Genomic DNA, 72,089 nt, shown 5'->3' on the forward strand with positions numbered 1-72,089 from the left:
GATTTTTTTTTAATAGTGGTAAATAACATTTATTTTTAGTATCCTTTGAAAAAATACTTTAAGTTCTGGAATACCATGTGCAGAACGTGCAGGTTTGTTACATAGGTATACACGTGTCATGGTGGTTTGCTGCACCTATCAACCTGTCATCTGCATTAGATATTTCTCCTAATGCTATCCCTCCCCTAGCGCCCCACCCCCCAACAGGCCCCAGTGTGTGATGTTCCCCTCCCTGTGTCCATGTGTTCTCACTGTTCAACTCCCACTTATGAGTGAGAACATGTGGTGTTTGGTTTTCTGTTCCTGTGTTAGTTTGCTGAGAATGATGGTTTCCAGCTTCATCCATGTCCCTGCAGAGGACATGTACTCATCCTTTTTTCTAGCTGCATAGTATTCCATGGTGTATATGTGCCACATTTTCTTTTTCCAGTCTATCATCAATGGGCATTTGGGTTGGTACCAAGTCTTTGCTACTGTGTATAGTGCTGCAATAAACATACATGTTCATGTATCTTTATAGTAGAATGATTTATAATCCTTTGGGTATATACCCAATAATGGGATTGCTGGGTCAAATGGTATTTCTGGTTCTAGATCCTTGAGGAATCACCACACTGTCTTCGACAATGGTTGAACTAATTTACACTCCCACCAATAGTGTAAAAGCGTTCCTGTTTCTCTACATCCTTGCCAGCATCTGTTGTTTCCTGACTTTTTAATGATCGCCATTCTAACTGGAGTGAGATGGTATCTCTTTGTGGTTTTGATTTGCATTTCTCTAATGACCATTAATGATAACAGGTAACATGGTTGCCTATGTAAAAAATTAAAAGAAGGGCAAAAAACCTCCTGTCATATGCCATGATGGCTCCCCTTTTCCTTTGGCAGTTATCATAAGTTTTCTGAGGTCCTCACCTAAAGCAGATGTCAGCACCATGCTTCCTGTAAAGCTTGTAGAAATGTGAGCTAAATTAAACCCCCTTTCTTTATAAATTACCCAATCTTAGGTATTTCCCTTAAGCAATTTTAGAACAGACTATTATAATGTGCATGAACAGGAAGGCTTGATATTGTCAAGATGTCACTTCTTCTTAATCTGTTCTATAGATTTAATGTAATCACAAACAAAATCCCTGCAACTTATTTTATACATATTGACAAACTGATTTTACAGTTTATATGGAGAAGCAAAAGACCCAGAATAGCCAACACATTTTTTCAACCTTTATTTTAAGTTCAGAGGTACATGTGCAGGTTTGTTACATAGGTAAACTTATGAGGGTTTGTTGTACAGGTGATTTCATCACCCAGGTATTAAGTGGGTACCCACTGGTCATTTTTCTTGATCCTTTCACTCCTTCTCCCACCATCCAACCTACAATAGGCCGCAGTGTGTGTTGTTTCTTCCCATGTGCCCTTGTGTTCTCTTTGTTCAGCTCCCACTTATGAATGAGAACATACAGTATTTGGTTCTCCGTTCCTGCATTAGTTTGCTAAGGCTAATGGCCACCAGCTCCATCCATGTTCCTGCGAAGAACATGATTTTTTAAAATTTATATTTATTTATTATTATTTTTTAATTTTACTTTAAGTTCTGGGATACATGTGCAGAATGTGCAGGTTTGTTACATGGGTATACATGTGCCTTGTCGGTTTGTTGCACCTATCAACCTGTCATCTAGGTTTTAAGCCCCGCATGTATTAGATACTCATCCTAATGCTCTCCCTCCCCTTGCCCCCCAACCTCCAACAGGCCCCAGTGTGTGATGTTCCCCTCCCTGTGTCCATGTGTTCTCATTGTTCAACTCCCACTTATAAGTGAGAACATGTAGTGTTTGGTTTACTGTTCTTGTGTTAGTTTGCTGAGGATGATGGTTTCCAGCTTCATCCATGTCCCTGCAAAGGACATGCACTCATTGTTTTAATGGCTGCATAGTATTCCATGGTGTGTATGTGCCACATTTTCTTTATCCAATCTATCATTGATGGGCATTTGGGTTGGTTCTAAGTCTTTGCTGTTGTAAATAGTGCTGCAATAAATATACATGTACATGTGTCTTTATAGTAGAATGATTTATAATCCTTTGGGTATATACCCAGTAATGGGATTGCTGGGTCAAATGGTATTTCTGGTTCTAGATCCTTGAGGAATCACCACACTGTCTTCAACAATGGTTGAACTAATTTACACTCCTATTAACAGTGCAAAAGCATTCCTATTTCTCCACAGCCTAGCCAGCATCTGTTGTTTCCTGACTTTTTAATGATCGCCATTCTAACTGGAGTGAGATGGTATCTCATTGTGGTTTTGCTTTGCATTGCTCTAATGACCAGTGATGATGAGCTTTTTTCCGTATGTTTGTCGGCCTCATAAATATCTTCTTTTGAGAAGTGTTTGTTCATATCCTTCACCCACTTTTTGATGTTGTTTGTTTGTTTGTTTGTAAATTCTGGATATTAGACCTTTATCCAATGGATAGATTGCAGAAATTTTCTCCCATTCTGTAGGTTGCCTAAGAACATGATTTTATTCTGTTTTTTGGTTCCATAGTATTCCATGGTACATGTGTACCACATTTCCTTTATCCCTCTGTCATTGATGGACATTTAGGTTGATTCCATACCTTTGCTATAGTGAATAGTGCTGCAATGGACAAAGTGTGCATGCGTCTTTATAATATAATTATTTACATTCCTCTGGACATATGCCTAGTAATGGGATTGCTGGGTCAAATGGTAGATCTGGCTTTTAACTCTTTCAGAAATCACCAAACTGCTTACCACAATGGTTGAACTAATTTACACACTCACCAACAGTGTATAAGTGTTCTCTTTTCTCCACAACCTGCCAGCATCTGTTATTGTATGATGTTTTAATAATAGTCATTCTGACTGGTGTGAGATGGTATCTTGTTGTAGTTTTGATTTGCATTTCTCTAACAATTAGTGATGTTGAGCTTTTTTCTTATGATTGTTGGCCACATGTATGTCTTCTTTTGAAAAGTTTCTGTTCATTTCCTTTCCCCACTTTTTAATGGGCTTTTTTTTCTTGTAAATTTGTTTTAAGATTCTTATGGAGGCTGGATATTACACCTTTGTCAGATACATAGTTTGCAAAAGTTTTCTCCCATTCTGTGCACTGTCTGTTTACTCTGTTGACAGTTTCTTTTGCTGTTCAGAGATCTTTAGTTTAATTAGATTCCATTTGTTGATTTTTGATTTTGTTGCAATTGCTTTTGGCATCCTCATCATGAAATCTTTGCCCAGGCCTATGACCTGAATGGCGCTGCTTAGGTTGTCTTCTAGGGTTTTTATAGTTTTGGGTTTTACGTTTAATTCTTTAAACCATCTTGAATGAATTTTTGTATATGGTTTAAGGAAGGGGTCTAGTTTCAATCTTCTTCATACGGCTTGCCAGTTCTCCCAGCACCATTTATTGAATAGGGATTCCTTTCCCCATTGCTTGTTTTTGTTAGGTTTGTTGAAGATCAGATAGTTCTAGGTGTGTGGGATGTTATTTACTCTCCAACACAATATTGAAGAAGAATAAAGTCAGAAGACTGACACTACCTGAATTCTTGCTTACTATAAAGATACATGATGCAGTACGTGTGGTATTGGTGAAAGAATAGATAAATAGGCCGAGTGCGGTGGCTCATGCCTGTAATCCCAGCACTTTGGGAGGCCGAGGCGGGTGGATCATGAGGTCAGGAGTTCAAGATCAGCCTGGCCAAGATGGTGAAACCTTGTCTCTACTAAAAATACAAAAAATTAGCCAGGCGTGGTGGCGGGCGCCTGTAATCCCATCCCAGCTACTCAGGAGGCTGAGGCAGAGAATTGCTTGAACCCGGGAGGTGGAGGTTGCAGTGAGCCGAGATTGCACCATTGCACTCCAGCCTGGGTGACAAAGCGACTCCGTCTCAAAAAAAAAAAAAAAAAAAAATAGATAAAAAGATCAAGTGGACAAAATACAAAGCCCAGCAAATAGACCACAAAAATATAGTCAGCTGATTTTTGACAAGGGAGCATAGGCAATACAATGAAGCAATGATAGTCTTCTCAACAAATGATGCTGGAATTACTAGACATCCACATGCAAAAGGAAAAATCTAGACAGAGACTTTATACCTCTCATAAAAATTAACTTAAAATGGATTATAGAGTTAAATGTAAAGTACACAACTGTGGATTATAACATAGGAGAGAACCTAAATGACCTTGGATATGGCAATGACATTTTTGATTTAGCACCAAAGGCATAATCCATGAAAAAAAGAATTGATAAGCTGAAACCCATTGAAATTTAAAACTTCTGCCCTGCTTCGGACATTGTTGAGAGAATGAAAAACACGCCAAAAACTGGGAGGAAATATTTGTAAAAGATGTATCTGATAAAGGATTACTATCCAAAATATACAAAGAACACTCAACCTCAACAATAAGAAAAAAAAAAAAACCCTGATTTTAAAATGAGCAAAAGACTCAAACAGACATCTCATCAAAGAATACATACAGACAGAAAATAAACAAATGAAAAGATGCTCAACATCATATGTCATTACGTAATTGCACATTAAAGAATAATGAGTGGAACAATATGGTGGAAAGAAGGCTCCACTGATAGTCCACCTTCACCCCACCCGAAAGGACATCAATTTAATAACCATCTACACCAAAAAAGCACCTTCATAAGAACCGAAATTCAGGTAAGCATTCACAGTACCTGCCTTTAACTTCAAATTGCTGAAATTGACACTGAAGAGGTGGGAAAAACAGTCTTGAATTGCTGACACCACCCCTCACTGACCTCCCAGTTGGGCAGCAGCTGTGTGGTGCAGAGAGCATTTCTCAGCACTGTGGGAGGGAGAGCACAGCAATTGTGATACATTGAACTCAGTGCTGCCCTGTTACAGCAGAAAACAAAACTGGATCAATATTAGCTGACACCCGCCCACAGAGGGAGGATTTAAACCAGCCCTAGCCAGAGGGGAATTGCCAATTCCAGTGGTCTAAACTTGAGTTTGCTCAAGCCTCACCACCACTGCAGTCTAAAGTACTCTGGGGCTCTAAATAAACTTCAAAGGGAGTCTAGGCCACAAAGACTGCAACTCTTAGGTGAGTCTCAGTGTTGAACTGATCCAGAGCCAGCGAACTGGGCAGCATGGGACCTACTGAGACACCAGCTGGGGTGGCTAAAGGAGCGCTAGCCTCATCCCTCCCCATTCCCAGGCTGCACAGTTCATTGCTCCAAAAGAGACCCCTTCCCTCCACCTGAGGAGAGGAGAGGGAAGAGTGGGAAGGACTTTGTCTTGCATCTTTGATACCAACTCAGCCACAGCAAGATAGGGCACTGGTCAGAGTCATAAGGCCCCCTTTCCAGGCCCTAGCTCCTAGATGGCATTTCTAGATACACCCTGGACTAGAAGGGAACCTGCAGCCTTGAAGGGAAGGACCCAGGCCTGTCAAGATTTATCACTTGCTAACTGAAGAACCCTTAGGCCCTGAATAACCAGCAGCAATCCCCAGGTACCATGTTTAAGGCCTTGGGTGAGACTCTGAGACTTGCTGGCTTCAGGTAAGACTCAGGACATTCACAACTGTGGTGGTATGGGGCAAGACTCCTTCTGCTTAAGAAAAGAGGAAAAAGTAAGCTGGGCATGGTGGCTCAAACCTATAATCCCAGCACTTTGGGAGCCCGAGGTGGGCGGATCACGAGGTCAGGAGATCGAGACCATCCTGGCTAACACAGTGAAACCCCATCTCTACTAAAAATACAAAAAAATTAGCCCGGCATGGTGGCAGGTGCCTGTAGTCCCAGCTACTTGGGAGGCTGAGGCAGGAGAATGGTGTGAACTTGGGAGGCAGAGCTTGCAGTGAGCCGTGATCGCGCTACTGCACTCGAGCCTGGGTGACAGAGCAAGACTCTGTCAAAGAAGAAGAAGAAGAGGAAGAGGAAGAAGAAGAAGAAGAAGAAGAAGAAGAAGAAGAAGAAGAAGAAGGAGGAGGAGGAGGAGGAGGAGGAGGAGGAGGAGGAGGAGGAAGAGAGAGAGAGAGAGAGAGGGAGAGGGAGAGGAGAGGAGAGGAGAAAGTAAAGGGGAGTCTCTCTTGTACCTTAGACATCAGTTTGGCTACAGGGGGGTAGAACACCAAGTGGACTCTTGGGATCCTAGATTCCAGGTCTTGGCTTTTGGATAGCATTTTTTGGACTTGTCCTAGGCCAGAAGGGAATGCTGTGGCCAGGAAGCATTCACAAGTGGACTGAAAAGCCCTGTGGGCCTTAAGGTAACATGGTGGTAGTCTGGCAGTACTCCTTGTGGGCTTGTAGTGGTGGTGGCCACAAAGTGAGGTTCGTCTGCCTTTGGAAAGGAGAGAGAAGAGTAGGAAGAACTGCAACTTGTTGTTTGAGTGCGAGCTCAGCCTCAGTACAATCGATCACGAGGTACAATTCTAAGGTTTTTCACTCCTGTCCCTGGCTCTCAAATGAGAACTCTTGACCTGCCTGGGACCTGGGGGAACTCACCATCCTGAAGGGAAGACCACATGCTTGGCTGGCTTTGCCACAAGTTTATTGTAGAGAACCATGGCAATAAATGAACATAGGTGGTAGCCAGGGAGTGGTTACAGCAGGTCTTGAGTGAGACCCAGTGCTGTGCTGGCTTTAGGTCTGACCCAGCATAATCACAGTGGTGGTAGCCACAGGGGTGCTTGTGTCACACCACCCTTAGCTCCAGGTGAATCAGAACAGAGAGAGACTCGCTTCATTTGGGTGAATGTAATGAAAAAGAACAAGAGTTTCTGCCTGTTAATAATCCAGAGAATTTTCCTGAATTTTGTCCAAGACCATCAAGGCAGTAAGTACCTCTACAGGTCTGCAAGAAGCACAGTGTTACTGGGCTTGGGGTGTCTTCTAAAGCAGATACAGCTTAGATCACAGCAACCAAGTCCTTTTTTTTTTTTTTTTTTTTTTTTTTTTTTTTTTTTTTTTTGAGATGGAGTTTCGCTCTTGTTGCCCAGGCTGGAGTGCAATGGCGTGGTCTTGGCTCACCGCAACCTCTGCCTCCCAGGTTCAAGTGATTCTCCTGCCTCAGCCTCCCAAGTAGCTGGGATTACAGGTGCATACCACCATGCCTGGCTAATTTTTGTATTTTTAGTAGAGACGGGGTTTTCCATGTTGGTCAGACTGGTCTTGAATTCCTGACCTCAAGTGATCCTCCCACCTCAGCCTCCCAAAGTGCTGGGATTTCAGGTATGAGCCACCATGCCTGGCCAAGTCCTTTCAAATATCCGAAAAACCTTCCCAAGAGGAGCAGACATAAACCAGCCCAGATTGAGAAGAGTAAAATAAATGCTTAACTTTTCAATGCCCAGACACAGACTAACATCTACAAGTATCAAGATAATTCAGGAAAACATGACCTCACCAAATGAAATAAATAAGGTACCAGAGACCAATCCTGGAGAAACAGAGGTATGTGACCTTTCAGACAGAGAACTCGAAATAGCTGTGTTGAGGAAATTCAAAGAAATTTAAGATAAGACAAAGAAAGAATTCCAAATTCTATCATATACATTTAACAAAGTGATTGAAATAATTTTAAAAGAATCAAGCAGAAATTCTACAACCAAAAGATTCAATTGGCATACTGAAGAATTCATCAGTCTTTTAATACCAGAATGGATCAAGCAGAAGAATGAATTAGTAAGCTTGAAGACAGGCTATTTGAAAATACAGTCAGAAGAGAAAAAAAAGAAAAGAATAAAAAAACAAAGAAGCACATCTACAGGATCTAGAAAATAGCCTCAAAAGGGCAAATCTAAGAGTTATTGGCCTTAAAGAAGAGGTAGAGAGAAAGATAGGGGTAGAAAGTTTATTAAAAGGGATAATAACAGAGAACTTCCCAACCGTAGAGAAAGATATCAATATTCAAGTGCAGGAAGGTTATAGAACACCAAGCAGATTTAAGAAAAAGATGACTACCTCAAGGCATTCAATAAGCAAACTCCTAAAGGTCAAGGATAAAGAAGAGATCCAAAAAGCAGTTAAAAAAAAAAAAAACATACAATGGAGCTCCAATATGTCTGGCAGCAGACTTTTTAGTGGAAACCTTACAGGCCAAAAGAGAGTTACATGATATATTTAAGGTGTTGAAGGAAAAAAAAGTGTTTACCCCAGAAGAGTATATCTGGAAAAAATATCCTTCAAATATGAAGATAAATAAAGATTTTCCCAGAAAAACAAAAGCTGAGGGATTTCATCAACACCAAACTCATCCTAAAAGAAATGCTAAAGGGAGTACTTCAATCAAAAAGAAAAAATGTTACTGAGCAATAAGATATCATGTGAGGTACAAAACTCACTGGGACTAGTAGGTACACAGAAAAACACAGAATATTATAACACTGTAACTGTGATGTGTGAACTACTCCTATCTTAAGTAGAGACTGAACAATGAACCAATCAAAATAATAACTACAACAAATTTTCAAGACATACACAGTACAATAAGATATAAATAGAAACAACAAAAGGTTTAAAAACAGAAGGACAAATTTAGGATTTAGAGTCTTTATTGGTTTTCTTTTTGTTTGTTTCTGCAAACAGTGTTAAGTTGTTATCAGCTTAAAATACTTGGCGATAAGATGGTGTTTACAAGCCATGTGGTAACCTCAAACCAAAACATACAAAAGATAAATAAAAAATAAAAAGCAAAAAATTATACCAAAGAAAATCACTTTCACTAAAAGGAAGCTAGGAAGAATAGAAAGGAAGAAGAGAAGACCACGGAACAACCAGAAAACAAGTAACAAAATGGCAGGAGTAAGTCATTACTTATCAATGATAACATAAAATGTAAATAAACTAAATTCTTCAATCAAAAGCCATAGAATGGTTGAATGGATGAAAAATCAAGACCCAATGATCTGTTGCCTATAAGGAGAATACTTCACCTATAAAAATACACAGACTGAAAACAAAGGGATGAAAGAAGATATTCCATGCCAATGGAAACCAAAAAAAGAGCAGAAGTGGCAATACTTATGTCAGACAAAATACATTTCAAGAGAAAAGCTATAGAAAGAGACAAAGACAGTCACTATATAATGATGAAGAAGTAAATTCAGCAAGAGGATATAGCAATTTTAAATATACATGGTCCCAACACTGGAGCACCTGGATACGTAAAGAAAATATTATTAGAGCTAAAGAGAAAGATAGGCCCAAATATAATAATAGTTGGAAACTTCAACACACCATTTTCCACATTGGACAGATCTTCTAGACAGAAAATTAGCAAAGAAACATTGGACTTGACATGGACTATAAACCAAATGGTTCTAATGGATAATTGCAGAACATTTCATCCAACAGCTGCAGAATACATATTCTTTTCCTCAGCATGTGGATCATTCTCAAGGATAGACCATATGTTAGCTCAGAAAACAAGTCTTAAAATATTCAAACAATTTGACATAATATCAAGCATCTTCTCTGACCACAGTGGAATAAAACCAGAAATCAATAACAAGAGGAATTTTGGAAATGATCCAAATACATGGAAATTAAACAATATGCTCCTGAATGACCAGTGGGTCAATGAAGAAATTAAGGACATTGAAAAATGTCTTGAAACAAATGATAATGGAAATACAACATACCATAACTTGTGGGATACAACAAAAGCGTACTAAGAGTGAAGATTATAACAAGTACCTGTATCAGAAAAAAAGAAAATTTCAAATAAACAACCTAATGATGGCTCTTAAAGAACTAGAAAACCAAGAGCAAACCAAAACCAAAATTAGTAGATGAAAAGAAATAATAAGGATCTGAGCAGATATAAATGAAATTCCCATGAAGAAAACGATATAAAAGATCAGCAAAACAAAAAGTTGATTTTTTGAAAAGTTAAATAAAATTGACAAACCTTTAGTTAGACAGAAAAAAAAGAGAATATCTAAATAAATAAAATCAAGGACAAAAAGGAAGATATTACAGCTGATACCACAGAGATTCAAAGCATTATTAGTGGCTACTATGAGCAACTATATGCCAATAAACTGCAAAATATAGAAGTGGACAAATTTCTAGACACCTGTAACACACCTAAATTAAACCATGAATAAATCCAAAATCTGAACATATCAATAATGAGTAACAATATCCAAGTTGTAATAAAAAGTCTCCCAGTAAAGAAAAGCCTGGGACCTGATGGCTTCATTGCTGAATGCTGCCAAACATTTAAAGAAGAGTGAATGCTGTTCTGAAAAAAAGGAGGAGGGAATATTTACAAACTCATTCTACAAGGCCAATATTACCCTGATACCAAAACCATACAAAGACACTTCAAAGGCCGGGTGTGGTGGCTCACGCCTGTAATCCCAGCACTTTGGAAGGCTGAGGTGGGCAGATCACCTGAGGTTGGGAGTTCAAGACCAGCCTGGCCAACATGGTGAAACCCCATCTCTACTAAAAAAAAAAAATATATATATATATATACACACACACACACACACACACACACATACACACACACACACAAAATTAGCCAGGCATGGTGGCGCATGCCTGTAATCCCAGCTACTAGGGAGGCTGAGGTAGGAGAATCGCTTGAACCCAGGAGGCGGAGGTTGCGGTAAGCTGAGATCATGCCATTGCACTCCAGCCTGGACAACAAGAGTAAAACTCCGTCTCAAAAAAAAAAAAAAAGAAAACTACAGGCCAATCTCTCTGATGAATATGGGTGCAAAAATCCTCAACAAAATAGTAGCAAACAGAATTCAACAATACATTAAAAAGATCATTCATCATGACCAAGTGGGATTTATCCCAGGGATGCAAGGATGGTTTGGCATGTGCAAATCAACCAATGTGACACATTGTATTAACAGAATGAAGGAAAAAACCATATGATGATTTTAATGGATGCTGAAAAAGCATTTGATAAAATTTAACATCCTCTCATGATTAAAAAAAAAAAAAAAAAAAAACTCGGCTGGGCATGGTGGTTCATGCCTGTAATCCCAGCACTTTGGAAGGCTGTGGTGGGCAGATCACGAGGTCAGGAGATCAAGACCATCCTGGCCAACATGGTGAAATTCCGTCTCTACTAAAAATAAAAAAATTAGCTGGGCGTGGTGGTGTGCACCTTTGGTTCCAGCTACTTGGGAGGCTGAGACAGGAGAATCACTTGAACCTGGGAGACGGAGGTTGCAGTGAGCTGAGATGGTGTCACTGCACTCCAGCCTAGCGACAGAGTGAGACTCTGGAAAAAAAACCCTCATTAACCTGGGTACAGAGGAAACATACCTCAACGTGATAAAAGCCATGTATGACAGACCAACAGTGAGTATCATACTGAATGAGGAAACACTGAAAGCTTTTCCTCTAAGATTTACAGCACAAAAAGGATGTCCCCTTTCACCGCTGTTATTCAGCACAGTACTGGAAGTCCTAGCTAGAGCAATCAGACAAGAGAAATAAATAAGGGGCATCCAAATTGGAAAGGACGGAGTCAAATTATCCTTGTTTGCAGATTATAAGATGCATAGACCAGTGGAACAGAATAGAGAACCCAGAAACAAATCCACACACCTACAGTAAACTCATTTTCAACAAAGATGTCAAGACATACACTGAGGAAAAGAAAGTATCTTCAGTAAATGATACTGGGAAAACTAGATATTCATATGCAGAAGAATGAAATTAGACCTCTCTCTCTCACCATACATAAATATCAAATCAAAATGGACCAAAGACTTAAATCTGAGACCTCAAACTATGAAACTATTACCAAAAAAAATCAGAGAAATTCTCCAGGACATTGGTCTGAGTGAAGATTTCTTGATCAATACCCCACAAGCACAGGCAACCTAAGCAAAAATGAACAAACGTGATCACATGAAGTTAAAAAGCTTCTGCACAGCAAAGGAAACAATCAACAAAGTGAAGAGACAACTCACAGAATGAGAGAAAATATTTTCAATCTACCCATCTGACAAGAGATTAATAATCAGAATGTACAAGGAGCTCAAACAACTCTATAGGAAAATATCTAATATTCGGATTTTCAAATGGGCAAAAGATTTAAATAAACATTTCTCAAAAAGACATACAAATGGCAAACAGGCATATGAGAAGGTGCTTAATATCACTGATCATCAGAGAAATGCAAATCAAAACTACAATGAGATATCATCCCACCCCAGTTAAAATGGCTTATATCCAAAAGACAGACAGTAACAAATGCTGGCGATGATGTGGAGAAAAGGGAACCCTCACACACTGTTGGTGGGAATGTACATTAGAACCACCACTATGGGGAACAGTTTGAAGGTTCCTCAAAAAACTAAAAATTGAACTATCATATATTCCAGCAATCCCATTGCTGGGTATATACTCAAAAGAAAGGAAATCAGTATGTCGAAGAGACATCTGCAGTCCTATGTTTGTTGCAGTACTGTTGACAATAGCCAGAATCTGGAAGCAACCTAAGTTCCATTAACAGATGAAAAGATAAACAAAATGTGGCACATATACACAATGGAGTACTATTCAGCCTTAAAAAACAGTAATATCCAATGATTTGCAGCAACATAGATGGAACTGGAAATCATTATGCTAAATGAAACAAACCAGGCACAGAAAGACAAACATCAAATGTTCTCACTTATTTATGGGATCTAAAAATCAAAACTATTCAACTCATGGAGATAGAGAGTAGAAGGATAGTTACCAGAGGCTGGGAAGGGTAGTAGGAGGTGGGTAGGAGATGGGGATGGATAATAGGTACACAAAAAATAGAAAGAATGAATAAGACCTAGTATTTGATAGCACATGGTGACTATAGTTAATAATAACTTAATTGTACTTTTCAAAATAACTAAAAGCGTATAATTTGATTGTTTTTAACACAAAGAATAAATGCTTGAGGGGATGGATACCCCATTTTACATGAGGTGATTTTCACACATTGCATGCTTGTATCAAAACATCTCATGTAGCCCATAAATATATATACCTACTGTGTACTCACAAATATTAAATAATTTATTAAAAAGAAAAGAAAAATTAAAAAGTAATTTTTTAAAAAAAGAACAATGAGAAACCACTGTACATCTATTAGAACAGCCCAGATCCAAAGCACTAACAACGCCAAGTGCGAACAATGATGTGGAACAGCTGAAAGTCTCATTCATTGTTGGTGGGAATAAAAAATAGTAAAGTCACTTTGGAAGACAGTTTGGCAATTTCTTACAAAACTAAACATACTCTTACTATGAGATCCAGCAATTATGGTCCTTGGTATATACCCAAATGAGTTGAAAACTTATGGACACACAAACTCTGCACCCAGATATTTATAGACTCTTTATTCATAATTGTCAGAAATTAGAAGCAGTCAAGATGTCTTTCAGTAGATGAATGGATAAATGGATGAATAAATTGTGATACATTCAGACAATGGAATATTATTCAGCAGGAAATAAATGAGCTATCAAGCCACAAGAGGACATAAAAGAATCTTAAATGCATATTGCTAAGTGAAAGAAGCCACTCTGAAAGGGATACATGCTGTATAATTCCAACTATATGTCATTCTAGATAAAGCAAAACTATGAATATGGTAAAAGGATCAGTGGTTGTCAGGGGTTAGGGAGGAGGGAAGGATGAATAAGTGGAGCACAGAAGATTTTTAGGGCAGTGAAAGTACTATGTTTGGTACTATTATGGTGGATATGTGTCATTAGGCATTAGTTAAAACCCATAGAATGTACCACACCAAGAGTGAACCCTAATATAAACTATGGACTTTGGGTGATAATGATGTGTCAATAGAGGTTCATCAATTGTAACAAATGTGCCATTGTGGTGTGGGATTTTGACAGTTGGGAAGGCTGTGTGTACGTAGAGGCAGGGGGCATATGGGTAATCCCTTTACATCCCTATCAATTTTGCCGTGAACCTAAAACTTCTGTAAAAAATAAAGTCTATCTTAATAAGATAGCGAAAGCAAAAAGATAAAGATATTGAAAATGGAAGAAAAAAGATAATAAAATTTGAGGATCAATCCAGGGGTATAATATCCACCTAGTTTACAAAGAGAAAAAAATGTAAGGGATGAAATTATCAAGTAAATAATGTAAGAAAATTTCCTGGAACCGAAGGATGCAAGTCCACAGATTAAATGGGCCAACCATGCACTCAGCAAAATGCACACAATAAAAGACTCACTATTCTGAAGTGATTTGAGTGTTGTCAATGAGAGCTGATCTGCAGCAAGGTTATGTTATGAAATATCATGTTCTTTTTCAGTAGCTCTAATTTAAGGCTTAGGAATACATCAAAGTCACTTCAGTGGAGTTTTCATTAGAATTACTTGGCTGAGTTGTGTAGGCCATTCGATTTATTCTGTTTCTTGGCTAGCCTCTTAGCATTGAACATGAAAGAGGCTGGATAAGAAAGTACAGATGGGTTAACACAAAACCATCCCCAGTATAAGAAAAAACACTCCAAGTACCTGGCCTAGTGGAAGTTCTGTATCTTCATATATGCAAAGCAGCCTCCTCATTTTAGATAACCAAAATGTGCATAAATTATTTTATAGAGTGGGTTACTACCCACACCCTGGGCTGGATCTAGGTTTTGAAACATTCTCTGGAAAAGGAAATGATTGGGTTTTCTGTGTTTTTGGTGGTTTCCTAGTCATCTTTATTCACATAAAAATTCAAGCAAAAGCCCAAAAGTAATTTTTCAGGCCAATATTTCCAGGCAAGCAAATTTTATATGCCAGTCAGATTTATTGTAATAGGAATAGAATGAATTAAGTCAGCTGCTTCTAGATGATGTTTGTGATTGATTTTCCAGAACACCTTGGAGACTGTCCGTTTATCTCCTCCTGTTCTCAGTTTTTTTAAAAATTGAAAAGTTCTTTGGCCAGGCACATGCTATTTTCCACCTATCCTCCTTGGCACCTACTACTGCACAGCGCCACATGTTCTTTTCACCCAAATTGCTTGACTTTACCACGTCTCACTGAAGTTTTTTTCTCCCTGCAGTTACTGCTCTTATGTCAAATTCTCTTTGCATGATCTATTTCTTTTCTTGTCTCTCTCTCTCTCTTTCATACTCACATTCTAATGACTCTTTTGATAATATCCAAGGTGCTTATTTAGAAAGAAAGAAGATCAGCAGGAAGAAAAACATCTTCTCTTACTCCAGATTTTTCCCCATTTTAAAATACGATATCCTATTCATCTTATAGAATTTTTTTTAAGTTTTCAGAAGTGAATATTAATCAAGTCACAATGTGAGGCATTGAAGGAATCCATTCACCTCTCTGACTCAATCTTATCTTTTATAAAAGGCAGTCACTAAGTTTCCCAGAGCTTATACCTTTTGAATAAGTAACTTCTTTTTTTTTTTTTTTAAATCCACTGCTTTCTCATTGGTCTCTGCTTAAGCAGTCTGAGTAGAGTCATCCCTGTAAAATGAAAACCTGAGGGAAAAAGCTTCTCCACGATTTGATGAGGGTCACATGGCTGGTCTGTGACATTAAGAAATAGCCTGGTAAACTCAGTACACCAGACAATCTTCCCACTCAATTGTAAATCATTTAAACTCAGATTTAAGTATAATACCTTGCCTTGGTCTCAGTGCCACAGTGGTCATTTTATTGTTTCTGGCAGAGAAGGGAGGAAAAAGTGAAAAGTAATATAGTGGTTGAAAGCTAAATCTCTTTAACAGACTAAGTTTTTTTTCAAAAACTCACTGTTTTCCTCCTATTCCTTCCTTTTGCACCCCAAACTTGGTCCCACTTCAAGAATGTATAAAAAAATTATTAGTTCATCTTCTCTGGGAATAACTATCCCTACCATAAGTAGGAAGAGCCCTGGAAAAGGAATCATGAGACCCAGGCACTTGTTCTAGCTGAGCCATTAATTAGCTGTGTTACTTTGGGCAAGTTGTTTCATGACTCTGGCCTTCAATTTTTCTACCTGTAAAAATAAGAGGGTTGGAGGAGAAAGTTTCTAAGGTCGTTTTAGTCCCAACTTTCCTTCATGTTATGATCAATAAAAGAAAATACACACTGTGAATACACACATGAAGTAAATAGTGAAGTAAGAAGAGACTAATTGGTCAGGGCAAAAGGCAATGCACATGTTCACACACACACACACACACACACACACACTCTCACAAATCCAAAGATGCATGAAGTGGAAAAGTATAAGATGGTGTTAGCAATTTAGGAAGGGATTTAGATACTGTTTGCTATGTCATCCATTTTACAGAGAACTTGAAGCCTTGGGTTAGATGGTCATTTTCTACCTCCAAGCTGTTTTTTCTTATATAGATTGATGTAGTTGTCAGTCCAAAGGGATATAGGGTGGTGTCTTAGTTTGGGTTGCTATAACAGAATACCATAGATGGGGTGGATTAAACAACCAACATTTATTTCTCACAGTTCTGGAGGCCAGGAAGTCTTAGATCAAAGTGCTGGCAGATATGTTGTCTGGTGAGGGTCCATTTTGGGATTTATAGACAATTGTCTTCTCATGGCAGAAGAGGTGAGGGAGCTCTCTGGGGTTTCTTTTATAAGAGCTTTCATCACATTTATGAGGGCTCTGCCCTCATGACCTAATCACCTCTCATACGCCCAACCTCCAAACACCATCACATTGGGAATTAGAATTCCAACATATGAATTTTGGGAAGACATGAATATTCAGTCTACAGCAGACAGGATGAAAGTAAGGAGTCTTGACCTTGAAAGATGAGATTGTATGGAAGGATGGAATCTGACCAATGAAAGGCATTAGCACCATTCAGTAACCTACAGAGAAAGAACACCATTGTTTCAGCCAGACACAGGAGACATCATTGGCAACATAAGGGAAATTTGGCAAACATTCTATGTGGCTGTGCACCCAGGTACAGAAACGTAGCCAAATAAACTCATGGTCAGTGTTCCTTTTAGGTAGGTCTGTTCTCTATTACATTAGGGTAAATGAGTGAGCTTAAGTAACTTTTAGATGATAATTCTTCCAGAACCATGTTTCTCAAATTAGGTATGCATAGCAATTATCTGTGGGAAGTTGTTAAAATACAGATTCCAGGGTACCATTCCTAGGATTATAATTCAGTAGGTCTGAAATTATGACCATCAATCTGTATCTTTAAAAGCACCTCTGGTGCATTCTAATGCAAGTCAAAGCATACTTTGTAAAAACACTGAGGTAGAGAGAATAGATCAGGCCTCTTCTACCTGGAACCTGCTCTTATATGGCCCATTAGAAGAACTTCTTTCAAGCAAAAGAGTTCCCTATAGTGAATTTTTCACCACATCAAAAGGCATAAGCTATACATAGAAAATTCAGATATAATCCAAATCTAAAGCTATTATGTATTTGGTCACTGAAAAAAAATATATAGGCTACTGATTATCTCCTCTGCCTCTAACACCTTACCATCACCTTTACTGGTTTTGTCCTGTGAGTGTTTTAGCATGCTAATCTACCTCAGACATTATTTTAATAAAATTCTCGGAAGCATTTATAGTGTTTTTTTTTTTTTTTTTTTTTTGAGACAGAGTCTCACCCTGTCACCCAGGCTGGAATGCAGTGGTGTGATCTCAGCTCACTGCAACATCCACCTCCCAGGTTCAAACGATTCTCCTGCCTCAGCCTCCTCAGTAGCTGGGATTACAGGCACCTGCCACCACATCCAGCTAAGTTTTGTATTTTTAGTAGAGACAGGGTTTCACCATGTTGGCGAGTCTGGTCTCGAAATCCTGACCTCAGGTGATCCACCCGCTTCGGCTTCCCAAAGTGCTGGGATTACAGGCATGAGCCACTGTGCCCGGCGGCATTTACAGCATTTCATTGCCCTCAGACTACTGAATATTTCCACTTTCTTGAAACCCTTTCTTCCCCTGGCTTCCATGACACCATACTCCCAATATTTAATGTCTACTATTCTGGCAGTGACGTATCAGTTTCCTTTGTGAACTTTTCTTCCTATCCCCATTCCTTATTGGATATTGATTTCCAGAACTCTGTTCTAGGTCCTCTTCTTATTCTAAACACCTTTTGGGGGCAAAGTCATTATTTCAAGGTTTTTAAATTACTATCTCTATGTTAACATCCACTAAATCTGAATCTCCGTCCCAGATTGTTCTTCTGACCTAATCAACCATCTACTTGACTTTCCCACTTGAATGATGCCCAAACACCTCTAAATCAAGATGTTTCAAACTGAATTTGCAAAACTCAGGAGATCTACCACAGGATCTATCCAGGACAAGTATTGAAGAAAGAAGAAGGAGGAGGAGGAGCAGGGGAGGGAGGGGGAGGAGAGAGGGGGAGGTGGATGGGGGAGGGGGACAGTGGAGGAAGGGGGAAGAGGGAGAAAATAAGGAGAACGAGAAGGAAAGGCAGAAGGGGAGGGGAAGGGGGAAGGGGAAGAACAAGCGGAATGGGAAGGGAAAGAAGAAGAAGAGAAGAGGAGTAGGAGGAGAAATAATAAAAGGCATCAGTTTGGAAAGGAAGAATTTAAAATATATTTATTTGCAAATGACATTACCCTATAGTGAAAAATCCTTAAAATTCCACTAAAAATAGAAAAAAAAAGTGAAGCCAATAAACAAGTTTAGCAAAGTTTCAGGATACAAAATCAATATACGAAACCCACTCATATTTCTCTACACTATCAATGAATGAATCAGACCTAAATAAATGGAAAGACATCCTGGGTTCATAGATTAGGAGACTTGTTAAAAAGGCAACATTCCCAAAATTGATCTACAAATTCAGAGCTATCATATCAAAATTCTAACGGACTCATTTGCAGAAATTGACAGGCTGATCCTAAAATTAAGATGAAAAGGCAAGAACCCTATAATAGATAAAACAATCTTGAAAAAGAAAAACCAAGTTGGATGACTCATTCTTTCTGATTTTAAAATGCTACAGTAATCAAGACAGTATTGCAATGGAATAATACAGGCATATAGACCAATTGAATAGAATAGAAAGCCCAGAAATAAACCTTTGCATATATGGTCCAATAATTTTTGAGAAGGGTACCAAGATCATTCAATGGAGAAAGGACAGTCTTTTCAAGAAATGGTGCTGTGAAAACTAGATGAATGAATTTGGATCCCTACCTCACACACCATATACAAAAACTAACTCAAAATGGATTAAAGATCTAAATGTAAAATCCAAACCATAAAACTCTTAGAAGAAAACACAGAGGTAAACATTTATGACCTTGGATTTGGCAATGAAGTCTTAGATATGACACCAAAAGTACAAGCAACAAAATTAAAAAAGAATGTGTAATGTGGAATTCATGAAAATCCAAACTTTTACAGATCAAAAAAGTTATCAAAAAAGTGAAAAGGTCACCTATAAAATGGAAGAAAATATTTACATATTATATTCATGACAAGGGACTTTATTCAGAACACATAAGAAAACCTCTTACAACTCAATAATAAAAATACAAATAACCCAATTTAAAAATAGTAAAGAGATTTGAATAGACATTAAGAAGATACACAAATGGCTAATAAGCACATGAAAAATGCTCAACATCATTAGTGATTAGGGAAACAAAAATAAAAACCACAATGAAATACTACTTCACACCCACTAGTATGGCTATTATATATGTCTATGTATATGTGTATATATATTTAACTTCTCTTTTTCTCTTTAAAAAGAGAAAAAAGCTGGGCACAGTGGCTCACATCCATAATCTCAGCACTTTGGGAGTCTGAGGCAAGCAGATCACCTGAGGTCAGAGGTTCATGACAAGCCTGGCCAACATGGTGAAACCCCATCTCTACTAAAAATACAAAAAAAAAAAAAAAGAAAAATAGCTTGGTGTGGTGGTGTGCACCTGTAGTCCCAGCTATCAGGAGGCTGAGGCACAAGAATCACTTGAACCCTGGAAGTGGAGGTTGCAGTGAGCTGAGATCGTGCCACTATACTACAGCCTGGGTGACAGAGTGAGACTCTGTCTCAGTAATAATAATAATAAGTGTTGGAAAGAACGTGGAGAAATTGGAATGCTTGTACATTGCTGGTGGAAATGTAAAATGGAGCAGCCACTGTAAAAAACAGTTTGGTGGCTCTTCTAAAAGTTAACATAGAGTTATCATATGTCCCAGCAATTCTGCTCCTAGGGATATACCCAAGAGAATTTAAAAACATATGTTCACACAAAAACTTGCACACAAATGTTCATAGCACTCAAATGTTCATAGCAGCATTAGTCTTAATAAGCAAAGAGTGGAAGCAAGCCAATGTCTAGCTACTAATGAATGGTTAAATAAAATATAGTATGTATATCCATACAATGGGATATTGTTTGGCAATAAAGAAGAATGAAATGCTTATACATGATACAATATGGATGAACCTTGGAAACATTATGCTAAGTGAAACAAGCCAAACACAAAAGGTCACATACCATATGATACCATTTCTATGAAATGTCCAGAATAGGCTAATTCATAAAGACAAAAAGTAGATTGGTGGTTGTCAGGGACTGGGAAAATGGAAAACTGAATCATATATGTTTAAATGGTGAATTTAATGGTATGCAAATTACATAGCAATAAAAAGTAAATTAAAAGAACAATAGAATTGGGCTGGGCACAGTGACTCACACCCGTAATCCCAGCATATTGGGAGGCTGAGGTGGGTGGATCACTTGAGGTCAGGAGTTCAAGACCAGCCTGGCCAACATGGTGAAACACAATCTCTACAAAAAATACAAAAATTAGCTGGGCATGGCAGCATGCATCTATAGTCCCAGCTACTTGGGCTTGGGAGGCTGAGGAACAAGAATCACTTGAACCAGGGAGGCAGAGGTTGCAATGAGCCAAGATCACACCACTGCACATTCCAGCCTAGGTGACAGAGTGAGACCCTGTCTCAAAAAAAAAAAAAAAAAAGAATTGGGCAAATGGTATTAACAGGAAATTCAAAGAAGAAATATGAATAGGGTTACAATTTAAATGAGATGTAATTTTATTCAGCCTCTCAGATGATCAAAAGTGTTAAAAATAAATAATAAAGATTGTTAACCCAACTGAAAGAAATAGAGCAAAATAGGTGCTGTCATACACTGTTGAAATAGGTGTTCATTGGTATAACCTCTTGGAGGGCAATATAATGATATTTATTAAACTTTCAAATATGCACACTTAATAGCTCAAAATTTCCTTATGTGAAGATTTGAAATGTGTTCCCCCAAAATACATGTGGAAGTCCTATCCTCCCACCAGGACCTGTGAATGGGACCTTACCTGGAAACAGTGTCTTCACATATGTTATTAAGTTTAGATGAGGCCATGCTGGATTAGGATGAATCCTAAATCCAATGACTGGTGTCCTTATAAATAGAGGAAGATTTGGATATACACAGATTCACACACAGAGAAGCAGGCCATATGAAGATGGAAGCAACTACTGGAGTGATGCAGGTACACACTAAAAATGCAAGGATTGCTAGGATCCACAAGAGCTAAGAAAAGGCAAGGAAGGATTCTTTGCTAGAGCCTTCAAAAGGGGCACAGCCTTGTCAACATCTTGATTTAGGACTTCTAGCCTCAAGAACTGGGAGATAATAAATTTCTGTTGTTTTAAGTCATCAAGTTTTGGTAATTTAAGATAGATTCTCAGTAGGTTTAAAACATCCTACTAAGAATCTATCTTGCGGAAATGCTTGTGGAAGTGGACAAAGATATTTACAATGTACTAGTGGGCTCATTGCAGCAACCTGTATAATTTATAATTTCAAAAAACTAGACATAACCTAAATGTTCATCAATAGGTAACTGGCTAAATAAGTTATAGTACATTCCATTGTATATGAGCCATTATTCAGCTACTAAAAATGAGTTATCATGCTAACAAGGAAGGACTTCTGTGCTGTATTTCTTTTTTTTTTTCTTTTTTTTTTTTTTGAGACGGGGTCTTACTCTGTCGCCCAGGCTGGAGTGCAGTGGTGCGATCTCGGCTCACTGCAACCTCTGACTCCCCGGTTCAGGCAATTCTCCTGCCTCAGCCTTCCAAGTAGATGGGACTACAGTCACCTACCACCACACCCGGCTAATTTTTTGTATTTTTAGTAGAGATGGGGTTTCACCGTGTTAGCCAGGATGGTCTCAATCTCCTGACCTCGTTATCCACCCGCCTCAGCCTCCCAAAGTGCTGGGATTACAGGCATGAGCCACTGCGCCCGGCCTGTGCTATATTTCTAAATGAAAAGAGCAAGTAGCAGACACACATATGAATGTGTCTTAGTCCATTCTGGCTGCTATAACAAAATACCATAGACTGAGTGGCTTATAAACAATAGAAATTTATTTCTCACCTGTGAGAAACACACATTCACCTGTCCAAACCCAAAAAATGAACTCAGAGACATGAAGAACAGCGGAAGCAAGACTTTTAATGGTGGTCTTGCAAGATCGGATATCTCGTAGGCAGGAACACTGCGGCAGTTACAGCAGGTAATTTATCTCCTAGCATGCAAGCCCCTCGCCCAGTTCCTCATTGGTCAAGTACTGTGGGGTTACAATCTTCCCTGATGTCCCCTAAATTTCATTACCCCCTTATAAAGTTATACCCCATCCCCTTCCCCACTTTAGTTTCAATTTCCCAATAACAAAAATTTCTTCCCTTTTATGGGCTGACCCCTCCTCTACATTCTGTTCACTTATCCTGACCTTCTAGGTGCATGAGCCGTACAGTCTGTTACATTCACAGGCTGGCTGCCAGTACTTAGATTTATTACGCCTTGAAAATGGACCGTTTAAAATGTTTTCTCACAAATTCCCTCCTCTTTTCTATTTACTTCGTTTGGTCTCATTTTCATCTAAACCCTTTTTGTTCTTGAATCACTTTAGAAGTTGTTTACTTTCTTCCTCATAGGAAAGTGAGTTTAATTTGGTTTCTAATAGTAGCAGGTTATTTTGCTGGTAAGTTATGGGCATTTGTTTATTAATAGCTGTTTTAATTAATTTCTGTGCTAGTCCCCTCATACAAGGGATAGTATAACATCCCACTGCTGTTAAGACTCCTGCTACAATTATGAGAGATGTAAGGATTGAGGCTACCATGCCTTTTTATTTTTTAAACCAACCTTCTAGCCAACCCATAAATGAGTCATTAATTCCAGCATCTTCTGTCAGTTCATTGGCTAGAGTTGTCAGCCCTTGTAAAGCTTTTGGGGCAGTATTTTTGGGAAAGTGCAACGTTTCCCACCTAGCATAACACATACGCCACCTTTTCCTGCTAGTATTATGTTCAGTGCAAGCCTGTTTTCCCAGGCCATTTGGCTGGTGGCATTTAACTGTTTAGTCACCGCTTTGAGGGCTTCTCAAGTATAACTGATGAATCTCTGTTGATTATAATAGTGCAGTTAATCTAATTCACATTTTTATTAATAGTTGACCACCAGAAGAGTGCTGACTCAAACCCCGCAGCTATTTGGTTTCAGGCCTTAAATTCATTAGGCACTCCCCCACCCTCAGGGACTCCTATTGAGTTAACATATGTATTGGGATTAAAAGAATTTGTCAAATCTCTCCAATTGCGGTGGCCGTATGTATTTTCAAGTGTCTTATAGAATGCCAGGGTGAAAGGAATGGCCAGTTGGACTAAAGCATAAGTCCTGGTCCAATCGGATGGTAACAAGTTACAGAGGTTCCTTTTCCCACAATACCACCAGACATTAGTGCGGAGTATATGGAGAGCTGAGTAATTGCCACTGCCTGACTCACCAGTGACATTTAGGATGTGGGTACAAGTCGAGAGTTCTCTTATGGGCTTATTGAACTCTGCCCCCTGCCTAGAGAGGCAAGAGGAGTGGTTCATATTCCCTATAGAGAACGAGGGGATTGCTTGCGGGAAAGAGCAATGACAGACTCATAAGTCTCATTTCCCCATGTATTTTTATCTTGGTATACAGCCAACATGCAATGCATTCCTGCAGGTTCGGTATCCCAACCTAGGGGAAAAAGAACCACCTGTGCCTAAGGTCATCCCACAGCACATGTGTAGCAGTTACTCTTGTTGAGGGCTTGTACTGAAAATTTGACCCAGGCATTTACATTCTCAGAGTGCCCTGTCTCAATTTCTAAGGGTTGCCTTAAATCCTTTACCTCAATTATTTTTACTCTTTTAGGGTCATTATTTGGTGGACTAAAGTGTTTATTAGGGTTTGGGATTGGAGTAGTCCTAGGCAAATGGCAGATTGAGTTATTGGTTAGTTTGAGAACAAATCACCCTAGGGAGTCCTTCTCTGTAATGTTTGCCCCTAACCCATATGCCCAAGATACTACTTTTGGTTTTTGGTTTAGAACGGCTGGATTTGTTAATGGTGACGAGTATAGGATTGCATTTTAAATTCTGGCAGTTATTTGGCGGGGAGCCCTCGGACAGATGTAGTTTATTCTTTAAGGGTCTTCAGCTTGGAGTTACCCACCCCATGTTTACTCTCCAACCCTGAAATTGGGTAGTCCACCATACATCATCCCAGCTGGCGAAGGATGGTGCCCTACTGTAACCTGTATCTGGTTTAGGGCAAAGATATTTATCCACCAGTGAGAGCTGTCTTTGATTTTCCAAATTTCCACAAGGTAAGATCTGGCAGGCATCAAATTTTATAGTTTGGGATGCTACCATCTTGGTTACATTAATTACCACCTCACTGGGTAGGGAGGAGTCCCCCGCCAGTTTCCATTTTGACCTTCTGCTCTTTGTATAGTAGGCCATCCCAAACATATTAACTTCCAAAAATGGGGCCAGCCCATGTTTTTGTTTTGTTTTGTTTTTTGTTTTTAGATTTTTCTCAGCGTTAACTTTAAGGGTTTCTCAGGTGACCCGTGCACTTTCCATTGGTCTTTTTCTCTCCCTTCTGGGGTCTCTTTTACCAGTCCCTTGACTGGAATATAGTGAGTGCACTCCCATTCAGCTGTTCACACAACTGTCTTAGTGGTCAGGAGCACTTGATAGGGACCTTCCCAGCTTGGGTAGAGCTTGCCTTCTTTTCAAGTTTTAATCAGCACCAAGTCACCAGGCTGCAAGTGGTGAACCGTGAACTCAACAGGCGGAGTTTGAGTCAGGAGTTCTTTTAACCTAAGGGATGACAGGGTGGAGGATATGGCCAGTATATAATTTCTTAAGAAATAATCCTTCGTTTGCTGGGCGTGGTGGCTCACGCCTGCAGTCCCAGCACTTTGGGAGGCCAAGGCGGGCAGATCACGAGGTCAGGAGATTGAGATCATCCTGGCTAACATGGTAAAACCCCATCTCTACTAAAAATACAAAAGCAAAATTAGCCGGGTGTGGTGGCAGGTGCCTGTAGTTCCAGCTACTCGGGAGACTGAGGCAGGAGAATGGTGTGAACCCAGGAGGTGGAGCTTGCAGTGAGCCAAGATCACACCACTGCACTCCAGCCTGGGTGACAGAGTGAGACTCCATCTAAAAAAAATAATAAAAATTAAAAAATAATAAAAAATATTAATCCTTGATTTCCATAGTAGGGAGATCTGTAGCTCTGCCTAAATATGGGAGTCCATACAATAACCCATAGGGGGACAATCCCAAGTCTTTTCTTGGGGCTCTCCTAATCCTAAGGAATGCTATTGGGAGACATTTTGTCCAAGGCATTTCAGTTTCTAAGATTAGTTTGGTGATATGCTTTTTGAGAGTCTGATTTATTCTTTCTACCTTTCCAGAGGAAGGGGAATGCCAAGGGGTGTGATAATTCCATTTAATTTGTAAACCTTCCATAATTCACCTTAACACCCTTGAGGTAAAGTGGCTCCTATTATTTAAATTAATATTTTTTACCAGGTTAAATCTAGGTACAATCTGTTTTAATATTTTTTGACCACATTCCCAGGGGTGACTGTTGGAAGGGAAAGGCTTTCACCCAGCCAGAAAGGTGATCTATGATCACCAATAAATTTTTCAGTCTTTTTACTTTGGGCATTTCTGTGAAATCTACTTGAATGCTTTGAAATGGTCTTAGTCCAGGAGGTCTTCCTTCCATGGCCTGTTTTCTAATCACCTTTTTGTTTATTCTTTGACAAGTTACATAACTTCCACATACTTGTGTAGTGAGGGTATAAATCTTTAGCACCCGTAATTCCTAAGTATTGCATTACACAGAGCCTGGGGCCCCCAGTGACTCCCTTTGTGTAATGTAGACGTTAGTTCTGTCATCAAGAGTTTACTTATTATTTCTCTTCCATCAAGAAGCACCCATTTCCCATCTTTAGTTTGAGTGACCTTTATCTTGTCTAATTCTTCCTTCTCCTCTCTGGTAAACTGGGGCCTTAATACTACCTTAGGGATGTCTGGGATCGGACTAAATAGTTCAATTTCTTTCTCCAGGGAGGCTTGCTTAACAGCTTTATCTGCAAACCTGTTTCCTACAGCTTCTATAGTGTTCCCCTTCTGATGACCACTTACATGAACTATGGCTAGCTCTGCTGGAAGGAGGAGGCTTTCTAAAACCTGTTTGACCAGTTCCCCTTGTACCAATTACTTTCCCTTGCTATTTATTAGGTCCCACTCTGTCCAAATTTTTCTAAAAGTGTGTACCACTCCGTAGGCATATTTAGAATTAGTATATATATAGTGCCTTCTTGGTCTTTAAGGAGCTTTAGGGCCTGGCTAAGAGCATATAATTTACAGGTTTGGGCCAACCAGCCATTAGGTAGTCTACCTTTCTTACATAAGGAGTGTTTATTTCCATTAATGACAGCATAACAATTATGTCTTTTGCCATTTATCACTCGGGATGACCCCTTTACAAATAGCCTTATCCCATCGTGTAGTAGAGCTTCCCTAAGGACTGATTTAACTCTGTTTTGGTATTTTATGATGTTTAAGCAGTTATGATCTGGTGTTTCTTTGTTCTCCTTTCTTTTCCATAGGAAATTGGGTGGATTCAGGCAAGTATTGTCATGACCAAATTATTTTTTTCTAGTAATATGTCTTCATATTTTAGAATTTGGGAATCTGTTAACCATTTACTGGCTTTTTGATTTAATATATTCCTGACCTGGTGTGGGGTGCTTACTATTAGGGCCCCACCAAAGGTTAGCTTTCAACTCTCTTCTTTTTTATTATACTTTAAGTTCTGGGTTACATGTGCAGAACGTGCAGTTTTGTTACATAGGTATACATGTACCATGGTGGTTTGCTGTACCCATCAACCTGTCACCTACATTAGGTATTTCTCCTAATGTTATCCCTCCCCTAGCCCCCAACTCCTCAACAGGCCCCAGTGTGTGATGTTACCTTCCCTGTGTCCATGTGTTCTCATTGTTCAACTCCCACTTATGAGTGAGAACATGTGGCATTTGGCTCTCTTCTACCAGCGGGGCTGTGGAGCTACTGCTTGCACACATTCTGGCCACCCCGAGAGACAGGATTGAGAAGCTTGGAGAAAAAAGCAACAGGTTGCCTCTTCCCTCCCCAGGTTTGAGTGAGCACCCCAAGGGCCATGCCCTGGTCTACTGTTACAAACAGATGGAATGGTTTCTCTGAAGATGAGAGGGCCAGGATGGGGACTGTAATGAAGGCCTGCTTTAGCTCTTTCACTGCCTGAATTTCCTTTGGGGACCATTGCAAGGGATTGGGTTCTTCTAGTAACTTGAGATACAGAATCTTTGTCTTTTGAGCATATGAGTTAATCCATAACCTACAGTAGCTAGTTAAACCCAAAAATTTTTGGAGTTCTCTCTTTGTTTTAGGCAAAGGCAGACCTACTATTCCCGATATTTTCTCTGGCTTTATTCTTTGCTTCCCTTCACTAATCAGGTGTCCTAAATATTTAACTTCTTTTTCTACAAACTTCAATTTGTTCTTAGAGACTCACAATCCCCTTTCTCCTAGGAAATTAAAGCAAGTTTATGGTGGCTTTTGATACCTCTCCAGAAATTAAAAGATCATCTACATATTGCAACAACGGGGTTCCCCTGGAAGGTTGGAATTCCTCCATGACTTTTTCTAAGATTTGACCAAATAAGTTTGGGGCTTCCATGAAACATTGTGGCAGATTTTCCCATTTAAAGGCAAAGAAGTCCCTACTCGTAAAGTCTAGGGTACACACTCAGAATGCATCTTTTAGATCCACCACACTGAACCACTTATGTTCATAGAGTATCTTACTAAGGAAGGTGTAGGGGTTAGGCAACTTTTTTTGACTACATCTTCCACAGTGGAAACCATGATTTTCGTTTCTTGTTTCTGTTTCTCTTCCTCTCTCCTTGTGAAGACATTCTGAGCTTCCCTCAGTAATTCTTCAATCAGTTTCTTATTTCATCCATTAATCTTTTGTAGTTTTTTTGTACTGTTAGGCCAGGTCTTTTTACAAAGTTAACTTTCAAAAGGCCTTGCCCTACTGGGTCCTCTGAATCTAATCTGGAGTATTTGTTCATATGATCACTGAGCCTCTGCAGGAATGCAGAGGGAGTTTCCTCTTTCTTGTTGAATCTTGAGTGCCTTTAAGACATTTCGTATCCTAGAAGTGGACTCTTTGATCCCTTTAATTATTAGTTCCTTGAAGTCTTGCATTTGGGCCTTGTCCCTGGGATCATTATTATCCCATTTGGGATCAACATTTGGAAATTTTTGTTTGGCTGGCAAGACTTCTTGCCCGGAGGGTGTTGCTTCTCCCAGATGGTCATGGCCACTCTCCTAATCATTCCCCTTTCTTCTCCTTTGAACATAATATTTATGATAAGATGTCATTTCAGCCAGGTATAAAAGCTGGGTCCCAGGCCAGGCACAGTGGCTCACGCCCATAATCCTAGCACTTTGGGAGGCCGAGGTGGGTGAATAATTTGAGGTCAGGAGTTCAAGACCAGCCTGGCTAACATGGTGAAACCCCACCTTTACTAAAAATATGGAAAAAAAAAATTAGCTGAGCGTGGTGGCAGGCAGCTGTAGTCCCAGCTACTCGGGAGGCTGAGGCAGGAGAATCACTTGAACCCAGGAGGTGAACGTTGCAGTGAGCCGAGATCACACCACTGCACTCCAGCCTGGGTGACAGAGCAAGACTCAGTCTCAAAAAAAAAAAAAAAAAAAAAAAGGAAGAAAGAACCTAGGAATTGGTCCAGCTGGTCCCTGTCCCATGGGAACTTCCCTAAGAGGGAACATGCTAGATGCCCACTGTGTGAAAGGGATAGGGAAGTTCTTAATATCCCTCTTACACTGTTCTAATTCTTTTTTTTTTTTTTTTTTTCCATTTGGATAAGGATTTAAAGGAGCAGTTGGTTCGCCTCCTTCATGGTCTCCAGGTCTTTCTTCCTTTAACCCTCCTGCTGCCCATTGATCTTCCTGTCCCCCATTTTGTGAGACACGTGGAGGGGGCAAGCATAATAGGGGGTCCCAGAGCTTTTCACTGGGCAAGGACTTTTTTCTTTTTCTTTTTTTTTTTTTTTTTGAGATGGAGTCTCGCTTTGTCACCCAGGCTGGAGTGCAGTGGCACAATCTCGGCTCACTGCAAGCTCCGCCTCCCGGGTTCATGCCATTCGCCTGCCTCAGCCTCCCAAGTAGCTGGGACTACAGGCGCCCGCCACCACGCCCGGCTAATTTTTTTGTATTTTTGGTGGAGACGGTGGGGCAAGGGCTTTTTACTAGGCTCTTTTTCTTCTTTGAGGGGAAACATGGCGGCTGATTCCTTGATCCAGCAGAGAGTGTAACCTATCTCTTCTTGTGATTATAGGGTTTTATCATTTACATAGAGAATTAAAGCTTGGCACACTCAATCCTCATCTGAGCCAAACTTAGGCCAAAAGATGGAAGGCTTATGAATGGGGTCTTTGGGCCAGATAAAAAAGCAGTATATTATTATCTTTCGCTTTTCCTTGTCCCTGGTTTGAGGGTCATCCCTCCAAATCTGCAGCATTCTCCCAAAGGACTATCTGGGGAAATGACAGAGGAAATCTCTTTGGCTCCCTCTTTTCTTTGTCTCCTAGGCCTAGAATTTCTGTTTCCCAATTTTACATCCTGTCATTTTGCCCTTCAACAGACAGATATGTTCAAGCATGCAGAAGGTCAAGAAATAAAACACAGGTGAGTGCTTTTTTAAAAAAAATACTAGTAGATGATAAAATCTAGACAATCAAATATATATATGTGTGTGTGTGTGTATTTTCAGAAGAGTAGTAAAAGATATGAAATAATACTCATTAAACTGTTAATAGTGGTTAATACTGGAAACTTGGAGGGGTGGGGAACAATGCTGATTTTTTTTACTTTCTACTTTTAACAGATTATTTATCAGTGAAGGTATTCTTCTTTAGTAATGGAAAAAATTTAAACAATCCTACCAAACTAAAATTATTTCAGTTGCTCAAACATTTCATTCTCTTTCACATTTCAAGGTTTTGTTCATGATTTTCTTTCTAACTGGGACATGGTCTCTCTGACACCTTCACTTGGCTACTCATCTTGTAAGTCTTGGTTTCTTTATCACTTTCTTTCAGAAGCCTTCCCTGAGTACCTTTCTTCTCCCTATAACCTTGCAACTGAGTTAGGTGCCCTCTTCTGTGTCCCCTAGCACTCTGTATTGCCCTAAGATAGCACTTACCTCACACTAGGTTGTGATTGTTGGTTTACATGTCTTCCCCACTACACTGTCTTATGCACTGCAGTATTCCCAGTCAATATTCAATATGTATTGAATTTATTAATTGATTTATAGACAGAACATTACTGAAAATCCTATTCCTTTTATTCCAAAGGGGAAAAAGTGGAGAAATATGGAAGACAGTAAAGAAGGGAGAAAAGAAAGATAATTCAGAGATTTTATTAGACCCAAATGAAAAGCTAGATGGAGAGGCAGAAGGAAGAAACAAGGCAATCTGGAGAAAAAGAAAGTCATCTGAGTTACACAGGCTGTCATATCTTCATCTGTCTCATGAGATCAATATGTCACTCACACCAGACTACTCACTCTCCTACCCCAAATACATACTTATACACCTGTATGACTTTGCTCATGTTATTCTTGCAGCCCAGAATGCTCTTTCATGTTTTCCTCCACCCAAATCCTACTTTTCACAGGATTTTGACCATGCAGAAGCCTTTGACAACAGTTCACCACTGCCTTCTTTGTCAAATGAACTCCATTTCCCTGGCCAGCTGGCCAGTTCCTCTTTTTCTGTCACCTGACTTCTAATTCTAGAATTTCTACAGTACAATACAGCTAGCCAAAGGATGAATGGGAAAGGCAAGGTTAAAGGACCAGTGTAGCCCGTGATGCCAAAAGACAGTGAAGGGATATCAACCAAGTCCTGAGGGAACAAAAGTGTGACCCATCAATTTTACATCCTGTCATTTTGCCCTTCAACAGACAGATATGTTCAAGCATGCAAAAGGTCAAGAAATACAACACATGTGAGTGCCTCTTTTTTAAAATACTAGTAGATGATAAAATCTAGACAATCAAAATATGTACCAAAAAAGAGCTCAGGAATAAAGAAGCTTTGATAGAAGGACTAGTGGTAAGTATTGAATTAATTTAGGCACAATAGCAAACAACTTAGATAATTTTAAGTGGAGAACAGAATGTAAATGTCATAAACTATGAGAAGGCACAAATAATAATATAGCTAACAGAAATCAGGAGATGAGAGGGGAAGTGCAGGGGGTACATTTCCTCATATTTATTACGACAGTTTACTATGTGCCAGGCAGTGTGCCAAGTATTTCACAAGTGTTAACTCATCCATTCCTCACAACAATCCAATGCAGTAGGCCCTTTTTTTTTTAAGTAGGTACATTTTAATTCCCTTCCAGAGAGCAAATCAAAGCACATGGAGATTAAATAATTTTCCCACCTTCACATAGCTAGTAAGTGGCAGAACTGACTTGAACTCAGGCAGGCTATCTCCAGAGCACATGCCCATAAACAACTACATAGAAAATCAGTCAACACTATCAAAAATTTAGACACGTAGATAAAAATATGAAGACTTCAACTTCTTTATATTTTTTAAATCTTTGATCTTAACTTTAAAATAGTCTTTCAGAAACTACTATTCCTTGAGGGGGAAGAAGTTTACCAAGTCCTTGACTTACACTTTGATTTCGTTTTCTTTGTTCAATTCGGTGATTCTTAAAACATACATAATGTGTTAAAATTTGCCTATCCATTTGTTAATCCTATATAATAAAAGTGATTTCCAGAATAATGCTCATTAATCTTAAAACAACTACTGGTTATTAGGTGTTCACTATCAAAGTAAGCACTTCATTTATTTATTTTTTTTATTTGTATTTTATTTATTTATTTGAGACACAGTCTCACTTTGTCACCCAGGTTAGAGTCCACTGGCATGATCATGGCCCACTGAAGCTTCAACCTCCTGGGCTCAAGTGATTCTCCCAACTCAGCCTCTCAAGTAGCTGGGACCACAGGCACATGCCACCATGCCCAGCTAATTTTAACATTTTTTGTAGAGACAGAGGTCCCCCTATGATACGCAGACTGGTCTCGAACTCCTAGATTCAAGCAATCCTCCCACCTCAGCCTTCCAAAGTGTTGGAATTACAGGCATAAGACTCCATGCCCAGAAAAATACGCACTTTAAATGGATTACCTCATTAAGTTATCACAACAACCTTATGTATAAGTATTGTTTGTATCCTCCTGTTTTTCAGATAAGAAAATTGAGGCACAATAATGGCTATTCTTGGTTGGTGCAGATTTGGAGGGATTTTTTTCTCTTTTTGTATTTTTATATTTCTCGATTATTTTTATAATGAATGTGTATCTTTTTTATAAAATGAAAGCCATTCTGAAAGTATGACCCAAAATAAATAATGTGACGATTCCCTGGGGCTCAGTCTTGAGCTCTTTTCTCCTTTTGTCCTGAACTCTCTTCCTAGACCATATTATAGACTCCCATAGGTTTGAATACCATCCAAAGGCAAATGGCTCCCATATCTATATTTCCATTCAAGCACCTGTTTTCCAAGCTCCAGACACGTTTGCCCAGCTGCCAACTAGACAACTCCTGTCGGATACTTCATAGACTATTCAAATTCAACATGCCCAAAACTATGCTCATCACTTACCCCAGACCGGTCCTCCTTAGTGCTTCCTAATTCCAGTGAATGGTGCCACTCTCCACCCAAAGGCACAAACTAGAATCTATGTCATTTTTTGTTCTTCCCTTTCTCTCATTATTTATATATTCAATCTATCACCAAGTATATGCTTTACCTAAAATATGTCCCAAATCTGTTTACTTATTTCCATCTCTGCTACTACTTCCTAGTCCAAGCCACTATAATCTCCTTCAGTTACCTCCTAACTGGTTAATCTTTTAAAACTCTTGTCCCCTTACAATTCATTCTTCTCACGGCAGCCAGAGAGATTTTAATAAACATAAAAGGAATTCTACATAGAACTTTTCAATTAATTCCCGTTGTTTGTAGAATAACTTCAGTCGAGTACAGAGGCACATGCCTATAATGCCAGCAACTTGATAGGCTGAAGTAGGAGGATCACTTGAGTCTAGGCCGACTCTGGCCTGGGCAAAATAGCAAGACCCCATTTCTAATTTTAAATAAATAAATAAACTTCAAACACTTACCATGACCTTTGTTGCAGAAATTATAAGCTGCCTATTCAATATGTTTCCCCCTTCTATTAAAAAAAAGAAACAAGATATTATTAAGAGTAATAACACGCTCAGTTGAAAATAAAACCTCCCCAGAACCCACTGTAAGTACAAGTAGTCATCCAACCCAGTTCTGGCCAATAAGATAAGCAAAAATCTACAGGACAGGGCTTCCAGGAACACTGTTACTTTCTTAATGGAAAGGGACAGATTTAACTGCCACATATTCTTTTGCCCTTTGCTATCTCCCCTTTATCCTGCCTAGAGGTGGAGCAGCTGTCTTGGAAGCATGATGATGGGGGCCATGCTCAAAAGATCACAGAACAGAAAGATGGAAGCTTGGGTCCTTGTACTTGAACTAGCCCTGGACTGCTGACTTTGCGACTCCCATTATGTAAGAAAAATAAACCCTTTATTTGGTTAAACTGCCATAACTTGGTTTCTATTACATACAGCCAAAAACAGTCCTAGTAGAAACAACTTTGAATCTGTCTCCTGCCTACCTCTTCAGCCTTATCTCAAGTAACTCTCCTCCTCATTCACTACATTACAGTTACACTGACTTTCCTTTTATTCTCTAAATACTTCAACCCCTTTTTTGCTTCAGGATATTTCCATGTGCTGTTGGCCTGGAATAATCTTTTCCCCACTCTTTACCAGCTAACTTCTACTCAGTATTCAGGTCTTAGCTTAAGCGACAACTCCTCAGCATGGATTTCCCTCACCCATCCCACCCAATCCAAATTAGGTGCTTTATAGCACCTGCACTTTTCCTTCTTAGCATATATCATCATTTATGTACTTTTATTTACAGGATATTTTTCCCTTTTAGTTTAATGTCTGTCTACCCAACTAGACTCTGAGCTCTATAAAGGAGGAACTGTGTTTGCTTGTCTACTAATGAATATATATCTAGCTCCTATAACAATGCCTGCCACATAGGGGACACTGAATAGATATGTGCTAATCAATGAACAGTCTATTGAAATGCCATGTCCTTTGTGCCATTTTTCCTGCTTTTCTGAATCAGAATTAATCACTCTTCCCTCTATGTTTCCATGGAATATTGCTTTGACTCTTGGTTTAATTCAATCCTTTTAGCAAGAAAGGCATGTTTTAAAAGATCTCAAAGTCTATTCAGGAGAGGAATACATAAAAAAGAATTATAATACAGCATACAAAGTATAACGGTTGAAGTATGAGCAAGATACAAAAGTAAAGCAAGGGAAAGGGTAATTAACTTAACAAAGTGGAAGAGATGAGACCAGGAAAGGCTTTCAGGAGGTGATAACATCTAGGCAGCATTTTGAAAGCCAAATGGGAATTTTCCAGGTAAACAAGGGAAGGCAGAAGACTCCAGGCAATGAATATAGCATGGGCAAATGTCCTACAGTGTGAAGAAGTAGGGCATGTTCATTAATAGGGTGTACAGTGTGAGGCAGGCGTCAGAGGCATAGAGTGAAGAACATCACTGAGGGGAACCATCTGACCCAATAAACATGTTTCTCCATGAAACTGCTCTTGTGGCTTTTCTTTTTTCTCTCTTTAAGCTTGACCAAAGAATTGTAGAACATATAGAATCGTGACATATTTCATAATTTATGTAATCAATTTAACGCACAATCATGTCTCCAACAATTAGAAAATTATTTTCCTTGAGACATTAGGATGTGGAGGTAGTCATATGTACATGCCCCATTTTCCTGCCCAGCTGTGACCTCCCAGTTGGCTCCATCGCTGTAGAAAAAAATTGTCCAAAATCAAGGCTAGAGAGTTGGACAGAGTCCAGATCATTAAATGCCTACTATGTCACAATAAGTGGCTTGGATTTTATAGACAATGAATAGATACTACAGGATTTTAAGCAAGGAAGAGATTATCCCAGATTTGAGTCTTAGAAAGATCATCTTGAAGACAATGTATGAGAGACAAGGAAAACAGAATTCTATTGCAATAGTAAAAGTAACTGAGAACCCCAACTTAAACAGTGGTGATTGACAATGGAGAGAATAGGATTGCAGAGCTAATTCAGAGGCAGAATTAACTGGACTTAATAGTTGATTAGCCGTGGGGATGAACAAGACAGGAAGAAATCAAGGATCATTTGGAGGTTTCTATTCTAGAGACTGATTATTGTGTCATTTAGTGAGAGAGGTAATACCAAAAAAAAAAAAAAAAGAGTATGTTTGAAAGGAGAGATAATTAAGTCAGTTTGGGACATATGGAATTTGAGGTGTCTGTTGGGTATTGGAGATGTCTAGCAGGTTAGATGGACATATGGGTGTAGAGCTCCAAGAGAACAGCCTGGGTAAAAGGTATGGATGTGAGACTTGTCAGAAAGGATGACAAACTAAACTGGGGTGTTAGCACTGAGCATAGGGAGGAAAGAACAGCTTTCAGAGACATAAAAATTTAGAATAGATAGGATCTAGTGATTGATTGGAATAGATAGGATCTAGTGATTCATTGGATAAAGGGAATGTGAAAAAGAGACAAAACCTCAGATTTTTGGTTTCAAAGACTGGGTGTGTGACAATTTCACTGTTATAAGCTGAGTTATGTCCCCTCAAAATTCATATGTTGATGCCCTAGCCCCTAGTATTTCCATATTTGACTGTATCTGGCGATAGGGTTTTTAATGAGGTAATTAAGGTTAAATGAGGTCATATGGATGGGCCCTTATCCAATGTAACTGATGTTCTTATAATAAAAGGAGATTAGGATACAGGCATACATAGAGGGAGCATGTCATGTGAATGTGGAGATGGTCATCTACAAGCCAAGGAGAGAGGCCTCAGAAGAAGCCAACCCTGATAACACCTTGATCTTGGACTTCTAGCCTCCAGAGCAGTAAGAATATAAATTTCTGCCATTTAAGCTACTCAGTCTGTGGTATTTTGTTATGGCAGCCCTAGCAAACTAATATAGCCACCAACTAAGATAGGGAATATGAGGGGAAAAGTAGGTTAGGAGAAGGTGTTGAAAGAAGACTTTGATATAGAACATGTTGAGCTTGAGATTCCTGAGGTCTATCCAGGTGGAGATGTTCAAATGGCCTTGAAATTAAAAGATAGAACTGGGTTACAGGTACAGATGTGGAAATCATTGATATGTAGGTGATATTTTCAGCTGTAGGAATGAATGATATAATCTAAGAAGTCTGTGTAAAGTGAGAATGATCATCAAGAAAAGAACCATAAGGCATGTAAACATTAAAAAGCAGACTGAGGAAGAAGACTCAAGAAAGGAGAAAAATCAGAGACAGAATATGAAGAGAGAGAGCTTAGAATTAGTCTTTATTTTATCCTGTTTTCATTATAATTAGTTAAGTACATATTGATAGCAGCATTTAAAGAGCTTTAACTTAGTGAAGGAGGCAATATCTTTTCATTTCTGAATCTCAAACACCAAGCACAGTGCCTGACATTTAATATCCCTGCAATAAATATTTGCTGAATCAAATGGAATCGAAAATAGGACTTCGTTCCCTTCTTTGTTTTGTTTGCTTATTTCTGGAGTGTGCAGCATGTATTGCCACTGATATTTTAAGTTCATAGTGAAAAATCATTTCAATGTGTCCTAGGTTTGGTCCCCTTCCAACCCAACCCCCAGGACAATAGTTTTCATTATAACCTTCTGTCTTTGCCATTCTGGATGGAATTCTGTGCACAGAAGTTATATACATATATGGGTATATCTATGTAACAAATCGCAGCACAGGAGTCCCCTGGGCTCCCTCAGGCTCTGGTATGACATATTTGAGCCATATAAATTCAGCTTCTCCTCTGGCATCTGTTAGCCGACTCACTTGCAACTCCACCTCAGCAGTGGTCTCTCAGTCCTCTCAAAGCAGGGAAAGAGTACTGTGTGCTGAGAGACCATGGCAAAGAATCCTCCAGAGAATTGTGAAGACTGTCACATTCTAAATGTAAGTTGATTCATATTTTTTCCCTTTTGAGCAGAAGCATGGTTTCACAGATTTATCATATTGCAAAGTGAACATTAAAAAGTGGAATCAAAGGTGACTTTGAATTATGGCTTGCTTATTGAGGTTTATTATGTATTGTTTTATTCTCTTTGTTCTTTGGTTAGGCAGAAGCTTTTAAATCCAAGAAAATATGTAAATCACTTAAGATTTGTGGACTGGTGTTTGGTATCCTGGCCCTAACTCTAATTGTCCTGTTTTGGGGGAGCAAGCACTTCTGGCCGGAGGTACCCAAAAAAGTAAGTAAATACACATCATAATCTGATGCTTCTGTTCTGAGTTTGATTGAATTTAATTAGTAGGCATATAAATTACTCTGAAAATGAAAATTGTGAAGTCTCTTTTGTGTTTATTTTCTGGTGGTGTGAAAAACTGAATCAAGATTTTTCTCTCCTTCATTTGCCTAATTATTTTGGTAAGGGGAAAAAAACTTGTTTTCTGTATTTTGGTTAGTAATGATAGGGTGTAGAATTACCCATTCTTCTATAATGCTTGTATTTGAGGAGTTAAGACTCCTCCTAGGAGCAAAGTTTTTACTTTAAGAAAAAGATACTTTCCATCTTTCTTTCAATTATCTGGGCAGAAACTGATGGAAAAGTAATTAGACCACCACATAAGGAGAAACCACCCAAAGTGGCAGCAAAGGATTTTCAGGGATTATGTTTCTGACTTAATGCATCTGCAGTGAGAACAGGCAGCAAGCTGCTTTTCAGGAGGAGCAATTCTCATACCTGACTTCACATTTATTTATGACTTAAAAAAAAAAACAGAGCTTTTCAGCTCCTTGCCAGCTGCAATCATCACTGTCCCACGGAGATAGTAATGCCACAAGGTAGAAGCATGCGACCCCAAGTCATTAATCACAGATAACTCAGAAAGTTTCTGATACGGGGGTCATTTGGTGAAGCTTGGCTAGCCACTGTAGTTTGTATTTCTGTACCTTAGTGTTATTGTTACTCCTGGGCTCATATGCAATGGGCAAGTTTAGATATACAATAAATAAATAAAACCATAGTCCCAAATAAAACCATAATCCCTTCATGTTCACAATTTCCATTTGAAAGATAATCAACAAATATACAAACTACAAGTTGTGAAGATAGTTTTCTGGCTTTGCCATGTTTTTCTGTTGGTGTGTGGATTGCTGCTGAAGTTATTGTTATTACTGTTGTTAATTTGTTGTCATAAGATGCTCATTTCTATTTGGTAACAGGTGTAGGGAGGAAAAAGCACAAATCCAGGAAAGAGGATGATACAAGAAAATGGGTTGGCATGGACCATTAGGAGCCAAAGGAGCAATAGGAGCAGAGATAAAGATATGGGTCAGTGGGGAGAGAAAGGCAGAGGGGGAAAAGTAGAAAATAAGCTGGCTAAGTGTCTGAAAGAAAACAGAGATATAAGGCATAACCACCCTTGAGTTCTCCACCTCTGCTGTCATACCTACTTTCATTTAGTCCCAAAGGATATCTTATCAGGTTTAAGTAGGAGGGAGAGCAAGCCAGCCTACTTTGTTTGCCTTTTTATTTATACCTTGTTCCAGAAAGGATTTCAGGCATCACCCAATGCCTATAGTTAGCCCTATCCCCTCCTCCTCCCCTTACTGCTCCTTGCTTCTGAACTACTTACCGTTCAAATGTCTTTCTAGAGAAGCCACCTGTGTTCAGGCCGGCAGGGTGGGTAAAGCAATAGAGATCAGGAAGAAAACAGCAAATTAATGAGTGCCAAAATGCATTCCAATACAATTCTGGTACCACTTAGCTAATTCCCAAGGTGATATGTCACCCCACAAGTTGAATCTTGGATCCTCTTGAAAATTATACACGAGTTAAAGGGCCATAAATCCTTTTGTTCTCCATAGCCACAATGTACTTAACTGGGCATGGTGGATAGCTAGTCCTTTTGACCATCCTTAGAGGCTTGCCTAAATAAGGGGCCAGATGGCCTTTCTTGTTTTATTGTTGTCGTTGGTACTGCAAATGCTATTCCAAAAGAGTGTATGTGTTTTTATAAACTTGTAGTGCTATTTGCCTCAGTGCAGCTATAAACGACTAGGTGGAGACCTTGCATTTATATTGCAAAGTGTCAAACTCACTAGCAGGTCCATGGTCTCCTCTGTTTCCCTATTATGTCACCTTTACATCTCATTCTAGTTCTGTTTTTAATGATTATAAGGAGCAATCCTATGATACCTCAAACCAAAAGTAAAACTTGGTCAGTGCATGCACAGAAGAGGTGGGATATGCTGCTGAATAAAGTTTATCAAAAATCAAACCTCTTTTGAAGTAATCCATTTTGGGATGTCACTTTCAGCAAAGAGACTCTCAGAAATGAACAAAGCTATCATGAAGTAATCCAGATAAAGACAACAGGTGTCCCCTAGGGCAAGTTTCTCTACCATGAACAAATGTTGTTGGTTTTCCGTTCCAGTGGGGAGTTATGATTTATTGTCTTTGATATTTAAGTCCTGGCCTTCACAAGACCAGGTTTGGTTCATTGAAAACTAAGAAATCAGCTGGAAATGTGGATGTTTGACTTAGTCCACTACTACCTTCAAGTCCCAGACAAAGAGCTCAGGAGACCATCTATGTTTCCACTGGCTGAGACTGTCAATCAGCCTGCCTTAGAGCAGACTTAAGAATTCTGGGAAGAGACTAGCAGTCAGGTTAGTCTTGGAAGAGCTGCACAGGAAAAGGATCCAGGTATCTTCCACAAATTAAAGACTCTCTCCTTAATGGTATGGCCTAGCAAGAAACAAGAGTCAGCAGATTAAAATCCAGTCTCTTTGGGCTTTCCTTAACAAGTCTGTGAGACTTGTGGGGACTCTGTGGCCCTTGGTAGAGAGAGCTGTGTATGCAACTGTGCTTACCGGTGGCAGTGATTTGTTTGCTGTCCTGGGAATTCCTCCAAGCTCTTAGTGTTTGCTCTCCTAGCCTCCACCACGCCTCCGTTTTATTTTGCCTTTCAACATCTGTGTATAATAAACAGTATTTATTTAACATCCCACATCTGGTGTTGACATTTCCGTGCCAGTAAGTCCTTCTCCTCACTCCCGCTTTGGTGTGTACAAAAGATCCAGATTCCTGTATCCAAATTGAGGAAAAGCCATGCCTGACCTCCTCCCCTCACACACCTCAGGTGAGTGTGCACACAGGTGTGCACACCCACAGACACACACACACACACACCAGAGAGAGAAAGAAATCGAAATAAAGTGAAACAAGGATGACTAACTCTGGGTGAGCTGCTGCATTTTCTTACAGGTCCCAGGCCCCTGACCCACAGCCACATATAGGAGCCACGTGAGCTAAATGAAAGCCAGGTCCATCCAGCTCTCTATTCAGCTTTCTTAAATAAGCAGAAGAGACCTATTCAGTCCCAGCAATTTTGAGAAAGCATCGTAATGAGGCTTCCCTTCCAGGCAGTGATTGCCCTGGGATCACTGAAGCAGAATCGCCAAAGAAACATTCTTGCTTAAAGCCCCCTGTATTACACATTTTACTGGAAACAGTCAGAAGCCAACTCCTCAGCTAATTAATCCAACATGAAGAAAACAAATCAGAAAAATCCTAGCCTTTAAACCAACAGTTTAGAAACATAGCACAGACCTTGTAGCCCATCCCTGCCAATCCTTTGTGGAGTGAGGCAGAAGAATCATACATTTAATAAATAAAAGATGGTCCTTATTGCCTTACATAGGAGCTGCCTGGTGACTTTCGGGTTGTTTGAAAGCCATCAGGACCACACAGCAATCAACAGATTTGTGAGGATGTTCCTTCAACTTCTACATATTACCAGAGCAATGAGGAGTGGTAGGGATAAGCGGACGTTTTTCTGCCCTCCTGCCACACCTCATTTGCAGGTGATCATTAAAACAGTCTCCCACAGCGTTGTGAGCCCACTGTCATTCTAGGCTGAAAATCCTTTGCTCAGAAGAAGCACTTTCTTGATGAGTCTGATTGCAACTTTTTGTGCGTGCCTATTTCTTGGCACGCACAATTGGGCATTAGCCCAATATTAACTTTTTTCACTCCTCTCTAGGCACACAAGGAAAACAACTTTCCTCCCCAGGTCCTCTGGGCTTTCCTACACCACAGTCTGGTGGGTGAAATGTGGGTCTAGAGAAATATTAATATACCTTCAAGGAAAAAGTTGAAGACGTAACTGGAATATTTTTTGACAGGGAGACTGAGCTTTACCAGATGGTGCCATGTTGGCATTCTTAAAAAAAAAAAAAAGACCTCCCTTCATTTTCCTCCTAATGCATTGTGAGACCCAGGGCCACCCTTGTACAACTCTCACTGGGCCAGCTCTTACTCTGGGCTACTCAAGGGCAGCTCCCAGCAATTATGTGGAGCCAGGCTGTGGTTGTGATGGCATGTTCTTCTTAGTCAGTCTCTTCATTCTCCTAAGGCAGCATTTGCTGAACAACTTATATGACACCAGGATGAAGAGCCTAGGCCTTCAAAGACAGCTGTTCTGGAGTGGTTGGGAGTGGAATTGGGGCTGTAGAGGAAGTAGCCTGGATGATCAACAGATGGTAGCAGTAGGAGTAGTCCAATGATCAACCTGACAGGTTGATCTGAGCAAATCTCGGCAGACTTTGCTAACTATCTAACGTTACAGATGAAAAGGAGTGAAGGATTAAAATAGGAACTGAGTCCCTAGAGACACTCAGTGACTTGCCCAAAATCACACAGCTTGTAAGTGGTGGGGTTAATGTTAGAACTAGAGGCTAGTCTGAAGATTCTTTCCACTATTCTTCAGCTGCATTTAAGAATCAGGGATGGGGATAATGGGTAGGGGAAAAACGTACTGGCCAGCTCAAGTCTGTAGATAAAAGAAGTAGCTTTTTCTTGTTGAAAAAGAATGTCTGTACTGCTTATGCCAATATTTTGCATATTGCCAAATGGTGATTGAAGATGCAGAACTCTAACTTCGCATAAGGAACAATCTGTCTGTTCTGTGTTGGTAAAGAAATACCCAGAGGCCCTTTAATTCCCCCAAGTTAGGTTAATAATAATATGGTACAGTGCATTCTCTTCCCTTCCTTCCAGCCTAACACCTGCTAGCCAGCTATTCTGAGCATGTATTTCACCTTTGGAGAGTGTACCTCATAAACAGACAGTAAGGGATGAAGATGGAGTGAAGAGCAGCTAGATTAATCACAGGCTTCAAAAAACAAACCTAAGCCAAATGCCCTCAAATCCCTGTCAGGACAGGCTAAAGCTTCTTGCCCCCAAAACAGATCCATCACACTGAGGTCTGAGATAGCTTTACTTTTTATAAAAAGCTTTCTTTTCTGATCTCAGGGACCGCCACAGAGGCAAGAAAACAGGGAAAACCGTGAAAGAGGGATGTTAGGGCTCATTTGCTGCCTGAATGGAGGATTTAACTGGACTGAAGACAGAATTCCTGGGCAGGGAAGAAAAATGGGTTGTGTCCTCTACATGTTTTGTCAGTGTGGTCTTCTTACACCTCTCACTGCCTGGACTTAATCACATATCTGTCTCATTTCACTTCTGATTCCTATTCCACTCCATTGGCTTCCTTGTTCCATTCCAATGTTCTGGTTCTTATAGTTAAGGCCAGCCTTATGTGTGGGTGGAGTAAGAGCCCATTTGAGTGGTGCTGGAAAGATGCCCTTGCCCCCAAATATCTCCCATTCCTCGTGCCACTGTGCCTATTAGATGGGTGCAAAAGTAATTGTGGTTTTTGCCATTGAAAGTAATGGCAAAGTAATAAAGTAATAAAATCGACCATTAGTACTTCATTCCTCTGAGTGAAGTATTGCACTCAAATTTTTAAACAGACAAACATTCATCACTAATATCTAAGTGTGAAATCATGGGTCAGATTGATTTCTTCTTTGTCTTAAGGTACCTGAAGCACCACAAGATTCCTAGATGTCTAGACAGGAGACAAAGGGACAGACAGAGATGGGAAGAGAAGGGGGAAGGGCTATGAGGGTATAGAAAGAATATGAAAATAGAACAGAAAAGGAAAGCTAGAAGCACCAAAAGTTAACTCTATTTGCCAGTGGGGCAGGGGTGTACTTCTCATCATATTCTGTCCTTGCCTTATCCTTCCTGGAATAAAGCTGAGTTGGAGGCAGCTGAGATGAGCTACTTGTAGCCCACTCACACCTCTCTTCAGGCCAGTCATCCTGTCTCTGTTTTAGCTTGCTCCTGGAGAGGACAAAGCCATTTATTCTTTCATCTCCAGAAAGACCTTCAACCCCTGAGCCAGGAAGCTTAGTAGAGAGCAAAGTACTTGTGATGCCAAAGGCATGAGCTCAGTCTTCATATGGGCCAGTGAAGCTTGCATAGCCATTACCCAAGCAATGTGCTCCACAGGGACCCAGGCGAGACAGTGTGTCTGGATTTGCTCATACCCATCTCCAAACAGTCCAGAGTGGGCCACCAGCATCATCTTCCTAGACGAAGAATGGTCTGTTCCAAAAGGACACCTTGATAGTGAAATTCTGTCTGGGTGAATATATAGCTTCCCACTCCTACCCCCTACCAAGGAGTCACACATAAACGAAGTCATTCTGTTCCCACTCTATTTAGTAACTTATCATTACTAACATAAAGTCAACAAGTTAATGAGCACAATCAAAATGGACCCCTTCTCTCCTACCAAAAAAAAACTCTTTGCAGGAATGTTGAAAATAATCAAGATCTGCTGAGCTTGGCAGTTTCCAATAGTTTTCATCTAGCAAGGTGTCCAAGTAAAGTGCATTGCCAACAGTGCAGGAAAACTCATTCCACAGAAACACACTGAAATTCTAAATGTCACCAGTAGGTTCCATAGTCTTCTACCAGTGATTGAAAATACAGCCTGTATTTTTTCTTTCGCCCAGTTAGGCAGTGTTCCAGCATCCCCTAGTCTCTAACCTCATTTTTCCATACAATAATCCATCAGTGGTGCTACTGATGAAATAAACACCCCACCCCAGCCCCCAGTGGCTAGTGGCATCAACATTTGTCTCAAAAATGGATAGTATTTCTAACAAAATTCCCCCGTTGGGAGAGCTGACAAGACTGGATCTGAAGTGGATGCCTCTCTCCTCTACTTAAGTCAGACAGACTGAGAGCTCAATTTGTTGCCATAGGTAGACGTTTCTTTTCTCAAGCTGGCTGCAGAGCTGGAACTAAGGACATATTTATTGCTAGAAGCAAATAACAAACCTAAAGGAATTTGCTAACTATCACAAACCAGGCCAGACTTCCTGAGTTAACTCTGCAGTTGCTGGAGAGTTCTAAGTATTGTTTTTCTTTCACTTTTAAAATGGTTTTTTAAAAAGACCTTGCCAATACTCAAAAATCTCTCTTTAGGAAGATAAGGATGTGCCATTGGTGGGGAAAATTTATTCAACAAATACTTAGGTTCCAACCATGTCCAAGGCACTGTAGAGCTACCAAGGGGTAAATGACATTGACTCTTGATTTTCTCTTCAGCAGCTACATTAGACTTGCCACTCTTGAAGTAATACTTGCTTCTACAAATGGTTCCAATTTGTTTTTCTCTAGTTGAGTTGGTGAATATTTGACCAGGTTAAACTAACATTCAGTCAATGGCATCAGCAGACACTAAAAAACGACCCAACCTGGTGTAAGTTCTCTACAAGGCTGCCACTGGGAACCGTATCATTAGAAAGCAATGTGGGCTCTGAAGACTTGCTTTTTAAGGCTTTTAGTTTTCCAAATTTTTTTTCATAAGGAAAAATGAATATGAAGAAACTTGATAAACAAAGGTCTCCTAATGACAGAGATAAGATAGACTTCCAAAAGGCATCATCAGGTCTGGCCCGGTTCGTGACAGATAACAAATTCCTTTACGCTTATTTGCTTCTACCTATAAATATGCCCTAAAATTATAAGATAAGGGCTTACTCCTAAACTGCAGTACCATATGGGACTGGTCCTCTTGGTCTCTAGAAATACAATTGCCTCTTTTAGAGCACAGGAGAAAATCTGGGGTTTTGTTTTAGCCACTCAAGAAAGACCTGATGAGCAGCCTTTCTTCTTGGGAGGCTCCACATTACTTAATGCAGGACACTTGGCTCAGTTGGCTTAATTCCATATACACAAAAGAATCTGCAGAACTTGAAAACAACTGAATATGGCTTGGGAAACAGAACCCAGGAACAAACTGGGTGGGGTTGGTTGCCCTATAAAGAGAAGACTAAGGAAAGGTATAAATGTTTCCTGGAGTTTAAGGTGCAAAAGGAAGCAAACAGAGCAGGGTAGGACTAATATTGGCAAGGAGAAAGTCTTCAGATTCTAAAAGGATAGACTCAAGGCTGTTGTGGCAATATTAAAGCCCTGGATAGATAAGGAGACAAACAATACGTAACCATTTTAAGTGTATTCAAATCTCTTTCTCAGACCTAATGAATTTCATGGGCGAGGGAAGGGGCAGTGTGGGGGGATTGGGGGGCGTGATTACTTAGCACTTGGAAAGGGAAGTGGTAGCTTAAAGAAGCAGCATAGGTTTTAGGTGATCCCTCAGCTTAACACAAGGGGAAAATACTTTATAGGCTGGTTTACAAACTATCATTTGCTATTTAGCCAAGGCTGCCAAGAAAACTGTTGGAATTCTTAGTAATTAGTTCAGCAGCTTGGCTTGAATTCAAAATACCAGCTCTGAAGTGATCTCCATATCAGCTGCAGCACCAAAAAGCACCTCACTTTAGGGACACACTGAGTATCCTTTTTTTTTTTTTTTTTTTTTTTTTTTTTGAGATGGAGTCTTGCTCAGTCGCCCAGGCTGGAGTGCAGTGGCAAGATCTCGGCTCACTGCAAGCTACGCCTCCCAGGTTCACGCCATTCTCCTGCTTCAGCCTCCCGAGTAGCTGGGACTACAGGCGCCCGCCACCACACCCGACTAATTTTTTTGTATTTTTAGTAGAGACGGGGTTTCACCGTGTTAGCCAGGATGATCTCCATCTCCTGACCCACACTGAATATCTTAGAGATTGTTTTCCTCTGTTCTCCCAGACCTATGACATGGAGCACACTTTCTACAGCAATGGAGAGAAGAAGAAGATTTACATGGAAATTGATCCTGTGACCAGAACTGAAATATTCAGAAGCGGAAATGGCACTGATGAAACATTGGAAGTACACGACTTTAAAAACGTAAGTTGGATGTTTTCCCCCTAAGGCTTTCCACTTAAAATATTAGAGCAGTTGAGTCAAGTTAAAAATAGCCTCCATCTAAAATTTGAATTCAAATGGAAACCTAGAGGAGGCTAGCATTCCATTATGAATTCAAATTTTGCTAGTCTGGTACCCCAACAGATCATGGAACTTACTAATAGTGGGTCTTTTGGGAAGCTTTATTGTTGTTTTGTCTGTTTCATAGGGATACACTGGCATCTACTTCGTGGGTCTTCAAAAATGTTTTATCAAAACTCAGATTAAAGTGATTCCTGAATTTTCTGAACCAGAAGAGGAAATAGACGAGGTATGTAAGAAGAATAATTGTGGTGGCAAAAGACATCATTTATTGGATGCTACCTATGTGCCAAACATTGTACTAAATGCTTCACTTTTCTTTGATTCTCCGACAACCTTATAGATAGGTGCTATTATTATCATCATTTTCAGATCAGGAAACTCGAACTCAGAGCCAAAAAGTGACTTGCTAAAGGTCACACAGCTAGTGAGTAGCAGACTGGGGTCTTGAACTTAGGCCTTTCAAAAAACTGAATTGCATAATTTTAGGTGCAATGCTATACTTTTATACCAGGGCACCCATTAACATTATGTTGATTTTCTCTGAAGCCAAAGATTTCTAGTAAGAGGGATGAGCCAGAGAAACAAAATCTTGCCTCAGATAAAGCATTTTTAAAAAAGAAAGTTCCAAAGCCACCTGGGGTTCTTGCCACTTTTGTCACACTTCAGTATTCACCTATTTTAAAGACTGTGGTTCATTCACCTTACCATTTTATGCTGGGCTGCTAATGGAATAATTCACTTTTATTTTTATTTTTTGAGACGGAGTCTTGCTGTGTCACCCACGCTGGAGTGCAGTGGCCGGATCTCAGCTCACTGCACGCTCCGCCTCCCGGGTTTACGCCATTCTCCTGCCTCAGCCTCCCTATAGCTGGGACTACAGGCGCCCGCCACCTCGCCCGGCTAGTTTTTTATATATTTTTTTTTTAGTAGAGACAGGGTTTCACCGTGTGAGCCAGGATGGTCTCGATCTCCTGACCTCGTGATCCGCCCGTCTCGGCCTCCCAAAGTGCTGGGATTACAGGCTTGAGCCACGGCGCCCGGCCAATAATTCACATTTAACCTCACTAGGAAAGGCAAAAGCAAAGAAGGTGAACACTGAAATGTGATACAAACTCTCTAAAAACACCCTGCTAGGCCAAAGTAAGGCAACCTAGGGTGCTGGTGCAATCACTGAATGGCCCCTGAAAACCTAATGGGAGATGGATGTTATTGCCTATAATACAACTATCTGTAAGGTCCCTGAGGCTCTTTATTGTTTCCTGATATTTTGTCTATAATTACAGTATGGTTTTATTAGTGGGAGAAGGGGGACCTCAGTTAAGGTCATATTGTGACAACATATCCCCACTATAGCAAGAAAAAAACAAGCATTGGTTTAGTTTACTGCTTAGCTGGCAAATCTAAAGTGGAATTATGGCAATGTCAGAGTGATCCTTCTTTATTTATTTATTTATTTATTTATTTATTTATTTATTTATTTATTTTTTGAGACGGAGTCTCACACTGTCACCCAGGCTGGAGTGCAGTGGGGCAATCTCAGCTCACAGCAAGCTCCACCTCCTGGGTTCATGCCATTCTCCTGCCTCAGCCTCCTGAGTAGCTGGGACTACAAGCACCCGTCATTTTTTTTCATTTCTTTTTTTGTATTTTAGTAGAGACGGAGTTTCACCATAGCCAGGATGGTCTCAATCTCCTGACCTCGTGATCCGCCCGCCTAGGCCTCCCAAAGGCTGGGATTACAGGCGTGAGCCACCGCGCCCGGCCATGGCAGAGTGATCTTTCTACAAACTATAAAAACCTCTTTCTTTCTTCTCTCTCTCCCTGTTCTTTTTCACTTTTCTCCCACCCAGCTCCCTCCATCTTGATTCTCACTAACCCATTTCTTTTCCTTTATTTTTTCTTTATTTGGGGGTAGTGGGTGGGGAGGACTATTTTTCCTTCCCTTACCCAAGTCTTAGAGCTGTCATTGGCTCCCATTTTACTCTTTCATGCTACTGGTCTCCTCAGGGCCAGAGAAGTTACAGACTCTTGTTACTAGAATTTCCAAGAAAACAAAGAACGTTCTCCCAAAGATGATGCTCTGCTCCCAAGGTCTATGGTAGTGACAGAGTTTGGAGACTTTTTTTTTTTTAAAGTAAGCATGAGTTAGATGCATCTGAGGAATAGATCAACGTTCAGGATATTAGGAATGACTACAGTAGGCAAAGGTAAGATAAAAGGAAAATCAATAGGATTAAAAAGCTACTATACACAATAACATATGCTAATTACGTTCAGAAAATAATGTAAGCATTTGAGTAGGCCAGCCAGCAATGAGAACCTGAAGTGATATAATAGGATTTATTTTTCTGAAAGATTAAGGCAAAGGGGGCTGGGCACGGTGGCTCACACCTATAATCCCAGCACTTTGGGAGGCTGAAGAGGGGGATTACTTGAGGTCAGGAGTTCGAGACCACTCTGGTCAACATGGTGAAAACCCATCTCTACTAAAACAAAACAAAATTAGCCAGGCATGATGGCGCGTGCCTGTAATCCCAGCTACTGAAGAGGATGAGGTGGGAGGATTGCTTGAACCCAGGAGGTGGAGGTTTCAGTCAGCCGAGTTCGCGCCACTGCACTCCAGCCTGGGCGACAGAGCGAGACTCAGTGTCAAAAAATAAATAAACAAATAAAAAATAAAGGAAAAGGCTCATAATGTCTCATTTTGGCCCTAATTTAGTCTTCAGTTAATTTCACCAAATATTTTAAATAACACGAATATTCATTTCATGATAGTAAGAATATTGTAGCTTCAAGTAAATCTTATTTTTTATATACACACCACAGATTTTTTTTTAATGAGACAAATTTGTGGTCCTGAATGACAAAACCCTCTTCTGTACTTCCCTCCACACTGTATCCATGGCATGTGTATTTTAAACATGCAGAGCAGGTATATAAATAGCCCTGATTTTGCTAACAAAGCTAGTCAGCATACCAACCTCATTTTATACAATTCCTTTCAATGCATCTCAAGGTCGTTACAGACTCAAGGACAAAGGTGCTAAGACTTTAGAATTGTAAATGATTCCGGGAGAAATTAGTAAGAACTAGATATACAACACAATTACCTCCATACTAGAAACTGAAGAGAAAGTGGCGTCCTTCACAGTATACAAAAAGCTGCTTAAAGCAAAAACACTCTGTGAGATAAACTCTAAGCATCTACAATGAAAGGAATGCAATAGTAGGAAGGCCAGTGAAGTCAAAAACTGGAGACCTCACTTTAAAACATAAAAAGACATCTTTTGTACGATAACTAGCTACCATCAACAGGCAAATCTTGTAAAACCCAAATATTAGATCCCATTGTTATTGAATTGATCTCACGAGTTTGGATTATAGGAATTTTTTCAGCTCCAGATCAAATCCTGCTTGCCACCCAAGATGCAAGCCTAAATAAGGCAGGCTAACAAAATGTATTTATAAAAAAGAAAACAAATGTAAATCACTCAGGGTTCCAGAAGCTCAAGTTAAAACATACACAGACCCAGGACATGCTGAAAATAATGAAGCGCCTTTCTGACTTTGAGTGAAATGGTAACAGAGAAGGCTCCTAGTTTAGTAAGCAGCCTTGCTGTTAGACCCAGGATGGAGGAAGGATCAGTTGTTAACTCCCCCAACACCCACTGAATGCAAGGCACAGAGCTAGTTCACCAGCAGCACTAGGATTAAAATTGTTACTCACACTCAAAATATGTTGTTTTCCAGCATCCCATAATGTCTCACTTGTTCTATTAATTTCTCTGCCAATCCCCACCCTAAGCTACTTTCTTCTTTCAGAATGAAGAAATTACCACAACTTTTTTTGAACAATCAGTGATTTGGGTCCCAGCAGAAAAGCCTATTGAAAACCGAGATTTTCTTAAAAATTCCAAAATTCTGGAGATTTGTGACAACGTGACCATGTATTGGATCAATCCCACTCTAATATCAGGTATGACATCCTTACCCTCATCCTCCTCCTATTTTCTAAGACAGTAACAGGTTAACATTCCCAGCATTTAGAGGCTACATTTCTAGGAAAACAAATGATTGGTTTATACCTTCTTGGATGAGTCTATATATGCTGACTGCCAGTGAGGAGGGAATTTTTCACAGCCAAGTTATAAATCAGAAAAATTAATGTTGACAGGCTTTTAAATATCCCAGCAAAGGTAACACCATCCTAATGTGACTAGTGATAGCAAAAAACTAATCTATCTTTCTTTGCACATCTATATTCATTGCAGTCGTTATACCAGACCGTTGCTCAAACCACTGTGGGTCCAACCCAAGAATAGAGGAGAGAAGGGCAAAAATAATACTCTGCTGTCAAGAAGGATTCCCTATGTCAAATGGTGGCATTTTCCTTAGAAAATAAGACAATCACTGCAATACAAATTTCTTTGTCGCTCTTTTAGGAATTACTATAAAAGTAGTTGAGGGCTAGACGTCCAGAGTAGAAGAGTCCAGCCCTCAACTTCCAGTCAGCCCATAGAAAAGGTAAAGGCCCCCGGATGTCTTAGTCTATTTAGCTAACATGCAATTTGGCTTCCCTCATTCTGCACAGCATAGATTACTCTATTACCCAAGAGAGGTTATTCTCACCAATGTAAGCATCTGTGGGTACTCTTTAGAGATATAAAAAAGGTGACTAAATGCAGTGTGGTATCCTGGACTGGATGCTGGAACAGAAAAAGAACATTAGTAAAAATACTAATGAAATCTGAATAAAGTCTGTAGTTTAGTTAATAACATTGCACCAATGCTAACTTCTGATTTTTTATCATTGTACCATGGTTATGTAAGATAACATTAGGAGAAACTGGGTGAAGAATATGTGAACTCTGTACTATTTCTGCAACTCTTCCATAATCTAAGATTACTTCTAAACAGAAAGCTTTTTAAAAAATTTTTAAGACAAGAAACATAAGGAAAGTGGGAGGACAGAGGATGTCAAATCAATTCAGGCAACCAAGAAATATTTATTGAGCATCTACCATGGGTAAAATCATCACTGTAGGAGATACAGAAGTCCCTTGTTCTCAGTTTTTAATTTAGTACGCTGGTAAGGCAAAGCAGTAAATGTTTCATGCCAAAGAAGCAAAGAAGTTTGTGTATGTAGAAATGATCAGGCCTGTTTTGGAAACGACTCTAAAATATCAACTGAAGGAGCTTGGAAAAATGGTCCATGCCTGAATGATGCCAGTTTAAAGACACAATGAAAATCTCTATCCCCAGCTGCTATTCCCCCAAGCACTTCTTTCAGGAACATTTGCAAAGCAGTTGCATCACAACTTTGCATTTATTATCTTAGTTTCTGAGTTACAAGACTTTGAGGAGGATGGAGAAGATCTTCACTTTCCTGCCAATGAAAAAAAAGGGATTGAACAAAATGAACAGTGGGTGGTCCCTCAAGTGAAGGTAGAGAAGACCCGTCACGCCAGACAAGCAAGTGAGGAAGAACTTCCAATAAATGACTATGTGAGTTATGTTTATGTAAACTCTTGATAGAGGAGAAAAAAAGAGCCCTTACAAAACTTACTACCCCTCAGATCACAATCATTGGAAGGAGAATGATCATGGCTTTAACAAAAAAAAAAAAAAAAATGTTTAAGCAACTTGAAATCTCCGGGAGGCTCATTCAAAATCAATCTCAATCTCTGTAGATATATCTCCATGATCAGGCTAAGGAGCTTAATTTCTCACAAGCCCCCAACTCATACAGTCTTCTAGTTCTCCCCTGCTTGGTGAGAACTCTTGCTAGTGAACCTTCCTCTCCCACCCCCAACACTGGCTTCTTCTTCTTTCAGACTGAAAATGGAATAGAATTTGATCCCATGCTGGATGAGAGAGGTTATTGTTGTATTTACTGCCGTCGAGGCAACCGCTACTGCCGCCGCGTCTGTGAACCTTTACTAGGTTACTACCCATATCCGTACTGCTACCAAGGAGGACGGGTCATCTGTCGTGTCATCATGCCTTGTAACTGGTGGGTGGCCCGCATGCTGGGGAGGGTCTAATAGGAGGTTTGAGCTCAAATGCTTAAACTGCTGGCAACATATAATAAATGCATGCTATTCAATGAATTTCTGCCTATGAGGCATTTGGCTCCTGGTAGCCAGCTCTCCAGAATTACTTGTAGGTAATTCCTCTCTTCATGTTCTAATAAACTTCTACATTATCACCAACAGCCTGATTGCTGCTGAACACACTGGGTAAGTGTTTGCTGAGAATATTCCCAGCGCTGAAATGGAGCAGACCTGTCAAACATAGATGACTATGCTGAGGCTCAGAAAACAATGCCCCAAAATGAAAGCGTCAGAAGCAAAAGTTTTTCTCTGACCTTCCCCTAACTGCCAGTCTCTCAGTCCCATTCTCCCCCGAGGATAGCCATAAAAACTAGAATCTCTCTTCCTCAAGGCGTGTCATAGAAATCAGAACCCCTTTTTTCCAAAGACAGTCATTAAACCTAAAAATATCACTCTGATTTTTCCTCTGCTTTTCTGGGTAAAAGCTGGCCATAAGGAAATTATCTGACCTAGCTTGTTTGACTGTAGGTCATAAGACTCCCTTTCCAGAGAGGATCCAACAGGTTTGGAAGTAGAAAAGGGCAAAGCATAATGATACCTAAATATCATATTTTACTCTGCTGTATTAAGACAGTGGAAATAAGGGGCTGATGATAAAATGTCTCCATAACTGATGCATTAAAAACATACCATTTTGTGCATAGCCCCAGTGTTTAATTATATGAAGGACATATTGTGAACTTGCTTAAGTATCAATTAAGCTGCTGGACAGGCAGTGTGTCACAGCGGGCTAACACTAAAATATTTCAAATGTGCAGACTCAGCAAAGGAGAAAGCTAAACTAGCAAAAAGGGTCTCAGGCTCTCCTCCTATAAACAGGAACTCAACTTAGGACAAATTCAACATTCCATAGCCTTCCCATCTGGCTCCTCTTTATATCAGTATTTGATTAGATACATTTCCAAGACAATTGTCTAAAAAACAAGAACTCATAAATACCACTCGCAGAAACAGGCATCATAGGAAATTGTTGAGGTGAGGAATCAAATGAGATTTTCCCTCCCAAATCACAGGGAACTAGCACTATACCACTTTCTTAAAGAAAATGTAAGGGCCTACTTCCCAATCACTCCATACTTTGCTTGGGAAAGGAAAAGGGGGCAAAGGGGAAAGAAAGAGGTTAAAGGGTAACGTTAACCTTGATGTCCCAGCCAGTTTCAGTTTCAAAATTCGTGCTCTACCAATCTGGCACCCCTTCTAGTTTCATTTGAAGGTAGCATACTTCATTGCTCAACTTCAAAGTTATTGTGTCATGAAAATGTCTGTCTGGAACTTTCTATCAGAAAAGTATTTTCAAATAAATTCTTCACCAAGATGCCTGTGGGCAGGAGTCATTTTCTCCCAGTTAATAGTTGAGGAAATCCATAGAAAATGGCTTTGCCCAAGGTTGAGTTGCAATTAGTCAGTCATTAATTGGTAATTAGCATATATGCCATACTTGGATTACCAATTTTCACAGAATGAGAGCACAATAAAATATATCTAACAATGCACATTACTGAAAATATTTTTAATTGATGATTTAGAAGACATCTGATTGTTTTAGAGTACTTTGATTATCATAACAAGCATTAATTTATAGTTGAAATAGAAAAACGTAAAAGATATGAAATTACTTTGAGGTTATATGAACTTCATGATGTTTCTATCATTGTTTTTTAATAAGACTACCCATTTTTAACATTGCTTTTTTAGATCAGCCAATAATTTTATTTATTTTTTCTATTTTTTATTTATTTTTCCACAGGTTATTGGAGTACAGGAGGTATTTGATTTTATGAGTAAGTTCTTTAATGGTGATTTGTGAGATTTTGGTGCACCCATCACCCAAGCAGTATACACTGCACTCTATTTGTGGTCTTTTATCCCTCACTGCCCTCCCACCCCGACCCTTTCTCCCAAGTCGCCAAAGTCCATTATATCATTCTTTTTTTTTTTTTTTTTTCCTTGAGACAGAGTCTGGCTCTGTTGCCCAGGCTGGAGTGCGGTGGCACGATCTGGGCTCACTGCAAGCTCTGCCTCCCGGGTTCACGCCATTCTCCCGCCTCAGCCTCCCTAGTAGCTGGGACTACAGGCGCCCGCCCTCACGCCCGGCTAATTTTTTGTATTTTTAGTAGAGACAGGGTTTCACTGTCTTAGCCAGGATGGTCTCGATCTCCTGACCTCAGGTGATCCGCCCCCCTTGGTGTCCCGAAGTGCTGGGATTACAGGCATGAGCCACCGCGCCCAGCCCATTGTATCATTCTTATGCCTTTGTGTCCTCATAGCTTAGCTCCCACATATCTGTGAGAACATGCAATATTTGGTTTTCCATTCTTGAGTTACTTCACTTAGAATAATAGTCTCTGGCAGGACGCGGTGGCTCAAGCCTGTAATCCCAGCACTTTGGGAGGCCAAGGTGGGCGGATCACGAGGTCAGGAGGTTGAGACCATCCTGGCTAACACAGTGAAACCCCGTCTCTACTAAAAATACAAAAAAAAAAAAAAAAAAAATTAGCTGGGCGTGGTGGCGGGCGCCTGTAGTCGCAGCTACTCGGGAGGCTGAGGCAGGAGAATGGTGTGAACCCGGGAGGTGGGGCTTGCAGTGAGCCGAGATCTTGCCACTGCACTCCAGCCTGGGCAACAGAGCAAGACTCCATCTCAAAAAAAAAAAAAAAAAAAAAAGAATAATAGTCTCCGAGCTCATCCATGTCACTGCAAATCCCGTTAATTCATTCCTTTATATGACTGAGTAGTAGTCCATCATATATATGTGTGTGTGTACATATATGCATATATATGTGTATATATGTATGTACATATATATGTGTATATATGGATATATATGTATATGTGTGTATATATATCCGTGTATATATGTGTGTATACATATGTGTGTCTATATATGTGCATATATATATACATGCATATATATATATATATATATATATATATAAAAGTTTCTTTATCCACTGGTTGATTGATGGGCATTTGGGTTGGTTCCACGATTTTGCAATTGTGAAGTGTGCTGCTATAAATATGCGTGTGCAAGTATCTTTTTCGTATAATGACTTCTTTTCCTCTGGGTAGATACCCAGTAGTGGGATTACTGGATCAAATGATAGTTCTACTTTTAGCTCTTTAAGGAATTTCCACACTGTTTTCCATAGTGGCTGTACCAGTTTACTTTCCCACCAGCAGTGTAGAAGTGTTCCCTGATCACCACATCCATGCCAACATGTACTGTTTTTTGATGTTTTGATTGCCACCATACTTGCAGGAGTAAGGTAGTATCGCATTGTGGTTTTGATTTGCATTTCCCTGTAGATCAGCCAATAATTTTAAATTCCTGAGACACTCAAATTTATGCAGTCTACAGTATACTATATATACCATGCTCTATAAGGGACATAAATGAAGTAGAAAATATGCTCCCTATTTCCAAAGAAAGATGAGACACCCAAAATACATAAGCCCTAACGTAGGAACTTATACACAACTAACTACAGTTGTATATGCTGGGTGCATGTGCACACACACACACACATACACTCTAAGAGGTATAGATGATTCCATATCACATTTTAGGACTCAGAGTTCCTACTCACATTCAGGAAGCATTTCTTGCTCAAATGAGGTACCTCAACCTCCAAATAATTTCACAGTGGGAAATTGTGATCCTCTTAATGAGCCAGAATGAGTTCAAAAAAAAATACAAGGGCATGCTGAAAGAAGCATTCAATCCTGGGCACAGTAGCTCACGCCTGTAATCCCAGCACTTTGTGGGGCCAAAGCAGGGGGATCACAAGGTCAGGAGTTCGAGACCAGCCTGGCCAATACGGTGAAACCCTGTCTCTATTGAAAATATTAAAAAAAAAAAATTAGCCAGGAGTGGTGGTGCATGCCTGTAATCCCAGTTACTCAGGAGGCTGAGGCAGGAGAGTCGCTTGAACCTGGGAGGCGGAGGTTGCAGTGAGCCGAGATGGCACCACTGCATTCCAGCCCAGGCAACAGAGAAAAAAGAAGAAGAAGAAGAGGAAGAGGAAGAAGAGGAAGAGGCATTTAAATTATCACATGCTTAGAAGGCGGGAGTTGCAGGGGGAGGGGAACAGCACAGCAAACAAACAAATCTAAACACACTCATCTGTCACTTCAATTTAGGTCCAGGCTAGGTTGGAAAGGAAAAAGTATAAATACCTCGCTCATCACAAATTTTTACCCCTCATGTGAATCCTGTGTAGAGATTCCTTATTCGGTGCCTTAGACTTCCTCACATTCAACCCACTTAAGCTAGAGCTGCCTCTCTTCCTTACACCCTTCCCTAAGCCCAGCCTCTTCAAAGAGCAACATCAAAGTAACTCTGACCTCCCAAGCCAGACACCTTGCAGTAATTATAATGTATCCCTGTCACCCACTCCAGGTCTTTTGTTGCCAAATGTTTTCTCTTCCAAACCTTCCCCACTGGATTATTTCTTAGATCATTTGTTACAACTTCCTCCCTGCTGAAGTTCCCAGGTTGGAGATGGAAAGTAAAGTAAAAATGCTTACACACAAAATTTGTTTTTCACTCATAGATTTCATTAATGCCATTTCCTTTCCTGAGAGTCTACAATAGCTACTTACTTACTACATTAAGGATCAGGCCTACCTCACATTCAAAACATCCTGATTCAAACAACCCTAAACTACCACCTTGTAGCTCTTTTCTACTCCTACTACCCTACCTACCACCACTCTTGCTTTTCTCAGGCATTTTAGTTTCATTCTCTGTTTGTCCAGTCATCCCATCTCCTTTACAGACTTGTCTCTCACTATTTGAAGAGATTTTTCAAATCCCATTTTCCTCTTCCCCAAACATGGAATCTAAATTCTCTCTACTTCATTCTATGCCTGTATGAATTAATACTGTCGTTCCTTGGTATCTGTGGGGGATTGGCTCCAAGACCTCCATGGATACCAAAGTCCTCGAATGCTCAAGTCCCTGATATAATATGAAGTAGTATTTATATATAACCTACACACATCCTTCCTTATACCTTAAGTCATCTCTAGATTACTATTTATAATACCTAACACAATACAAATGCTATGCAAATAGTTGTTATATTGTATTGTTTTTTATTTGTATTATTTCTTACTGTTGTATTATTTTTTGCTGTGGTTTTTCCACATGCTTTTTATCCACGAATATGGAGAGCTGACTATATACCATTCAATGCACATACTCCTTATATATGATTTTAATGTGTAAGTTCAAAAAGAAAATGGCCCATATCCTCTCCCATTTTGCTCTGTCTAGAACCCGGCACCATATCTAAAGCCTATACGTGGCCTTTAGATGTTCTGCGTGTGTGTTTTTAATTGAGTCCAATGAGAAAGAAGACGGGGAAGAAGATAGAAGAAAAAGAAGAGGCTGTAAAAGAGCACAATTACAAAGCCCAGTCAGAATATTATTACAAAAAGTTGGCCTTGAGTTCTGTTCAAATTTAGGATACAAGTTCTCATTTTACTTAAATTCATTTTTTTATTCTTCATCTTTTGACACAGTTGAATTCTGTAAGTGTAAGGAATTCCTCTAATCCCAGAATGATCAAAAGCATAGATGATTGCCCACAGCTCGATTATTTCCATTATATGAATGCAGACATTTGGCATTTTCATCTCAGTTTTCAACGATTCTATGCATAAAAAAGAAAAAATGCCAAAAAGCACATCTGCTATGAAATCACAAGAAATACCATATTACCTTTCAGATTCTTTGGGGATCTAAATTCCAATCAAGAAAAGTCAGGTGAGGCAAAGCCATTCATTGCTCCCACTCAGCATAAGGACACTATGCATTAGTGTGCTCAGCACCTTCCTGCACACCTAAAATGGCTCTTTGGCAGGACTAGGGGCAAGGGAAATCTATTTTGAGTCTTTATATATAAGGCTCACTGTCTGGCTGAGTCCAAAACTGTCACTTTGGCTCCTAGAGTCTAACGCTGAAAGCTTACTGAGATAAATATGGACCTTCTCATTCAGGCTGTCAGGAAATGCGTGGATCTATTTTATTTATACCCTTAAAAATGATTTCATTTTGGCTTTCCTTCTTTGAAGAAGTTTAATTCTGGGGCTTAATTTTGCTGACAGAATGCTGTTCCCTAACAAGAAAGAAAAGTAGTTCTGTATTAAAAACCAGGTATAAATGTATACACAAAAAATACTGTCCCTGGCATTCCAAAGTCCTGCTCCTAAGTCTCCTCTACTATCTCTAATCAATTTGCATGATAGCTCCTTACCCAATGACTGCATTGATCATTTATTTAGATCAATATTCAGTTCTGGCATTTGTAACCCAGTGACTGGATAGTCACTTGTCTACTTACTGCTTTGAAATTTGTATTCCATTGTCTATCTTCTCTTCCATTCTCTTAATTTCACACTCAGGCCTATTGTCCTTGCTAAAAGGGGGTCAGAAAGAGAGAGGCAGAATGAACCAAAGGAAATAGAGCAAGCCACAATAAATTCCTCAAGCAAAACAAACAACAAAAAAACCCAGCCTCTCCATAGTCCTGAGATGATCTCTGCCTGACAGTGATATTAATATATTGTTTATATTTATCCTTCTCTGCTGATGCTATCATTTGCCATTCTGAATTTTCCACTGACAGCAGTATTTCTACTGGTCTTACGGAGATGTTGCTTTCTAAAACACAATTCAGGCTCACACCCATATCAGTCACCAGTGAGCCAAAAGCAAGACACCTGCCAAGGGCAAGGGATTTAGGGTACAGGCCCAGCCATAGTTGAGCTGCTGAAGTAGAGAGTAAAAAAGCAGCAGTGCGACTATTTAGAAATAAAACACAAAGATTTGAGCTTGTTTATTTTGCAAAGGATCCATGTTGCCTATCAACTCACAAATTCACTGTGTCCACTGAAATTTGTTCTTAAAGGTAAGGGTTGTCTCTACACAGCAATATTGCTCCAGCCTTGTGTATCTGGTGAGCCACCATGACGTAAATCTTCCATGTTTCCAATAATAGCTTTCGATGTTTGGGTTATGCTAAATCATATCATGCTGAAATCAGAATGGTTTGTGGTTGACCTTTTATATTTCCTGTTCCTCCAAACTACTTCTCTTTTTGAGAGTTTCTTGTTACCAGGGCATGTCAATATAGGGTAACTGGTAAACTAATATGATCAACAAGATATGAATAACCCAGAAACCTGCTAGAAACTGTGGCATGGCAGATAGAAAATAGGTTATCCTCTTTGTTGTCTAGTCATTTACAAAATACTTGGCATGATAAAAACTGTGCTTTTTAAACAATTAAGAAAGTGTAAGACAGAATTATTTTCAGAAGGATTCAGTAGAACAAGAATTCTTCATATGCTCTCAGAGACCAAGAACTTCTGTCCCTCGAAAACCAACAGTGCTGGTTTTCTCAGAATCAGCCTATCAGTTATATCCACTCAGAGATCTGCAAAGCCCTGATTTCCCAAAGATATTTGTCTTACTGTTAAAATCAAGTTCAGCTGCATATGAAAGGAAATCCTAAAATGATGTAACTTAAACAAAGTAGAAGTAGATAGTCTAGGTTGTCCAGTCAACTGACCCATGTACCTATCTTTCTGTTCTTCTATCCTCAGTATGTAGTTTTCATCCTCAAGGTCACCTCATGGTCAAGAATAACTCTAGTTCTAGCCATCATGTCTACATTCTAGATTGGCTTCAGAAAGAAGCTGGACACCACAAAAGCACACCCCCTAACTTTTAGGGAGACTTCCACTTATACGTCATAAGCCTGAACTTAGACATATGGCCAAACATAGCTTTAAGGGAGACTGGTAGCATTCTTTGTTCTGGGTGCATTATCACTTCAAATGAAATCAAGATTCTGTCACTGAGGAAGAAGGCGAGAAGACATGCTGGAGGAGGTAACTGGCAATCTTGGCAACATCTAGTAACTTATCACAGGATCTAGGATCCCTACTATTAAAAAGTTATCCCTTTTGTATTAAGTTGCTGTCTCTCAAATTCTGTTAAATTTAAATATATTACTCCGAAAGTGATCAAACATTAACGAATTAAGGCCCATTCTCATATGATCACAAACCAATCGATGAGGTGAACTTTTTCTCTGAAGAATGAGAGCATAAATAAAGAGAACTAACAACCCTACTTGAAAAATAAATAAAGGATAGGTTAAAGGAAAGCATCTAGAGGACTCTGTAAAGTCAAGACACTACAGGTCAAAAGACTGAGGGTGGGGAGAGAGCCAAAACCAATTTTGCTTACATCACAATTTTGCTGCAAACAGACCCTACACTTATGGGTTGATATAATGGTATGGAATTGCTACAGTCTGCAGATAATACCCAAAGATAGTATATCACAAGGCAAACAATTCCATTTATTATCTTTTGCAAGATTTTTGTTTGTTTTTCATTTTTACCAACCAAGAGGGAAAAGTGGTACTAGGAGATGTAGGACTGGTTGGAAAAAGGAAAGAAAAAAATCTTTCTAATAACTATAGCTTTTGCTCTTGAATCAAAATAGAGCACCATTTTGAAGAAAAGTATGAGGACAGGATTTTCTTTTCAAAAATCCTCGTTAGTTTTTGGAGTAAGACCTTTATAAAATGAATATTATTCATCAAAGGGATTTTGATTTGACAGACTTAAATTGACTAGAGAAAGTTCAAGTTCTACATTATGGAGAATCAAAATGTCTCTAGCAGAGCAGAGTAAATTTCACGACACATCATACACAGAGCAGATGTGAGAACAAGTTCTATTTTACTGTCACCCAGGGAAATTTCCCTTTTCTTTCAAGTAGCCAATAATCCATACTTATTTTTCTAAATCTTGATTTTTTTTGCACCATCAGTGGATCCCATCAGTCATGGCAATGAATATGGCTTTAGAGATAATAAAAGGCTGTAACCAATTTATAGACCAATCCCAAGAGCATAAACTTTTATATTCAGAGAAACTACAATGACAATTTAGGCCACTAGAGAAAAAATAAAGAAAAAAAAATATTAGTTTGAAACTTGTTCACAGTTTTCAGGCCAAAGAACACAAACTGATTCCCTACAACACATTCATTCTGAGCACTCAGTAAATATTAACCAACATTCCCCAGTGTTTTGACCCAGTATTACATTTAGGCATCTTAAGAATGAAGCCCACTTTAAGTACTGAGAGATTGCTTCACAGAAATTTTATTTGTCTTGATATTTAATCAAATTATTTTTATGCTAAACCTTCTTTACCCAGTGTCTACATTTTATTAATCAACTGGTCCTTCACTTTAAGCTTATGAGAAGTTGTACAGAAAACACTGAGAAAAATTTTCTTTCATTTGAGGGTGTTATTATCACGGTCGCAGATATTTTGACTTTCGGGACTTGAGGGAAGGTAAGGGAAAGCTAATCCATGTTTTAGCTTTCCCCAAAGCCTCCAAACTATTGCCCATCCAGTTTCCTTTTAGATGATAACTAAGCAGTCTGCTGGAGCTGAGAAAAAACACCTCAAACTGCAGAAAATTGAAATCTATGTTTTATCAGGCATGCAAGTATTTCCCTCCAGGTGTCTAATTCCACATTCCAAAGCACGTTGTTTTCAAAAATAGAGTAATTCAACATCTCACAATTTGTCTTACACATTTCTGTACATTTCATACCCTATTCCAAAGTGTTCAATTGGAGTGCAGGTTACTCATGAAAGAAGTGCTCTATTTCATTTCATGGAGTGACATGTCCAGGAGACCATATTTTTCAGTTATAAAAGTTTTAGATGGGTTTCATTCTCTGTCATCTTTGAAAAATGAGTAATCCCACCCCAAGGGTCACATTCCTACCCCACACAGAAGTGGCCCTTGTCTCTAATTATCCAACCAGAAGGATAAGATTTCCATACTAAAGAGAAAAAAGATCATCACAGACTTCTTTGTTATACAAAGCTTAACATCAATAGACTGACTGTGCTCTCTACTGGTAAAATCAAGAGCTACAACCAGCATCAAAAATTTACTTTATGAAAGCCTCATGGAACTAGGAATTCAAAAATTGTTTACTGTGCCCAGAAATAGGATATCTTGCCAATTGAGTTCAAAAATTACATGAAAAGATTATTCTTTAGCCTGAGAGTAGAGGCAAGTGTAGTCAGAGCAGCTCCAGAATCAAGGTGAATACAGATTCATATACTAGTACCATTTGATATCATTGTCAATGTGTTATTAGTTGCTTAATGTGTTCTGACCAAACACAACGGTCCAGTGGTTCTCAAACTTTAGTCTGTATCAGAAGCTCCTGGGTTGCCTGTGAAAAATACACAGACTTAGATCTGAGGTACAGAAATTCTGATTCTGCAGCTTTGGGATGAAGTTCTGGAATTTGCATGTTATCAATTCCTCCCTCCCCTGATGATTCCGGTGCAAGCGGCCCAAGGAATACATTTTGAGTAACATTGATAAATTTTGCAAAACACCCTTGTCGGATGTGTTTGAACCACAGGAACTCCATCTGGAATAGGGACTGTGTAAAATAAGGCAAAGACTTGCTGGGTGGCATTCCCGATAAGTTAAGGCATTCTTAGTCACAGGATGAGAGAGGTGGTCGGCACAAGATACAGGTCTTGAAGACCTTGCTGATAAAACAGGTTGCAGTAAAGAAGCCGGCCAAAACCCACCAACACCAAGATGGCGACAAGAGTGAACTCTGGTCTTCCTCACTGCTACACTCCCACCAGTACCGTGACAGTTTAGGAATGTCATGGCAACGTCAGGAAATTACCCCATATGGCCTAAAAGGGGAGGCACGAATAATCCACCTCTTGTTTAGCACATAATCATGAAATAACCATAAAAATGGGCTACCAGCAGCCCTTGAGGCTACTCTGCCTATGGAGTAGCCATTCTTTATTCCTTTACTTTCTTAAACTTGCTTTCACTTTATGAATTTGTTACAGGAAACGGGTCCCGATCCAGACCCCAAGAGAAGATTATTGGATCTTGTGCAAGAAAGAATCCAGGGCGAGTCTGCAGTGCAAAGTGAAAGCAAGTTGATTAAGAAAGTAAAGGAATAAAAGAATGGCTACTCCATGGACAGAGCAGCCCCAAGGGTGGCTGGTTGCCCATTTTTATGGTTATTTCTTGATGATATGTTAAACAAGGGGTGGATTATTCATGCCTCCCCTTATTAGACCATATAGAATAAATTCCTGACGTTGCCACTGCATTCGTAAACTGTCGTGGTGCTGGTGGTAGCGTCGCAGCAAGGACGACCAGAGGTCATTCTCGTCGCCATTTTGGTTTTGGTGGGTTTTGGTCGGCTCCTGTACTGCAACCTGTTTTATCAACAAGGTCTTTATGACCCGTATTTTCTGTTGACCTCCTATCTCATCCTGTGACTTAGAATGCTTTAACCGCCTGGGAATGCAAGCCCAGTAGGTTTCAGCCTCATTTTACCCAGTTCCTATTCAAGATGGAGTTGCTCTGGTTCACACGCCTCTGACAGATTCATCTCAAATTATTTATTGTGCGAGATCCAAGAACTCTCTTGGGGTCTAGATCAGGAACACCCCCTTCCAGTAACACCCTAATAGTGTGGTCAGAATAATTACAAACTAGTATGTCAGCAACACCATCTTCAGAACTATGATCTCTCTGGTGGGACTGGAGGAAAGCCTTTGGTTTCCTTGCTTTCATAGGTGCCAGCTCTCTGCCTCCACCTGTCTTACTGACTCCTGTTTGGTGTTTAAGCAAAGGAAAGTATTTTTAATTAATAGTGATAATAAAAGCTAACACTTACTGAATGCTTACTATTTGCCCAGTACTAACTGCTTTTCTTATGTTAATTTAATCCTCATAGCAATCTTATGAATGAGGTAGAACTATTATTATTCCTATTTTACAAATACAGAAACAGAGACATTGACCAAGATTATACACCCTGTTAGGTGGCAGAGCCAGGATATGAAGGCAAGCAGGTCTGCTCCAGAACTCACGTACCTAACCATTCTCTATACTAACTATATACATTTCAAAGGGAAAATATGAGCCTTCTTTTCTTTGTGATTATATTTTGACTCTACCCACTAAGGCACAAAATTATTGAGTAGAAAAAAGGTTTTAAAATGTAGTCCTTTATCAGTGGCTTACTTGATCAAGTTCAGTTTCCCTGAATAGTGTGTGATCACAGCAATATCCACTATGTCAGAGGCGTTTAAACCAGAATAACTCCATCTTGAATAGGGGATGGGTAAAATAAGACTGAGGCCTACAGGGCTGCATTCTCAGGAGGTTAGGTAGTCTTTGTCACAAGATGAGATAGGAGGTCGGCAGGACTGGTATCCTGCTGATAAAACAGGATGCAGTGAAGAAGCCAGCCAAAACCCAGCAAAACTAAGATGGCAACAAAAGTGACCTCTCGTCGTCCTCATTGCTCATTATACATTAATTATAATGCATTAGCATGCTAAGAGACATTTCCAGCAGCACCATGACCATTTACAAATGCCATGGCAACGTTCAGAAGTTACTCTATTAGTCTAAAAAGGGGAGGACTCAGTTCAGGAAATTGTTTGCCCTTTCCCTGGACAACTCATGAATAATCCACCCCTTGTTTAGCCTATAATCAAGAAATAATAATAAGTATAGTCAGTCAAGCAGTTCATGCTACTGCTCTGTTTATGGAGTAGCCATTCTTTTGTTTCTTTACTTCTCTAATAAACTTGCTTTCACTTTACTCTGTGGACTCGCCCCAAATTCTTTCTTGTGTAAGCTCCAAAAACCCTCTCTTGGGGTCTCGATCAGGACCCCTTTCTGGTAACAGCTACAATGCTTTTGTAATGCTTTTTGTGTTCCCTACAAATTCATTGCCTCACTTAGATTTGGAAACTGACACATTAAGCAACTTTTCTGAAATCACCAAGGAGTTGATGGCAGCAATGAAAGAGCCCAGGGAATTTCACTTCAAAATATGTCACCCTGGTATGTTGATTATTTTAAATTAAAGGCCCTTGAAGGTCAGTAGATGCTGGAAGAAGTTTTATTCCTTCATCTGAATTAAGACAGGACCTGCAAAAAAGAACACAATTGCCTTCCATTTCTTCCCTGAAATTTCATTATCTATCCCAGAAAAGAAGACTGAGGAATACAGCCACAGCTGGACAGACTTTTTCACAAAATATCTGTTTCTCAGGCTCATTCAAACTCCCAAGAGTCATTTACAAGTTAATTTCTGTCTCCCAGGCTCATTCATTCTCCCTAATAATTATTTACTACCCCTCAAAAGAATTGCCTATGTTCCCTATCTCCTCCTCCCTTATGAAGAAGGGTATATACACCTCTGGGCCTCATAGGTTATTGGGTAATCACGTTTTGGTGATTTCCCCACCCTCTCGTGCATGTTAAAGAAATTCTACATGCCCTTTTCTCCCATTAATCTGTCTTTTATCAGTTCATTTTCTGTGACCCTTCAGATGGCTTTCCCTCTTCAACCCTACAGCAGTGTAGTAAGACCTCTACTCATCCTCCATGTTGGCCCTCCCCACCCAATCCTTGCATGCTCACCACTCAATCCCTTTACATACTGGCTTGATTTAAGTAGCATAATATCCATAGCCTAGGAATGGCCATATATGAAAGATATAAAAGAACAAGCTGTGTATTAAGCAAACTTGTCCTGGCTTTTGGAAACCATGCTAGTGCCCAAAAGACAAACAATGTAATTGAAGACGTCAGCCTAGACAAAAGAGGTGTTCTCTTTACGGTTGTCATAATAAATCTCTCTCTGAACTTTACTTGGCATTTAGGTATATTAGACCTTCAAGTGCAGACCTTTAATTTCTTCCCTGTCTTTTTAAACCTCACATTAAATATCACTATTTTCTTCTCTATACCTCCCTCATAAAATACTTTTAAAGCAACTTGGACACAATAGTATCCTTCTCCTGCCCTCTACAAACAATTCATGAGCCCAAAGCATGTGCAGTTCTTTCTAGTTGCAACTATGAAAGAAAAAGGTTAGCAGTAGCTAGCTAAAATGTTTGTGAGCAACTGTAAGTTCCAGCCAGGGTTTATCAATGCCCCAGAACAATTTGCAAGAGGGGGCTGCATTTATATCCTGAGTCATCATGCCAAATTCCAAGATGTAGAACTTCATCCTTCCATCAATTGCCACGAGTCTTGAGAGTGTGAAATTACCCAAATTCACGAAACAATGGTAATAAAAGGGATTGATTGATAGCTTTATCCCCAGACTGGTTTTTACAAACCACTGGACAAAAACCATGTTGGTAACAGGGTATGCTCTGTGATGGTCCCCACATCTAAAACCATTTTTTTTCTCTCCTCTTGCTGTAGCAAAGCCTCAATTCAAAGCAGTTTTCAAACCACGTGTAAGGTAAATAGATATCCTTATCCTAAGGTAAATAAGTGAATTAATGGAATAAGGCACTATTTTATGAACTATTGAATTAGCAAAAATTAAGATTTTCAGTGTTGGTAAATGTATGTGAAGAGAGACACTTTGATATAGCAGTAAGAAGAGTGTAATTAGTGTAGCTATCTTGAGGGCAATTTGGCAATATCAGTCAAAATTAGAACTGCATATACTCTTTGACCAGCTGTTCTTCAATTGGGAATCTAATCTAAATATATATACTTTCAATATGTAAAACAATATAATTCAAAGGGTATTCATTGCATTGATTGTCATATGAAAAAAATTGGAAAAAACCTAAACTGCATTGATTATGGTAGAAAAAAAATCTCGGTCTAATGATAGGGCATGGTTAAATAAATTATGTTGTTTCCCTACTCTGGAACACTACAGAAGCTCTGCATGACCTGGTGTTAAAAAAAATGTAAGAGGCATTTTAAAATGAGGAAAAAGCAAGGCAAGGAACAGCTTGTATAATAAAATAATAGCTAACCAGGTGAGACTTCTGGAATGGCAGAGTAAGGATCTCTGTAAATCCACTCCTCTATAAAATCAATGAAAATACTGGCAAAATTATAAAAATCAACTTTTTTTTTTTTTTTTTTTTTTTTTTTTTTTTTTTTTTTTTACAAATCTGGAAATTAACCAAAGGTCTAAAGCAATCTGAGGAGCATTTAGTCAAGAAAAACCACAGCACCTATGTAAGAAAATTTTACATTTTTAACTTGGCCTACTCCCATGTTTCTCTCCCCAGCTCCACAGTTCCCTTGAAAACCAGCCAACTCACAGCCTGAGGAGCTGTAAAAACAAAACAAACAAAAAAATCAAAAACAAAAAAAAGCAACAGCTTTACAGCCACTAGAGGGGGCAGACTGGGTTTGGAGCTCCTCAAAAAACTATCCCACAGCATTGTTACTGTTTGACTTGTCTCATATCTCTCTGGGAAAGCCCCATTTATACAATGCTTTCATATGTGACCTGACTCTGAGCTTGCTTGACAAGAAAAGCCCTATCTTTAGTGCATTTATCAAAAGTAATCAGCTGCAATTGTTTAACATCACAACTGCCTGAGGTGATTATACCAGTTTGGGCGAGCCAGGGCCTGTCCAAAAACTTAAAAGAAAGATCTAAGGAATGCAGTGTTTGTAGTGGACTTTAAAGAGCTTGAGACCGGCCTGGCCAACATGGCGAAACCCCGTCTCTACTGAAAACACAAAAATTAGCCAGGTGTGGTGGTGCATGCCTGTAATCCCAGCTACTTGGGAGGCTGAGGCAGGAAAATCGTTTGAACCCAGGAGGCAGAGGTTGCAGTGAGCCAAGATCATGCCACTGCACTCCAGCCTGGCTGACAGAGCAAAATTCCGTCTCAAAAAAAAAAAAAAAAAGCGTTTGAAAGATGCAAACAGAAATTATGGAGTTGCGAAGTACAGTAATTGCAATGAAAGATTCACTAAAATTGTTCAATAGTAGATTTGAGCTGGCAGAAAAAAAGAATCAGAGAACTCAAACATAGGTTAATTTAGGTAAGTCAGTCTGAGTAATAGAAAGCAAAAAGGTTCAGAGACCTGTAGTATACCATCAAGCATACCAATAGACATACAATGTAAGTCCCAGAAGGAGAAGAGGGAGATGTAAACAAATAGAAAGAATATTTGAAGAAATAATAGCCAAAAATTTCCCCAATTTTATGAAAAACTTTGCTCTGCACAGCTAAAAGTGCAACAAACTTCGAGTAGGGTCAACACAAGGATATCTACAACCAGTCACATCATAGTCAAACTGTTGAAAGACAAAGACTCTTTAAAGCAGCAAGAGAAAAGCAATTCGTCACATATAAGGGACTCTCAATAAGATTAACAGTGGACTTCTCATCAAAAAGGACAGAATGCCTTCTTGCTTTCATGGAGGACAGAATGCATTGGGATGGCACCCTCAGAGTGCTGAAAGGAAAAAATTGTCAACTAAAAATTCTGTATTTGGCAAAACTATCCTTCAAAACTGAAAGAGAATTAACACATTTCCAGATGAACAAAAACTGAAAGAATTTTTCACTAGCAGATCTGACCTACAAGAAATACTAAAAGAAGTCCTTCAGTCTAAAATGAAAGAACTATACAGTAATTCAAATCCACACAAATAAATAAATAGTACCAGTAAAGGTATCTATGTAGGTAAACATAAAAGATAATGTAAACATATTTTTGTAACTTTTGTCTTCTCCTACCTTATTTAAAATATAATTGCATAAAGAAATAATTATAAAATTGTGTTGATAGACTAATAATGTAAAATATATAATTTCTATGACAATAACAGCACCAAAACAACAGAGCGGGAATGGAGCTATATTGGAAAATGATTCCGTATACTATTAAAATTACATTTCTATTAATCTCAACTAGATTGCTAGATTGGTTTGTTGTTGTTGTTGTTGTTTTTGAGACAGAGTTCTGCTCTGTCGCCAGGCTGGAGTGCAGTGGCGCGATCTCGGCTCACTGCAACCTCCACCTCCCGGGTTCAAGCGATTCTCTCTGCCTCAGCTTCCCGAATAGCTGGGATTACAGGCACCCACCACCACGCCCAGCTAATTTTTGTATTTTTAGTAGAGATGGGGTTTTACCATGCTGGCCAGGCTGGTCTTGAACTCCTGACCTCAGGTGATCTGCCTGCCTCGGCCTCCCAAAGTGCTGGGATTACAGGCGTGAGCCACTGCCCAGCCTAGATTGTTTTAAAATAATAATTGTAATCCCCAGAGCAACCACTAAGAAAATAACACTAAGGATATGTGATAAAAGAAATGACAAATTAATTAAAATAGGGCATTAGAAAATGCCTATATGTCACAAAGTAAGGAAATAATGGAAAAACAGAGGTACAAAAGTGATATGACATACAGAAAACAAATAGAAAAATGGCAGATGCTAGTCCTTTCTTTAAAATCAGTAATTACATTACATTTAAATGGAGTAAACTTTCCAGTAAAATATAGAGATTGACAGAATGGATAAAACAAACACAATTCAACTATATACTGTCTATGAAAAAACTACTTTAAATTTCATATGGAACCAAAAAAGAACCTGTATAGCCAAGACAATCGTAAGCAAAAAGAACAAATCTGGAGGCATCACACCACCTGACTTCAAACTATACTACTAGGCTACAGTAACCAAAACAGCATAGTGCTGGTATAAAAACCAACACACAGACCAATGGAACAGAATAGAGATCTCAGAAATAAGACCAAGATGAATTAAAGACTTAAATGTAAAACTCATAATTATAAAAACCCTAGGAGAAAATCTAGGCAATACCATTGAGGACATAGGCACAGGCAAAGATTTATTGATGAAAATGCAAAAAGCAATTGCAACCAAAGCAAAAATTGAAAAATGGGATCTAATTAAACTAAAGAGCTTCCACAGCAAAAGAAACTATCATCAGAGTGAACTGACAACCTACAGAATGGGAGAAAATTTTTGCGATCTATTCATCTGACAAAGGTCTAATATCCAGCCAGAATCTACAAGGAATTTAAACAAATTTACAAGAAAAAAACAAACCCATTAAAAAGTGGGCAAAGGATATGAACAGACACTTCTCAAAAGAAGACATACATGGGGTCAACAAACACATTAAAAAAAAAAAAAAGCTCGCCGGGCGCGGTGGCTCACGCCTGTAATCCCAGCACTTTGGGAGGCCGAGGCGGGCGGATCACAAGGTCAGGAGATCGAGACCACGGTGAAACCCCGTCTCTACTAAAAATACAAAAAAAATTAGCCGGGCGCGGTTGTGGGCGCCTGTAGTCCCAGCTACTCGGGAGGCTGAGGCAGGAGAATGGTGTGAACCCGGGAGGCGGAGCTTGCAGTGAGCCGAGATCGCGCCACTGCACTCCAGCCTGGGCGACAGAGCGAGACTCCGTCTCAAAAAAAAAAAAAACAAAACAAAACAAAAAAAAAAAAAAAAAAAAAGCTCAACATCACCGATCATTAGAGAAATGCGAATCAAAACCAATCAAAACCACAATGAGATACCATCTCACATCCATCACAATGGCGATTATTAAAAAGTAAAAACAAAACAAACAAAAAAACAGAGGCTGGTGAAGCTGCAGAGAAAAAGGAATGCTTTTACACTGTTGGTGGGAGTATGAATTAGTTCACCCATTGTAGAAGACAGTGTGGTGATTTCTCAAAGACCTATAGAAAGAAATACCATTTGACCCAGCAATGTCATTACTGGGTATATACCCAAAGGAATATAAATCATTCTATTATAAAGATACATGCATGCATATGTTCACTGCAGCACTATTCACAATAGCAAAGATATGGAATCAACCTAAATGCCCGTCAATGATAGACTAGATAAAGAAAATGTGGTACATATACACCATGGAATACTATGCAGTCATAAAAAATAACAAGATTGGTCAGGCACAGTGGCTCATGCCTGTAATCCCAGCACTTTGGGAGGCTGAGGCAGACAGATCATGAGGTCAGGAGATGGAGACTATCCTGGCCAACATGGTGAAACCCGGTCCCTACTAAAAATACAAAAATTAGCCAGGTGTGGTGGCATGCACCTGTAGTCCCAGCTACTTGGGAGGCTGAGGCAGAAGAATCGTTTGAACCTTGGAGGCAGAAGTTGCAGCAAGTCGAGAT

The 72,089-nt window shown here is 39.5% G+C and overlaps 1 protein-coding gene across 1 annotated transcript; it reads left to right on the forward strand.

Moving 5' to 3' along the window:
- The first annotated feature begins 37,365 nt into the window (after positions 1-37,365).
- On the forward strand, positions 37,366-53,113 carry TNMD (tenomodulin). The gene is made up of 7 exons (XM_050777693.1): positions 37,366-37,599; positions 37,764-37,895; positions 46,659-46,799; positions 47,026-47,127; positions 50,724-50,877; positions 52,240-52,406; positions 52,736-53,113. Exons 1-7 carry the CDS (start codon positions 37,552-37,554, stop codon positions 52,943-52,945), a joined length of 954 nt encoding a protein of 317 aa, XP_050633650.1. The 5' UTR covers positions 37,366-37,551; the 3' UTR covers positions 52,946-53,113.
- The last annotated feature ends 18,976 nt before the right edge of the window (positions 53,114-72,089 follow it).

This window comes from Macaca thibetana, chromosome X, assembly GCF_024542745.1.
Source record: "Macaca thibetana thibetana isolate TM-01 chromosome X, ASM2454274v1, whole genome shotgun sequence".
NCBI lineage: Eukaryota > Metazoa > Chordata > Mammalia > Primates > Cercopithecidae > Macaca > Macaca thibetana.

Coding starts and splice junctions, on each gene's coding strand:
- TNMD (XM_050777693.1), top strand. CDS start 37,552: ATGGCAAAGAATCCTCCAGAGAATTGTGAAGACTGTCACATTCTAAAT. Junction 37,896..46,658: donor GGCCGGAGGTACCCAAAAAA/GTAAGTAAATAC, acceptor CTGTTCTCCCAG/ACCTATGACATGGAGCACAC. Junction 46,800..47,025: donor AAGTACACGACTTTAAAAAC/GTAAGTTGGATG, acceptor TCTGTTTCATAG/GGATACACTGGCATCTACTT.